A 72,089-nucleotide genomic window follows, 5' to 3' on the forward strand; every position below is an offset into this window, starting at 1 on the left:
GCTAAAGGTTTGCTGTAAGCAACACTACTTCAAACTTGGGTAGCATAATGCAAGACTCCATTTGATGTAAAATGAGTTAACAGTTACCTAAATTCTAGATATTCCTTTGGATGGCACCTTTGAATAGCTCTAATAACAAGAGAAGGCAAATATCTTTGGTTTATGTTGCTTTTGTCTCAGCTAATAATATCTGTGACACCTATAGTTGTCTTGAGACAGAATATCACCTCAGAAATAAGTTGCCCATCAAAGTGTGTATCTATGACCTACCTCAATAATGAGCTGGGAACTTAGAATGTGACAGCTTGGGGGCTTTGATTGATATAGGTGTGGCAAAGGAGGTTGGTAATAGTTCATACATGATATATTAGTTATTTTCTTATCAAAGGCGGGAATATATAATAAAATTAACTTAAAAGAATGAAGATTTCTTTTGGCTCACAGTTTCAGAAGATTCAGTTCATTATGGCAAAGAAGATTTATGTCACGTGAGATAGGACCAAGAAACAGAAAAGGGATAAGACTGGCACTAAGCTCCCTTTTCCCATCCATTGCACATAAGTTTTCAGTCTATTATGACACTGCTCAAATTCAAACTGGGTCTGCCCCTTTTTTAGTTAGTTGTCACTGGAAAGACCTTCACAGATACATTCAGAAATACTGTCTCATCAATAACCCAGGGGATTCTAAATCTAGTCAAATTTTCAATGAGTATCAGCTATCGTTCATGATGACACTTCTTACAAGCAAGTAGAAGTTTGTTGCGATTAACCACAAGCAAATGATTGCATATGAATCATCAGGGTCTATCCTGGCTCCATGGAGAGATTGGTGGGCCTGTTCATAATAACATCCTAACAGAATATTCAGAACAAAGCTAGTCTTATATTGTCCTCTTTCACTAAAAGAGTAGCAATATTACTAAAACTGGCTACAGGTTGAGTGAAAATAAGCTGCCTGCTTAGAATTAGTGAAAATCCAAACACAAGCAAACTCATACAGAGATGCAATCATACCCCAAAATTATTTAATGCTTTTCAGTAGACCATGACCTTATTTAGTAATAAAAATACAATATAGGAAACTGACTAGGAATTGATCAGTATCAGTGAAATCTGCGATCAAGATTGTAAAACTGGCTGGGCAGTGGTGGCTCACGCCTTGAATCCCAGCATTTGGGAGGCAGAGGCAAGTGGATCTCTGTGAGTTTGAGGCCAGCCTGGTCTACAAAGCTAGTTCCAGGAAAGGCACAAAACTACACAGAAAAACCCTGTCTTAAAAAAAAGAAAGAAAGAAAGAAAGAAAGAAAGAAAGAAAGAAAGAAAGAAAGAAAGAAAAAGATAAAAAGAAGAATGTAAACTGTTCTTTCTGGAAACCCATTAAGCTTGCAGAAAATAGAGTGAAATATTTCAAGTGTCCATTAGAAATGTAATGAAAATGATAACAAAGAGAATGGGGGTGCATGGGAGGATTTGGAGGGAAGAAAGGGTCCTCTGTATATATACTGTGTGTATATATAAAGGTTTTTTTTTTTTTTTTAGAGCAGTCATGTTTGGTTCTACCCTAGGTTCTTGGCCATCAAAACAGTGTGGAGCATGGGCTCCCTTTCGCGGAGGGGACCTCAAGTTAAATAATAGATTGATTGACCACTTCCACAGATTCTGTGCCACCATTTCCCCAGAAAATCTTATAGGCAGGACAGGTCAAAGGTTTTGTGGCCAGGTTAGTGTCCATGTTTCTCTTTCAGTAGCCTGCAGAGCACCAAAGAGTTTAGAATCTGAGGGTGAAGGCTCCGTGCAGGTACCAGCTCAACCTCTCTATTTGATTTTAAAATTTTTAAAATTTTCTTTTATGTATTATATATACACTTTTATTGAAAACAGATTCTTCTCACATACAATATATCCCTGCTAATTACCTCTCCCTCCACTCCTCTCAGCTCCCCCATACCTCCTCTTTCTCCTAAATCTTCTCCCCCTCCATTTACCTTCAGAAAAGAGCAGACCTCCAAGAGACAACAACCAAACACGACAAAGCATGGCACAATAAGAAAAGGCAAAAGCCCTCATATTGAGGCTCAAGAATGCAACCCAACAGGAAGGAAAGAGTCCTAAGATCAGGCAAAAGAGTCAGAGACATACCCAAACCCACTGTTATGAGTCCCATAAAAACACAAAGCTAGTCAGGCAGTGGTGGCACACGCCTTTAATCCCAACACTCAGGAGGCAGAGGCAGGTGGATCTTTGTCAACTCAAGGCCAGCCTGGTCTACAGAGTGAGATCCAGGAAAGGTGCAAAGCTACACAGAGAAACGCTGTCTCAAAGACAAACAAACAAAGAAAACACCAAGCTAACAGCCATAGCATATACACAGCGGACCTAATGCAGACCCAAACAGGCCTCATGCTTGCCACCTCAGTCTCTGTGAGCCCCTATGAGCCGTACGTAGTTGATTCAGCCATGTTCTCCTAGTGTTCTTCATCCATTCTGACTCCTAGAATCTTACTGCCTCCTCTTCTGCTGGATTCCATGAGCACTGAGGGGAGGGACCTATATGGAGAACTCTGATTTAGACTCTGTCCTCATAATGTGTGACTGTGGGTCTCTGCATCCACTCTCATCTGCTACCAGATAAAGCCTCTCTGATGATGACTAGGCAAAACAGGAAGACATATATTAGGAGCTGTTACTCAAGTGCAGAATTCTCTAATATTATAAAGATTGTACATAATCCATTCATACCTTTGATATTAATTCTTAAAGTGAAATAATAAAAAGTAATGACAATTAGATTAACATACAAAACAATCAACAATAATATTACTTTCCCTTTCCTCACTCCAAACCCTCCTACACTCCACATTCTTTATTAAATTTATGTCCTTCTTTTTCATCAACTGTCCTCACATACATGCATGTGTATAAACACACACACACACACACACACACAAACACACACACACACAAACACATGCGTGCACAAGAGGAGAGTAAGGGAGAGAGAACACTTCAGATTAACTAGTCTTTTACTGTCAAAATAGGTTCAATATCATATTAAGAAAATAATTTAGGTATTGGAAAGATGTGTCAGCAATTAAGAGCATTTGCTGTTCTCAATGAGGGCCTAGGTTTGGTTCCCAGCATTCAATTTCTTTCAACAGAATTCTGAAATTCCAAGGTAGAGCAATCAGGTATTAGAAAAAAATAAAGGTTTCTCCCTAACCCCATATGTCCCCCTCTATCAAGATATCTCTTTCATTGCCCTCCCACTCCATCTCTCTCTCAGCTTGATCATCCTATTTCCTTATGTTCTCATCTTCCATCCTCTCTCCTCTAGTGGCCCTTCCCTGGTCCCCAGTTTACTCATGGAGATCTCATCTGTTAACACTTCCCAATGAGATCCATGTGTCCCACTTAGGGTTCTCCTTGTTAGCTAGCTTCTCTGGAGCTGTGGGTTGTCTGATTATTCTTTGTTTTACATCTAGTGTTCACTTATGAGTGAGTACATACCATGTTTGTCTTTCTGAATCTTGGTTACCTCACTCAGGATGATATTTTGTAGTTCCATCCATTTGCATGCAAATTTCATGATTTCATTTTTTTTTTACAGCTGAGTAATACTACATTGTGTGTATGTACCACATTTTCTTTATCCATTCTTCAGTCCAAAACAGGTAGGTAACAAGGAGGACCCCAAGAGGGACACATGGATCACCCTGGGAAGGGTAAATAGATGAGATATCCTGGGTAAACTGAAGGTGATGGGGGCAATAGAGGGTAGGGGATGTGGGATGAAAACATAAGGGAGCAGGATGGTCCAGCTGGAACAGGGACAGAGTGGAAGAGCAAGGAAAGAGATGTATTGATAGACAGAGACATCATGGAGATAGGGAGAAACCCGGTGCTAGGGAAGTTCCCAGGAATTCACAAGGATGAACCCAGCTTAGACTACTAGCAATAGTGGAGAGCGTCCCAGAGTTGGCCTACCCCAGTAATCAGATTGGTGAATAACCTGTCATCATAGAGCCTTCATCCAGTAACTGATGGAAGCAGATGCACAGATCCACAGCCAAGAACCAGGCCAAGCTCCAGGAGTCCAGTAGAAGAGAGAGAAGAGGGATTCTGTGAGAAGGGGCATCAAGATCATGATGTGGAAACTTACAGATACAACTGAACTAAGCTAGTGGGAACTCATGAACTTTAAACCAACAGCTGTGGAGCCTACATGGGACTGGACTAGGCCCTCTGCCTAAGTAAGACAGTTGTGTAGCTTGGTCTGTTTAAGGGGCCCCTGGCAGTGGAAATAGGATCTATCCCTGATACATGAACTGGCTTTTTGGAGCCCATTACCTATGGTGGGACACCTTCCCCAGACACCATGCAGGGAAGGGGCTTGGACCTGCCTCAACCAAATGTACCAGGCTTTGCTGACTCCCCATGGGAGGACTTACGTTTTGGGAGGAGGTGATAGGGGCAGTGGGCTGGAGGGGAAGATTTAGGGAAGTGGGAGGAAGGATGAGATGGAGATCTGTGGTTGATGTGTAAAATCAATAACAAATTTCTTATTAAAAAAGAAAGGATTTTGAAAAATTTCACAAAAAAGTTTACATTACAAATGAACACAGAAGAGATTCAAATATCAGAACTCACATTATCCATGAGATAACTGAGGCAAGTATGATGACACAACCCTGTCTTCCCAGTATATGGGAGGCTGAGGCCAGCCTGAGCTTCATAGTGAGTCTGAGGCCAGCTTAGGTACATAATGAGAACAATGATGTAAATAAATAGATACATAAATGCATAAAAGCATAACAAAGTTTATTAATCAATGGAATTAATAAACAGTATTAATATAAATATTGTTTGGGAATTGTATCAGAGCGTATATAGCTTACAATTAGCAATGTACTAATGTCTTGAAGTATTAGCAGTGTTTTCTTCTAGTAGTTTCAAAGTAGCGTGTTTTACATTTAGGTGTTTGGTGTAACTTAAATACTAAACAAGTTGAGCTATAGGGGTCAAGGTGCTTCAATTTCTAGCTTTTGTTTAAATATTTTACAAATATATTTGCTGAGCTTGAACAAAACATACCATGCTACATCTATAAAGTAGATCACAGGTATTTTAGACATATAAGATACTATAAGGTAGTTGTTTAGTGGTTTGAACATTTTCTCTTATCTCCAAAAACTTTATTAAAACATAATCCCCAGTGCAACAGTAATAATAGTTGGTAAATTTAGGAGGTGATTAGACCACGAGGGCTCTCCCTCCTCAACAGGATTAGTAGCTCATAAAAGAGCTGAAGCGAACCAGATGGGTCCTTTGTGGAATTACCTGTCTCTTCTGCCATCTGAAGACAGAATTCAAGGTACTATTTTAGAAACAAAGACCAGATCCTCCTGATACATTGAGTCTACTGTTAACTTGATGCAACACTTCCAGGTATCCAGAATGGTGACAAACATATTTCTGTTGCTTATAAATCACTTAGTGACAGATATTTTCATAAAACATCCTAAATATGCTAAAAGAAAATTTATATTTGCTATATAATGTTTACATACCTTCAAGGAGTCTATTGGACTTAAATTATAAATTAAAGTTTTACAAAATGAAGGTCATAAGAAACATCATAATGTTTAATAAAAATTGAAAAAGGACATTCACTTGGTAAAATGCTTAACTAACATACGATAAATATCGAATTAGTTATTGTTATTGTCTGGTTCATTATCAGTAAAATATTGCCAGAGAATTAAGATATTCTAATGAAAACCATGGTAAGTACATGACATAATATATACCATATAGTTCATTAATCAATAAAATATACCAAAAACAATGTTATTTAAAAATAACAAAAATAATAGAAACAGGACTACATATCCAATTTGACTAGTTCATTTTGTGTCTCCCCATCAATTACATTTTAATATTTTAGATTATAAAAGTTTTGGGAGTAACTTTGAGAAGTAGCAATACTAATTACCACTGGATGCTTACATTTTGGGTATTAAGCTGATATATTTCAGCTTTAAAATTACCTCAGCACTATTTATCTACTTATTAATAAAACATTATTAATACTTACTTAAACCAATTTTTATTTTACTTATGTATGTGCATGAAAAGTTAGGAGGGCCGGGCGGTGGTGGCGCACACCTGTAATCCCAGCACTTGTGTGGCAGAGCCAGGTGGATCTCTATGAGTTCGAGGCCTGCCTAGTCTCCAAAGCGAGTTCCACGAAAGGTGCAAAGCTACACAAAGAAACCCTGTCTCATAAAACCAAAAAAAAAAAAAAGAAAAAAAAGAAAAGAAAAGAAAAGAAAAGAAACATGATCAACCATTTAAAAATGTCAGTGTACAATAAGTTGTCCTTGCATGAGTATAGTGTTGCATAGCAAGTTTCTAGAGTTTTTAGTTGTTTTCTAGACTCAAGCTTGGAGTGTCAGTCACTGACAGCAAACAGTTAACTATCTCATTCTACCACTGACTATGCTATATAACTCATAAGAGCAACCATGCTGTGTTTGTCTTTCTTTGGATGATGTATTTCACTGAACATAAGCCAACAGACCAATGAAAAACTTCAATATCACATAGTCATAATGGAAGCACAAACCAAAACTACAATTATATATCAAACTTGAACCTGATAAATGGCTGTCAATAAAATAATTTAAAATCACAACTGTTATAGTGAAGATATGGAAATACTGGTGCTTTTTAATGCTATTGGAAGAATTGCAAAATGGTGATGTAACTCCAGAAGACAATAGAGAAGTCATTTAAATCATTTAAATATGATTTATTTTATGTTTAATAATGTTAGTCACTTCTTAGTGTATTAATCAAATCTATTTTATTGGAGTTTACATTTAATATAATAGGTTACTAATAAAAGTAAATATGATTGAAGAATAAAGAAAAATAATTTTCTTGTGTCAATCACAAGTTTCATAAACAGAAACTACATAAAGAGTAAGAATATAATGAATTCAAAGTTGCTTCCACAAGACATAACTTTTGCCAATCTCTCCTGTTTGCACACTAATATTTGCAAGTTTATGTTTTCTTACATTGCATTTTGATGAAATTATATTCTCAGCATCTTTCCAAAAGTATTCTAAAATGTTATACCATCATATAGAGATACCTTATACATCAAAAAAAAATTCCGTTCATATTAATTTCTAAAGATTGATCAAATTTCATTTTACTTTATTCAGTATATCACATGCAACATTTGAACTATGTACAAATCAAAAACATATTCTGGTTAAAGAATACATCAATATTAAGATGTTTCAATTTTGAAAAATACCCTATATATCAATAACTTCATATACAATTTCATAAACATCAACATAATAAGAAAATTGTGTTTTATAAACTATCATATTTATCTCTAGCCAGGCATGACAACATATATCTCTAATGCCAGTCCTGGAATATGCAATGAGATAATACCTCAAAAATATAAACAAAAATGTAATAAATAAAAAACATTTATGTTGCATGTAAGGATAAATCCTAAAATGTGTAAAAAGCATAACACATAGTAGAGGATGTATACTATCTAAATGCTATCAATATTATCATAAATTTTATTTGTTAAGTAATTTACAGACTAGGTAACATATAGTAGAATTAATGCCTTCTGATTTAAATGACAAGTCTAATTTCTGAATCATTTTATGTTTTACCTAATGTTTGCTGACATGATTTCTTTTCTGATTCCTCCACATTATTGTATTACATAGTGCAGCTTATTACCTCAGAGCTGAGCACAGTGACAGGTACTTTGCTATCATAGACTCAATAACTTCAAACAATCTGAAAACCCAGAGTGTTCTCAGATAGTGACTGATGGGATCCAAACTAGCAGCTGAATATGATTTGGTGAAAATGGATGCACAATGTTTTTACATAGCTTCCTTATGGCTATACTTTCGACAAGCATCCAGAATGTAAGCACCTTAAAAAAATGCATATCTGGGCACATACAATTGGCTAAGTTTCTGCTTAGTTGAGAAAGGCACATATGACTAGTCTCAGCTTCTTGCTGACAATGACCATTACCATGAAGTGGGGTGGGAAGCTGTCACTGCATATGTGGAGGAAATGTGGATCTGAAGAACTGCACTTGCTGGCAAAATGCATGCAGCCTGTGCTTTCAGCATAAAGGCTGCTGTCAGCCCTTCAAAAGCTCAACTTGCTACAATTTTCTGAAACCCACAGTGCAGATGTGTCAGGCAGAATTTGGCCCACAGTGTTTGGATTAGCCGTAAATCTACTAATCCAACCTAATATCCAAAAGGCTATTGCTAAATCTGGGGGTCATAAATTTACACCAGTCTTTCATCATTCTAGGCCCCAGATGGCCTTAAATTGGCATAAAGAATAATGAGATCTAGGAAGACATTATTATATTCTTAGGTCAAAATTCACAGCACAATCTCTTTTTCTTTTTTTCAGGCTGGAAGGGATGACTTTCTTGAAGTGCTAATATCCACTGTTGATTGACTCTGCAGACTACTTTCAGAGTTCACTGTATTTACTTTAGATACAAATAGCACTACTGATAGCCAGAAGCCTGTAACAACGGTATCTATTCATGTGGCAATGCACCCAGGCTATTGCATCAAATATAATGTATAATGTTTGGGTCTACACTTACAGCTTTATAAAAGTATTATTTTAGCAAGGGAAAGATAAAATATGAAGTTTATAATAATTCCCACTGTGTGATGTCTATGCATCCTTAAGCTTGAAGTTTCATAAATGGCTCTTTTGAAACTGGAAAGTTTTAAGAAAGCAAAATAATATGAAGTTTAAAATGTATTTTTGTTTAAAACCCCCTCCACCATCTCTGGCTGAGCATACAGGTGGCCAAGCACAAGAGTTCCTGCCAATTTCTAAAGTTACACTTTTATCCACTAAACAAGCATCCTGATCCGGGTTACCAAACAGGGCACTCAACAGGAGCCCTTGGGCGTGCATATTAAATATCACTTATGCCTCTGTCTGGACTAGCCACTTTGGGAAGGCTTGTTCTCATTCTGTTTCACCCTTTTCCTGTGCTCCCTGGCTTTGGGTAATGAACTTTCCCTAGAGACCTTTCTCAGAAAGGATCTTCACGTAGAACAGTGGATGCACATGCTTCTATTTTAAAAGCCACATGTTCAGCACATTTTGCTTTTGTGAAATGGAATATGGTTTAAGTTTGTTTCAATCAAAAAGAGTTTGGCTGGAAGGACTTATGTCAAAGTGCAAAAGGTTTTATACACAATAAAGGAGCTTTCCCTCCTCCTTCTTTTTCCTTTTATGGCCCAGCGAGGAGAAAATTATAAAACATACTCTTTTGCCTCAACAGTCATTGCTTTATTTTTGTTATATATGGATGAATTTACAAAGCAACTTGTTAAGAAAATATCATTGTTTTATTTATTTTGGATTCAACTGATATATTACAACTCACATCAAGAAAATGGTCTTAGTGTCTACCCTGAAACTTAATATGTATTCACAGTAAACAGTCTCAATGTCAGAATTGAGTGGATTATATTAAAAGCTCCTTCTAGGAGTAACTGTTCTATTGTATCTGCCTGGTATCTAGGGAATTCTACTTTTAAACACCTTCCCTGAATCACTATTCATATTCAAAGAAGTGTGCCTCTTAATATGCAAAACTTCAACTTAGAAGGTGGTTGACAAAATAATAAAGAAAATGAATGATGAATTATTCTGAATCCAATCACTAAATTGATGACAATTATAATCTAAAAAGCCTTGCATCTGGTGTTAAAATGCAGTATTTTTGTTACTTTGTGCCAATTTGAAGGTAAAATTCTTGGAAGCTTACTTCTTCAGAGAAGGAGAAAATTTACCTTTTGAAGATCAAGCATCCATTAATTCCCATTCATGAATATACTTGTTCCATTTTCATCTTTTCACATACTTTAATGACTTACACACATTTAAAACCATATCAACATATTTTATATTCATGATATGTCTTCAATGAAGTTAACATGGGCTTATTGACTTATTTACCCCCATTCAAAGCATAGTAGTAGAGTCTGTGAAATGGACATTGAGGATATATAGTTCACACAGATTTTTTTTAGCAATCTAGTTAAGAAAATAAGGAGAACATGCATAAATATTTAGAAGTTAGAAACTAATTAAAAGTAGGAATTGGAGAGTGGGCTCAACAATTAAGAGCACTGGTTGCTCTTGTAGAAAACTCTGGTTTCATTCACAGCACCCGCATGGAGACTCACAACCATCTGTCACTCTAGTTCCATAACATCACACACCCTCTTATAACCCTCAGAGAACTGCATGTACATGGTTTACTTGCATGTACACAGGCAAAACACTCCCATACATACAACAAACTTTAAATCTTTAAAATATTTTTTGAAGAAGAGCTTACCAAATGTCCTTATGTAAAGATCCAGAGACTGTCAATTATAGTAGAATTGTTGCTGTTTTCTAGGTGTTCGTTTATCAAACATTTATTGAATATGCTTTAGGCTGCAGACCTTGTTACTACAACTGATCTTGAGAGGATTTAAACCTTTTAAAGAAGATAAGTAAAAGGATGTGCTCATTTTCATAAACCTATAGATATTATAGTTAGGTTCAAAAACAACCAAGAAGTAAGTTTAAGTCATTTATACTTTACTACCCACAATTAGTTTCTAAGTGAAATTAATGCCTCATACACCTTTCAGAAAGTATTACTGTGATCTACATATTATTCTATTTTGTTGCTGCTTATTATATTATGTTTCATTTATTAAATTAATCAATTTGAATTTCAGTAGTTGTGTTTGATTAGTGTGAACTTAATGCTCTTAAATTCAAAATTTAATTGAAATTTAAATGAATATGATTATTACCTTTTGAGGAAAAAAAACAACTGTGAATAAAGTCATTGAGAGCTACTATGTAAAACACAAACCAGCATGGTAAGATGGAAAGCTTTAAAAGAGAAGTAATGGTTTCCCCAACAGCTTCTCTCTAAATCACCCCATAATTACACCAAAACACTAGAGAGTACATTGTTACAGACAAAACATGAAACTCTAATGGTGGCCAGTTATAATGCTAGAAACATGTGGATTATTGTTGGAATTGATCACACCACTGCTAAGGTTTCTCCTTCTGGGTCCTATTAAACACCTCTAGTATAGTCATATGGCTGGGATTTCAAACTGTCTTTGGGAAGAAAGCCCAGTTTCTTTAGAGATGTGTGGGTGATATAGCAGTGACATCTGTCAACCCTGATGATTGCCAGGAATAATTGAACCAATTTAGTTGTTAAAATGTCCCTTGGTTTCTGGTTTTATCAACAGTGTTTCTTGGTATCTTGATATCACTTCTTTGTAAAAAAAAAAAAGTAAAGCAAATCTACTTTTCCTTTTCCTGTTGCCTTTTCTCTTTATGATTTATGAGTCTCATATTAGTGGTTAAAATTCTATCTCTTTTTCATCTATAGTGTTTTCAAAATGCATGAAAACAAGTAACAAATTGTGCCCATCTATGCTAAGGATAGACAGGTTGATAAGTGAAATCAAATTCAGATTCATTTGTAGCATCTTTAACACATACTATGATCCTGAAGTATTTTATAGCTCATTAATTTTCACATTTATGGAAGTATAATACTTTCTACTTTTTAAAATAGTGTTAGATATCCTGAATTAAAATTTACAAAGGATACTGTGAAGGGTATCAGAAACCTTCATTAAAAAAAGCACAAATACAAGTTTGAAAATTAACCTGTAAACCTTCATAAAAATACTACGGAAAGTTTTGTCAAATCATGTAGTTTTCCTGATCTACAAATCTCAACTGTTACATGAGGATTTTGTCCTGGAGATGTAGCTTACTATCCACAGGTCACTCACTAACTGGTAAGCTATAGTATATTTAGGACAATTGCCCCTTCACACGTATGCATATGTACATGTGGTATAAGGGAATCTTATGTAAGTACGAATCTTTGTAATCTGTAGAATTTTATCTCCATGTGGAAACATAAATATAAACAAATGAATAAGCTGTAGAACACACGAGGCATTTTATGAACAACTGAAAGCTCTGTACTGAACTCTAGTTTTAATAATTGGTTCTGTAAATTGTTTCCTGTATACAATCCTGCTGAGATTCCCATTAAGGTAAGTAGGCAAGAATAAATTAACAAGATGCAGGAACCATGTAACATAGTGGATCAATGAAATACATGGCTATAGAGATGGCTAAGCAGGTGAAGATGCTGCCTAGCACCAAGCCTGAAAGGCAATGTCAGTTAGATTGCCCAGGACCCACATGCTATAAGAAGAGAAACAAGTCATCTTCTGACCCACACAGGTGCTCATCCACACACATGAGCACAAATTGAATAAATAAAAAATGTGATAATTTTTTTAAAAAAATGAAATCTTTCATAATTTGCTAACCAAAATCATTCTGCATAGATTGAAGTTTGAATTTACATATGTGTATAGTTTTGAGACTTTTAGTGTCATTTAAAATTTTTATTTGTAGGCTGGCGGTGGTGGCGCACACCTTTAATCACAGCACTCGGGAGTCAGAGCCAGGTGGATCTCTGCGAGATCCAGGAAAGGCACAAAGCTACAAAGAGAAACCCTGTCTCGAAAAAACAAACAAACAAAAAATTATATTTGTGTGTGTGTGTGTGTGTGTGTGTGTGTGTGTGTGTGTGTGTGTAGGCTTATGCCATGATGTGTGGTGATATTTTATTTGTTCTCTAATAAATAAAGCTTGCCTGAAGATAAGAGGAAAAAGCCAGCCGTTATAAGTAAACACAAAAGTCATGCAATGTTAGCACATGCCTTTAATCCTATCACTTGAGAGGCAGGGATCTGTCTGGATCTATGTGAGTTCAAAGCAACACTGGGAACAGAGCCAGGCATGGTGGTGCATGCCTTAAATTCCAACACTAGTTAACGATGGAGGTCTGGAGGTTTGTACAGACAGACAGGAAATGACAGAGCTGGGCAGGAAGAGGAAGTGATGTAGCTAAACAGAGAGAGCAAATCAGAAGGCAGAACAGCAAGGCATATAGGTGTGGGTAGACAGGAAGTATCTTACTTTTTGGAGGCTGTGGAGTTGGTGAGGTGAGGTTAACATGTGGCTGTTTCTATTCCTCTGATCTCTCTTAGGTTTTCACCCCTATATCTGGCTCTGTGTTTTCTATTAATACGATTGTAGCTGAAGTTTTCTCCAGTCCTGCTGGCCCATGATCAGGACAGATCTTTCTCATCTGCCAGTCCCACAGCTGCTCAAACCCAACCAAATAAACACACAGAGAATTATATTACTTATAAACTGTATGGCTGTGGCAGGCTTCTTGATAACTGTTCTTAAATCTTAAATTAACCCATTTCTATTAATCTATAAGTTGCCACGTGGCTTGTCAATCAGAACAACACATTTAACATACAGAACATCCCACAGCACAAGACCGTTTAGAAATTTGTCTACAATGATGTGCTTGTGGAAGTCAGAAAACAACTTGCATAAATAAGTTCTCCCCTTCCACCGTGTGGATCTCAGGGATTGAACTCAGGTCATCAGGCATGAAACCAAGTACCTTTACCCACTGAGCCATCTTAACATGTTTCTTATTGCCAATTTTAATTGCATCAATTGAAACTAAACTATGCTAATACAAGATAATCCATATCAAGTGGAGTTTATAAAATTTAGACTTCATGAAATATTAGACTTTTTTGAGAATTTACTTTTAACCCTTGTGTCCATTTTTGTACTTGTTTTAGATTTCTATTGCTATGATAAATACCATAATCAAACATAACTTGTGGAGGGAATAGTTTTGTTCACTTTGTACTGCAAGAAGTCAAGTCAGGGCATACAAGTCAAATAGAAATCTGGAGGCAGAAACCATGGAAGAACACTACTTCCTGAGGAACTCCTTATAACTTACTCAGCTTGCTTTTTCAAACACCTCAGGACCACCTGCCTAAAGATGTCACCACCTGCCTAAAGATGTCACCACCTACAGTGGGCCCTCCAACATCAATTAATAATCAAGAAAAGGTCCCAAAGACTTGCCTACAGGAAATCTAATTGAAGCAGTTTTTCATTTGAGGTTCCTCATCACAGATAATTCTAGCTTGTATCCAGTTGACAAAAAATAAAAAATAAATAATTTGTATTTGTTTTCAGAACCATTTATTTAATCTTATTGTGATTATCTTGAGTGATGAAACATAATTCTCAAAGCTTGTAACTTAGTATCTTGCAAAATAATCTCTAGTCATGTCTTTAGTTAGTTCTAAAGATATTAAAGTTATGGAATATGTATATGCAAGCACCATATTATCAGCCTGAAGCAGAGACTAGATGAAATGGTAACAGCATTTTCCTGCTGAATGAATTGGCAAAGCCACATGCTGTGTGACTGGATAGGGAGAAACACTGGAGGCAAAGTCTAGGAATGAATACTGACAATTAACTGATCTTTCTCCAAGATTGTGAAAGGATGGCATTTGAATTTTATTTGTCTCTTCACAGCATCTATACAGGGTCTTCTTAGCTCTTCTTTCACACAGTCATCCCATCTTTTCATATAGATAAACATATTTTGAATATAATTATCATCTTACATACCTTCTCCTTCATAAGTACTTATATGCTGTAATTAAAAGTGTTGTTATTTTACTCATATTGACTTTATTAGTAAGAAAGATCACAAATAACACACTGAGTACTTTAGTTTCATGTAATTCCTTGATTTATTTGTCTTCAAGTATTTGACAAGAATGTAAAATAAAAAAGAAATGAGAGCAGAAATATATTTAAGAAAACCAGATGACAAAAGAAATCCCCAGTAATACACAAGGAAGACCCCAGCAAAAACTCCTAGCAAAAGGGGATACACAGCCTGAACTGGCTATCTCCTATTATCAGGTAATACTTCCAGTGGAAGCACTGGGACACTAACCCAGCCACATAACCTTTGACCTAGAGTCTGTCCCGCCTATGGGATGTGCTGAGGTAAGGGTGACCCAGAAATTGTGGAAGTGGCCAACCAACGACTGTTCTAACCTGAGTCCCATGCCACAAGATTGAGCCCACCCCTTAAACTGCCTTCAGTGCTGGACCCAGAGGCTGGATGGCCCAGAGACCTAGAATAGAATCAACATGACTGGAGAAAGAAAATGTCAATGTAATAATGCCTAACAGTATTCTACTATACTCATAGATTGGTGACTACCCCAATTGTCATCAGAAAGGCTTCATCCAAAAACTGATGAAAACAGATACAGAGACCCCACAGCCACACATTAGGCCAAGCTCAGGGAATCCTGCTGGTGAGAGGATAGAAGAATGTTAGGAGCCAGAGGGGTCAAGGACATCATAAAACACACCAGAGAATCAACTAACCTAGGCTCACAGGGGCTCACAGAGACTGAACCAACAACCAGGGAGCCTGCATGGGATTGACCTAGGCCCTCTACCTATAGGTGACAGTTGCATAGCATGGTCTACTTGTGGGACTTCTAACAGTGGGAGGAGCAGGGACTATCTCTGATGTTTTGCTGGCTTTTGGAAACCTACTTCTCATACTGGATTACATTGTCCAGACTTAATAGGAGGGGAGGTGCTTAGTCTAACTGCAACTTGATTTGCAGTGTTTTGTCAATATCCATGGGAGACCTGCCCCTTTCTGAACAGAAAGAGGGGGCAGAGGGAAGGTAGAGGAAGGGATGGGAGGAGGGGGGAACTGTGATCAGGATGTACAATAAATTAATTAATTTAATTTTTAAAAAGACCAGATGACATGATTATATCGATTTAAACTATGCACTAAGAACACATTCATCAAAATGTTACGTGGTTGCCACATATGTGTGCATAAAATTGTATATTAAAATTAATTTATATTTTTACCAAAAATGCTCACTACTTTATCCACATGTTATCCTTTTAGCCTTTTTGAAGTGCCAAAAGTGTCTCCCTTCAAAAATTAACTTTGTTGCATACAAGCATCCATTATCCTAGTGGTAGTGGTGTTATACACATACACAGGGATATTAGTTCAGTTAAGCTTTCTTTTCTACTTATCCACAATAATACACATGTACAATTCTTCAATTTCACAAGAGTATTCAAATTTATTTTCCTCAAATGTATTAAAATTATAAAACATAAAATTATAATACATAACATGAGATCCATCAGCTTGTAAAATTTTAAAGCATATAGTTCAGTATTGCTAACTGCATGGGATTGCTGAATGACAGATTTCTAGAATTTATTTTATCTTAAATACACAGAACTCAATATGAATTTAGTAGCATATCACCTGTACCCTTCCTTGTAGCCCATAGCCACTGTCATGATATTGTCCGCTTCTGTGACTTACTTTAGTAATGAATTACCTGTAGGATTATTTTGTCCTTCAATTTCTGACTTAGTTTACTTACCATAATGTCTTCCAGGTTCATCTATATTGTATTAGATTACAGGATCTCATTATATTAAGGATGAAAATATCACCATAAATGCATATGTTATATTTTATTTACTTATCCATTTGCATAAAGATGATTCATTTGAATATAAGTTTTTTGGTATTATACATAATACTTCAGTGCATATGGGAGTATTCATATATTTGAGACTATTTCACTATATAAATACCCAGGAGTGTTTTTTAAGTAAATAGTTAATACCCTTACATTTTTTAGTGGAATCCTCATTCCTAGTTTTATAGTGAGTAGAGACATTTTAACAATACTATCTTCCAATCCATAAACAATCAATACGTCCTCACTGTTTTATATAGAGTTTAACATTTTTAGCACAGAATGTGCTTTATTTAACATACCAAATAATGATAATTTTAAATTTTTTTTATTTTTAAATTTTATGGTCATATTCACTCCTTTACCCAAATCCTCTCTACCTTTCCCACCAGCCTAACTTTGATTTCTATCCATCAATTTCAATTTGTGCAATATATATATTCTTGAATGGGTGCCTTCCGCTAGAGAAGACCCCTTTACCAGAGGGAATGTTCTTTTTTTTTCTCAAACAATACACATTTTAATTTTAAAGTTAGTACCTAAAATACGCTATTCTTTTAAACATTATCATTGTCTTTATCCATTTTCATAGTATAATTCACATAAGAGCACTTTCATACAAGTATATAATAGATATTTAGCACATTCCCCTGGAGAGATGGCCCAGAGGTTAAGAGAAAACAGTCTTAGGATTGGGGATTTAGCTCAGTGGTAGAGTGATTGCCTAGCAAGCTCAAGGCCCAGGGTTCGATCCTCAGCTCAAAAAAAAAAAGTCTTAAAGAACTTTCCCTCTTCAAGCAGTTGTCAATTGCTCCTTGGATGAGGTGGGATTTCCTCTTTCCATACTGAGATTTCATCTGGTGTGAACTTGCCTAGAATTTGTGCATGCTGTCACAATTGTCATGAGTTCATCTATGCTGATGCTCTTTTGTGTTCAGAAAACTGTTTCCTTCTATTCATTCGCTGTCTTATAATCTGCTTCCTACTCACAATGGTCCCACAGCCTTGGGAGAAAGAGATGAGACAGATGTTTCATTTAGGACTAATTATTCTTTAGTCTCTTATTCTCTGCACCTTGGCCAGTTATGTACAACTGTGTTAATCACAATCTTGAGTTGACAGAAGCATCTATGATGAAAATTAAGAAATACATTTATTGTATGGGTATATTGGAAATCATTAAGACTCATTTTAATACTATTTCTATTCATTGAACTAATAGTACCTTCTCCCCTAAGGCCCATGACCTATCTAGTCACAGATTCTTGACCCTACAATGGCGCCAGGTATAGGTTTTACCTTGTGTAGTGGGGATGAAATCCAACTAGAACATTGTTGGTTATTCTCTTTATGTTGTCACTATTGCACTAGTAAGCATATCTTACAAGTCCAGTTATTTTTGTATGTCTCAGGTTTCATAGCTGGATGAGACAAATTATGACCTTTCTCTTCTAATAGTGTGCATAGCAACTTCTAGCACTCTGAAAGCTAGCCAGTGGGAATTAAGCTTTCAGGTGAGTGCCAGATTGATATCCTCATGTTCTGTGACTCAAGTATATGAAATCTTCAGCAATAGTTCCTACAATCAAGTTATGTAGAATAACCCATAGATTGTCAGTAGCATATGATGCTTGGAGGCCTATAGAACTCACCAGCCAACAAGTCCATAATATGTAACACATTACTGGTTCTGAGGATTTCATTTTTTAGCCTGTGCATTTAGTATGGATTTGTTCATTCAGTTATAGGCTAACTTCTCTTTTAACTCAAGTATATTCTCTCCTCTCTTTTGTCTTTCCACTCCCCACCTCAATTTTACCCATCCTATTCTCTTATTCTCCTTTAAGCCTTGACAGTTCTGTGTTCTTTCTTCACTTCCTGCAGAACAACCCTAATGGCCCCTCACTAATTTCCTGGCATCTGACAGAAGCTATAAGATTCTGAATTACTTTTAGTTCCATGAAGATGTCATGTTTGGGGAGACAGAAATTGATCCTTTGGTAGTTTGTCTAAAATCTAGAATACTGAACAGATGCTCAATTCTCCTTTCCACTGTGTTTTAGGCATTTATTTATTTATTTATTTATTTATTTATTTATTTATTTATTTATTTAAAAGTTTTATTTCATGTTACATACTGACCACAGTTCCCCTCCCTCCTCTCCTCCTGCTCCCTCTACCTCCCATCCCCTCATCCCCTCATCCACTTCTCAGAAAGGGTAAGTCTCCCATGGGGAGTCAACAAATTCTAGCATATCAAGTTGAGCCAGAGCCAAGCCCTTCCCCTCTGCATCAAGGCTGAGCAAGGCATCCCACCATTTTGAATGGACTTCAAAAAGCCAATTCACATACTAGGGGTAAACTTTGGTCCCACCGCCAGGGTCCCCACAAACTGCCCAAGCCACACAACTGTCACCAACATTCAGAGGTCCTACTTCAGTCCTGTGCAGGTTCCCCAGCTGTCATTTCAGGATCCATGAGTTCCCACTAGCTCAAATAAGCTGTCTCTGTGGGTTTCTCCATCATGATCTTGAACCCGCCCCCCTTGCTCATATAAGCCCTCCTCCTTCTCTTCAACTGGATGGACTCCAGAAACTCATCCCAGCGCTTAGCTGTGGATCTCTGTATTTGCTTCCATCAGGTACTGGATGAAGGTTCTCTGATGACAATTAGGTAGCCATCAACCTGATTACAGGTGAAGGCCAGTTCAGACACCCTCTCCATTGCTTGGAGTCTTATCTGGAGCTCTCCTTGTAGATTCCTAGGAATTCCCCTAGCAACAGTTTTCTCCCTAACCCCATCATGTTTCCCTCTGTCAAGATATCTCTTTCCTTGCTCTCCCACTCTGTTTCTCCCCCATGTTGACCATCTTTGTTCCCTCAAGTTCTCATTCCCCATCCCATCCCCCCTCGTGCTTCCAATTTACTCAGGGGATCTTATCTATTTCTCCTTCCTGAGGCAATTCATTCATGTCCCTCTTAGGGTCCTCCTTGTTACCTAGCTTCTCTGGGGTTGTAGATTGTAGCCTTGTTATCCTTTGCTTTATGTCTGATATCTACTTATGAATGAGTAAATACCATGTCTTTCTGGATCTGGGTTACCTCACTCATATCACCATGCACAAAACTCAAGTACAAGTGGATCAAAGACCTCAACATAAATCCAGTTATACTGAACCTGATAGAAGAGGAAGTGGGAAGTAGCCTTGAACTCATTAGCACAGGAGACCACTTCCTAAATACAATACCAGAAATTAATCCTTTGGGTAGTCCATTTAATATCCAGAATATTCAACATATGCCCAATTCTCCTTTCCTCCAAAAAGTTGCCAGTAAGCTGTATTTTAGGTACTTTAGATCAGCAGCAGGACTCCTTGATTTCAGCAGCCCATGTGTAGTCAAAGTATGCTAAGTCCTATCAAATATCCCTGATAGACAAAACAGAAATCTCTCTAGTTGGTCCCCCAAACCATAATTTTTATGTATGTGCCAACTCATTCTTCTCACAAGAAGAAGTCAAGGGTTAGAGTTTACGCTAGTGATATTTGTGCAAGTACAAACTGACATTGTTTTGTTGTTGTTATTTGTTTTTTTGTTTTTGTTTTTTGTTAGTTGGTTGGTTAGTTGGTTGGTTTTTTTATAGTCATGCACATGATCCTTTTCCCTGTCAATGTGTATATACAAGGAAAATGTAAACTTGCCCTTTAGGATAGTTCTTCCACTAAAATTACTGAATATTGTGTTTATTTCTGTTTTATTTGTCAAAGAGAAAATAGATATTGAGAATTTTATCTTTATTGTGCAGTAATGAACCAAGGAGAAAGAATATGGTGAAAGTGCTCCAGAAATGTTCTGACTGGCTTTGATTCAGATGCTTTTGTATTTGCCTGAAATGTAAGAACCTTTACCTGATTTGTGGATGTTTCTAAATGGATGTTGTCTATGCACTGTTGTTGAATCTGTGTCTCTGTGGGGTACAGGTGTGTCTACTGAATCTGGGGAAGTTAATGGAGAAACAGGCCACTGAGGAAAGGTGATATTCACTAGGTAATGAGATGAGAATTCAGTAGATGGCCTAACAAAGCATAGCCCTGTTTTAATTACACTTTTTACCTATTCATGACTGTTAATTGAGTTAATATAGGGCTTACTAATGTATTATATTTATTTTTCTAAATATTATGGAAGATCATGAAGTGTTTTAAGCATAAAATCTAAATAGTCTCCAGAGAGACCACTAAATAGGCTATTAGATTACAGTAGACATGAGACAATGCAATTTTGGTGAAGACAATGGCAACAGAAATGGTAAAAAGTTGTTATTTGTGTAGTTATTTTTTTCTTTTAACTCTTTGGGGTCCCACCACCTAGCTCCTAAATAATTACACAAAGACCTTTTTTTTTTTTAAAGAAATTCTCTATTCATTTTACATACCAATCATATATCCCCCTCTCCTCATTCCTCCTGCGCTCCCAACCCCCAGAGACTTATTCTTACTTATGAATGCCTGGCCTTAGCTTGTCTTGTTTCTAGCTAGCTTTTCTAACTTAAATTATCCCCTTTCTCTTTAACTATGTTTTGATTCTGAGCTTTTTATCTTTCATTATTCTATATATCTTTCTTTTCTTCTTTCTCCATGGCTGGCTGTGTGGCTAGATAGCTGGCCCCCAGTGTCCTCTCCCCTTCTCCTTTTCTTGCTCTTTGCTCTTCTCTCTTAAGCCTGGTTTTCTCCTACTTATTCTTTATGATTGCCATCCCCACCTATTCTTTCTCCTGCCCTGCTATTGGCCATTCAGTTCTTTATTAGGCCAATCAGGTATTGTATACAGACAAAGCAACACAGCTTTACAGAGTTAAACAAAAGCAACATGAAAGAATGAAACACATCTTTGCATCATTAAACAAATATTTTGTAGCATAAATTAATGTAACACATCTTAAAATAACATTCCACAATATATCTGAACTATATTTTAAAATTTATATCAACATAATTCAGGAAAAGGAAATACTGAAGAGGTGAGATGCTGAATGAAAGTATGGGGGGTTATTTCTTTCTTTCTTTCTTTTTTTTTTGTTTTTTTTTTTTGTTTGTTTGTTTTTTGTTTTTTGAGACAGGGCTTCTCTGTGTAGCTTTGTGCCTTTCCTGGAACTTGCTTTGGAGACCAGGCTGGCCTCAAACTCACAGAGATCTGCCTGCCTCTGCCTCCCAAGTGCTGGAATTAAAGGTGTGTGCCACCACTGCCCGGAGGGTTATTTCTTACTACAGTCAATTCTTTGAGATGCATGTTGCTCAAGGCTATCATTTCTTATCTTTTCCTTTCTCCATAATTTTTCGCTTATCAGATGAAGAAAATATGAGATAAAAATGCTAAATGTTTTAACATAGTAAATAACATGCAACTGTTTCAACCTGTTACTACCTTCCAGTCAGATGTCTCTCCTCTTTATAATAAAATTCCACAAAATACAATTGATAGTCGTTTTTTTTTCTTTTATGATATAATTTACACGATGCTTTTAAGTCTAGTCATAACAATGTAATTAACAATCATGTAATATAACCACATATTACAGCAGACATTTTTATTATTTCACCAACTATGCCCAGAGGGGTGTTTTATCTAGATGGGTCTTTTGTCAGTGCATTGACTGGCAGAGGTGATGTGCATAACCTTGCTGGTGAAACAAGATGCCCTCTCCCTAATTCTTGCTCCAAGTAGAAATATCTTAAAGTATCCCTGAAAGATGTGGGTCATTCACTGTTTGAATAAAACTACTATCCCAGAAAAAGGTGGGTCATTCACTATTTGAATAGAATAACCATCCTTGAAAGAGGTGGGTCATTTTCTGGTCAGAGGTAGAGTAAAAGAGGTATGTTATCATGGATTCGTTTCCTTCTTCCAATCTCTAAAAAAGATTTTGAATTAAGTTATACATGACTGCTATTTACTCTGCATTCAATCACTTGAGCTATCTACAGCCTAAGGTGAAAGTAACAGTTAAATGGGAAACAGAGGAAAGTAAGGCTTGGTAGAAATGCAGGGAAAAATATTTAATGGCCTAGTGTATATTAGGGGTTTTTTGTTTTGTTTTGTTTTTCAACACAGGGTTTCTCTGTGTAGCTTTACACCTTTCCTGGAACTCCCTTTGTAGACCAGGCTGGCCTCGAACTCATAGATTCGCCTGTCACTGCCTTCCGAGTGCTGAGATTAAAGGCGAGTGCCACCACAGCCTGGTGGCCTAGTATATATTAAGATAGTTAACTAGATGTACAACTACAAATATGAAACAAATTTCCTTATGAATAACGAGGTTTATTCTTAGATATATACTATGTATATGTATACCTACAGAGTTTTTGTTGTTGCTATTTTGAAACAAGATCTCTCTATGTAGCCCTGGATGTCATGGAGCTCTCTATGTAGACCAGACTAGCCTCAAAGTCACAGAGATACACCTGCCTCCTTCCTTAGAGTGCTGGGATTAAAAATATGCACAATGACACATTGCCACTAAATTTTTAATCAAGGTTGCATCTAAATGCCCAAACTAATATAAATAATCATGTGATCAGTTTGATCAGGAATGAAACTAATATATTCATTCATTCATATATATATGATTATATATTATATTACATAATCAGACACACTAATAAACATATTACTTTTCAAACACTTAGTTTCTTGACTACATGAACAAAATTTACTAAGTATTTTGAAATAGGATGAGCAGAATTATGTGGCAAACTCATATGGGAATTGCCAAGTTCAACCCAAATGAGTGGTTAGTTTTTGTCGCGCCCGCCTCAACCAGCAAGGATGACGCAACACCGGAGCTCTTCTTTAAGCAGTTTATTCAGGACCTTGTTACAAGCGATGTCTCTCCCAGGGCGAGCCTCTCCCAGCCCTTAAGTAGGCATGGGCTGCCAACCCTGAGCAGCCACATGGTCCATGCAAACACAAGCAACACTAGATTCCAGCCACAGCCAAATAAGGATTTGTTTACCACTTTGAGCACTCGCCATCGGGAGGGTGGAGGGTGGAAGCCAGCGCCATCTTTAAGGTGCGGCTGCACGCAGCTCTCTACAAGTTTTTGTCTGCCTTTTTCAAGAAATAAAATCTAAGATAATTCCTGAGCAAGTGAAACAGATACAAATATTCTATGCAACCTGGATGAATTTAAGAAAAATATTTGTGGCATAAAAGGAAAAAGATCAAATGTAGTTATTTAAAACAAATAGTTTGGGCCTAGGAAGACTGCTCAGGGGTTAAGTACACTGGTTGTTCCCTCTAGAAAGCATGGGTTTGATTGCCAGCATGTTAGTTCCAGGGGATCCAATACCCTTCTGGCTAACAGACAGAGAGGTGGTACACAGAAATGCATGCAGGCAAAACACCATATACATAAAATAAGATAACTATACCCCAAATAATTAAAATACTATTTTCTTACGTTTTATAGCATCATAATGGAGTTGTCCTGTGATTTGAAATTAGGATCATTCTGGTTTGAGCATATATTTAACAATTTTGTGCTTACATATACCAAAATAGGGAACAGTATGAAAAGGAAAGCTACATTTTATTATAGAACATATGGACATGTTCTATAGAACCTTTGGAACAGATTTTTTTTTTTTTTGATACAGATTTTCTTTGTGCCTTGACTATCCTGGAACTAGTTCTTTGAGCACACTGGCCTTGATGTCTTAAGTATTATGAAAAACATTTTGTTTTTATATCTAATCATGAAATGAATGTATATAACATATATAAATATACAAGCCCAGGATTTCCATTCCTCAATATGACTGAAAAGCTTGTATTAGAATAAATTTAACCATAATAACTATAGACAATAGATAAACAATTTAAATAAATAAAGTGAACTATCTAAAATAATCAGAGAGCAACAAGACAGCTCAAACTTTAAAGGCCAGTATCTCAAAGACATGGGAAAATGCTGAAGTAAGCCTGACATTCTCTGTCATTTTTACTCTACAGGGAGTGTTCTCATTCTTAGATAAGCATAGGCTACATGCTGAGGAGACAATTGTAGCTCAAAGATTTCTGACAGTTTAACAGAGCTTTGAGTGAAAAAATAAAACTCAGGAATAGCATAGCATTCTAGAAGAGATGTCACTACATATTTTTTATACTAAAATTCTATGGAAAAAATAACAGAAAACACCAAAAGAATGTTAAGGATAGATAAGATGTTGCCCAAAGATGTAACGTCTATGTAATTATAATTTATGATGGATGAAACAGCAATTATCTTGATGTAATACATAAGATAATTTTTACATACATATGTAAGACAGAAACTTTCAAAACTAAGAAATATATCAAGCTAAACAATCAAAACATGACTTCAAATACCCACTAGGAAAAATATAAAGTAAAGCACATCTAGGCAAATCTTTACAAAACAGTTGAAAATTAAATGAACAGCATTGGAAAACAGCCAAGAACAAAAGCCCAAACACAATAATAATAAAGGAGCAAGAAGCAGTAAGGTATTGCTAAATTTTATGTTAAAAATAAGTGTCAAGAAGAAATAGATTAACAGATTATTGTGCACATGCAAACATGTAGAAGCCAAAGGAGGATACTTGGGTGAACTGCTTTATTACTTTCTGCTTTGTATCATTGAGAGAGAGTCGTTCACTAAACCCAGATCTAGGTTGGCATCTCCAATAGTCCTCCTATTTCTGCACCCCACAGGGCTGGGCTTTAGCAGCATGCATGGGCTACATGCAACTTTTAGGTAGGAGTACTGAGGATACAAAGACAGGTAGTTGATAAATAACTTTACTCAATGAGCCAGCTCCTCAGTTATGGAATAGTGAATTTAAAACAAGAAAGACAACAAAGAACTCTAGCTACTGTAAAAAAGAAAATAAAAATGATAAAGAAACAAAAGAAAACTTAAAGATAAAAACTGAAAACATGTATAGACTTACACATTAAATAAAGATTTTCAAACTCTAAAAAGTTTATCTGAGGTTGAATCATGTAAAGAAAGAGGAAGTAATGAAAATGTTTAATAAATTTATAAATATAAAATTGTAAAATTAAACATAATGTCCTGTATATATTACATATTTCATGTATGTAAATAAAGTTCATGAAGACAATAACATAAAGGATATATTAAAAAAACAGAAGTATATATTAAAAATAGATTTAACAAACCCACGTTAATATGCGAAAAGAGAAAGAAAAAAGAATGAATTGAACAAATTTAATCAAATGATAAATACCAGACATAAATCAACTTATATCAAAAACTGTATTAAATATCAATAATCCATAATATAAAAAGAAAAAGTGCACCAAATCAAACATCATATCTTTAGCAATGAAGAACAGAAAGGTTGAAATGAAAAGGATGAAAATAGAGTAGTTAATACACTACATGAGAAAAAGAAAAATTAATTTTAAATTCAATGGCCATTGCTGGAAACAATGAAACACTTTATAAAACTTGAGGTTTCAATTCACCAGGAAGGAAAAAAAATCAAATTTGATGAACTTCAAATTCTATTAAATAAAACTTATAATTAAAAAGGAAATATAAGCATATAGACTGCTCCCATTTGCTGACTATTGTGATTAGAGAATCTATGAATGTGGATGAACAAGCATCTCAGTAGTAAGGTATCCTACTAAAGTAATAATAATATTCTCTGAGAATATTTCCAGTAGTGATATAGCTAACTCATGGGTAGTTCTGTTTCTAGCTTTTAAGGAACCTCTATACTGATTTTCATAGTAGCTGCACCAGTTGTGAACCAACTCATGAATGGATAATGAAAATGTGGTACATATATACCATGGAATATTCAGATATAAAAGAAAGCTAAAATTATGAAATTTGCAGATAAATGCAAGCAGCTAGAAATAATCATTACTCAGACACGCAAAGACAAATGCATGTTCTCTCTTATATGTGGATACTAGATTTGAATCTTTAGCTATGTGTGTTTAAATTGGAGCACTCTTAGGAGGTACCAATTAGTAAGGAACTAATGCTATGAAGGAAATACATAACTATAGCAAAATAGTATTTTCCAACATGATAGTGTCATTGCAGACATGAACTCAGAGTGGCTATGACTACATTCACAAGACCTGTAGAAGGTCAAACCAGGCAAAGTCACAGCATGGAGGGGGAAGGGTAGTAAGTTCTACCTCTATCTGGGGTGCTATTGGCAACTGATGGATATAATATAAGAGAAAGAGCCAGTTTTCTTCATAGATGAGTTTCCTGAGAGGCTATCCATCCTCTAGTAGATTTTCTAACATCCATGCACATACACTAAGTTGACTGATTTGATGGCCTTAAAATATTTTTTTAAAGGTAGGAAACAGTGGTGGTGGGATAGGTGAAGAATTAGAAGGGAGAGTTGGGGTGAATTTGACCAAAATATACTACATTCATGTATGAAATTCTAAAAAACAATGAAAAAGAATGATAAATGTATTTGTGTAAATTTCCCACATCACTGAAAAACAACTGAAAATCAATAGATACATGAGATTTGTCTATAAATAAAATTTATAGCCAGTAACTATAAACATTAACTATAAGCTGGGTGTTAAGGGTATTGTCTTATTCCAAAACACAGAAGCCATAAAAAATTCCTCAATTGTAAAATAATTCAGCTAGAAATAAATAATAAAAAGATAATTGTAAGTTCTTTCCAACACTTTAAATAAAATAATATACTTCTAAATAATCCACAGTTCAAATAATAACTTATACCAGAGGTTACAAAATATTTTGATCTCAATGATAGCATAATTACAATTACAATGAGTATAATGTATCTAAAGTCATATTTTGAAGAAAATATTTGCCCTTAGCTATATATATTAGAAAACACTGAGAGAAAATATGTAACTAGAGCTACTTAAATATAAATAACATAGAAAGAAATAATAAAGAACAAAATTTAGAATTAAATGGATGTCATACAAAATTTTGCTAGTAGAACATTCATTTTATAATAATAGAATTGATAATTCACTACAAACACAAAGCAAAGCATCACCAAAACACAAGTAATAGTAGCAATATTGACAACAAATATATTAATTTATTGAAATATGTGCCAATTTCCATACTAAATACTTATTTTCATTATCTTGGGGTTTCTTAATATTGGTTGCCCATTATAATCACACAGAGGATATTTATAATGTGTGCTTACAGCACATAGATAATTAAATAAAGTATTTGAGATGTGTAGTAGTCATCAGCATTATGCAAAAGCTCCTAAGTAAGAACTGAATTTCATCTTCATAGCAATTTTTTTAATATTGCCATTATCTTTGATAACTTCATTGTATAAAAGAGAAAACTGAGGATAGAAGAGGCTAATTAACATTGCCAAATAACATATTGGGGATTACACATATAAAAATAACTATTCAGGTTTCTTAACCTTTTATATCCATAAAAAAGTCTCCACCAGCTCAATGAAGACCTCCCTGTCTATATTCCCAGGTAAAGTTGCCAGCTACCCCATTTATGGCTTTGAACAACATAAACGTTTCTGAAATACGAAATATTTTAAGGTAAACTACAGTGCAGTTTGCATTAGTTGTTCCAGAGTTTTTCACAGTACTTGCCACAGGGTAGGTATACTAAATAATGGAGGATATCCATCAATGATTGAATAAGTAGAAAGAGATAGAGTCTCTCTTGCAGTTATCAATGCTTCATTCTAGGGGCTTCTGACATACTACATACTGTGTCCTCCTCACCCTTAATGTTATGAAGGCTAGCTTAATGTTTTTTTTCAAACCCAAAATGCTAAGGGATATGGTACTAAAGGCCAGAAAACTTGACAATGGTCTCACAGTTGAAATGGTCTTCAAACTTCTTCAGTTAGCTATTAGTTTCTTACATTTTACCAATGGTAAATGAAGAATAGAATCAAATTCTTTCACAGTTGATAATAACCATAAGATATAAGGAATAGGCTATATATATTACTTCTCCAATAATGATCTGTTGGGTACTCTTATAAGTGGTTACATATATGATCTTGTTTACATCACATAAACAGCTGCAAGAAGCCAGTTTTATCATGTCCTATTCAAGTTCTAGATCACTTCTACTCCTTGGTTCATGTCATTCATCCCATATTTTACTTACTGCATGTAACAATGGCCTTCTTTGCGGTCACAAACCTATGTCTTTCCCACTTTGGGGCTTTACACATACTGTTCCTATTGCTACAATGCTTCCCTGCCTATTCAAATTTACTTCTACACAGTTTTCTCACAGAATACTTTCTTGGCTCTCCTTAAAAATTTTTATCAGTTTATCATAGCTAACTAACTAACAATTAGGCACTTACATAAGACTTACAATAACTTAACAATTATTAATTTATACTGTTTGGTAACTTTGTTAAACATGTTTCCTTTCTTTTAGATATGACTTCAAAATGATGAGTTTCAGGTATCTCATTTGCTGTCTTATATCTAGTACCTAGTAAATAGTAGGCATTTCAGAAAACACGTGACAAAAGTAATAAATAAAATGAAGCCTTAAACCAAATTGGATTCCTGATTGTTGAATAGCACTAACTAAGACTTTTTTGAAAATTAAATTCTCAACTTGATTATTTCTCAAGAAGTGAGTCACTCAGCTTTCCTATTAGATAAAATAGGACATATAGGTTTCCTTTTTCCAAGTAGTAAAGGAACCCTTTCTACTTCAGTAGGATCTAGTTGTGAACATTCATTGTCAAAATCACCTCTTTACTTTTTATATCATAGATGGAAGATTATAATATTTTACCTCCTGTGATGCTTTATTTTAGATTACATTAATAAATGAACTAAATATCTACACTGGTATTTTGGGTAAATACTATTCACAATATAGTTCATAGAAAATAGTGAATATCAAAAATAAAATTACACAAAACACAGAAATGAACTTTGTCCAGGAAAATGTTTGTTTATATACATATATATGTATATATATACATATATATATGTATATATATATACAGACATACACACACACACACACACACACACACACACACACACACATATATATATATATATATATATTGGTTTTTCGAGACAAGGTTTCTCTGTGTAGCTTTGTGCTTTTCCTGAATCTCACTCTGTAAAAAAGGTTGGCCTGGAACTCACCGAGATATGCCTCCCGAGTGCTAGGATTAAAGGCATGCGCCGCCACCACCTAGCTTTTTGTTTGTTTGGGTTTTTTTGTTTTATATATATATATCTTATGTGCATGTATAGGATACCACTCACCCTCCTCTCCATACACACACACACACACACACACACACACACACACACACATAAACCAAAAACCAAAACAAAACAAAAAAACCTTAGTTACAATTCTTTTGGAATTATTTCAGCAAAATGATTCATTTATTAATGCACATTTTCAATTTTTCATTCATTTGGATTCTACCAAAAACATTTCCATTGCTTTATTATTCTGCTTCCCAAAGGGAAGCTTATTAAAAATGAATTGTAACAGAGTTACAAGAATGATCTACTAAGAACAAGATCTAGGTCATCACAATAAAAAAAAAATAAAAGTTCAGTTTAGTGGGAATTACTGTTTCCTGATGTTTCAAAGGAAATGTTGAAGTTAAGATGACATTGACAAATTGCCACTATTTATTTAAATGGTGTAATGCAATCTTCCAGTAGTTCTACAATCTGCATTTTTTAAGCAGTTGACCTGACCAACTAATGCAAACAAATTAGCCTCCTGGGCCCTAGCTGTATTCTACAGGCAGTTAAATACTGTAACCTAGCATTATATGTTGCATAAATTCTATCATTAAAAGAATCTTATTGAAAGTTAGTGATAAAATTACAACATCCTAGTTTTTATATGCTTGGCAACAATCATTTATATCTATCACAGGTTCAAATATGTTTGAAGTTCAAGCAATAATACGTATATAAACAGCATATTCTTCTTTTCAGATATTAATCATAGTTCCTTTCATTTCCTCAAAAGATAATTTTTTTGTGTCAAAAATATTAATCCTTGATCTACATTGTGATACTGATTCATCTTCTTGGTTATTACAGTAAACAAAACAAATTTAACTCTAAGAAGAGAAACAGTGAGCTAAAAATGTATAAGTTACAATCATTCTTAAATGTATGTAAAAATTTGTCAACAGATATTTACTTACAGCACACACTAAAGTGACCATAATCTATAAACATGTGTCCTTTTTTCTATCCTTAATGGAAAAGGTCAATTATCAAGCAATAATCTGACAATTGAAATGTGATTTCTGTTCAGGTACTACGTTGTTCTCAACAATCAGCCTTAGATTAATCTGGCTGTACAACTATAAGAGAATTAATGAAAAATGATAATGGTGATAAACCCTGGAAACCAAATTTTAAGGGCTCCTGTTTAAAAATATCACACATGATTATGGCTTAACAGTGGAGCATATGTTTATCAGTACTGTTAAGACCTCTAGAAGAATAACTATTGAAGAAGTGAAGTAAATTATGAAAGAATAAGGAAAGTTTTGTTTCCACACACACAGCAATATTAATAAATATTATTTCAGTAGGCTTTTATTCTTGATGAGAGGAGTTTTATAGAAAATATATCTGACTTTAGATAAATAGAACAATTATCCATTTCTGTGAACATTGTTACTTATTGGTGTAGAGTTTTTAGTGGGCTTATATGTTATCTTTACTCTCCCTTTTAATCATTCAAATTTCCAGTATCAGGCAGTTCAAGTCAACCTATTACAAAACAAATACTTTGTAAAAATAATTTTATTAAGAGAGAAAAATGGAAAATTCACAGTCTCTTCCCAGATAAGAACTTAAAAATGAGCACAAAGGTAGAAATGTGTATATTTATACACACAGCTTTAAAATGTGATTATTTGCCAGGTGGTGGTGGTACATGCCTTTAACCCCAGCACTTGGGAGGCAGAGCCAGGTGGATCTTTGTGAGTTCGAGGCCAGCCTGGGATACCAAGTAAGTTCCAGGAAAAAGGCGCAAAGCTACACAGAGAAACCCTGTCTCAAAAAACAAAAAACAAACAAACAAATAAAATGTAATTAATTTATAATAATAAATTACTAAAATGTAATTACAAATGCAATATTATATATCAAATACATTGCTAACCTTCCATTTATCCTTTCATATTATTTTCACAGCCACTCTAGGTTCAAGTTCTAATTTTAAACTCATTTTACATAATAAAAACAGGCATAGAAAAGTAATATGCAATTCCTTAGTACTATGAACGTAATAGTAAAAATAGGTATAATTCAAGTATCTGAAAACAGTTAATTTTCTGGAAATGTACATTTAGAAAACAATTTTTGTGAAATTTTAAAATCAAGGTCTTAATGACAAATGAGAGTAAAATCAAGAGGCTACAACTGTGAAGTCTGGATTCAGAGGACCTATATTCAAAGTTCTGCCACAACTGCGCTATATTTTACAAACTTCTAAAATTTCTTTTTTGACATTTAACCCATCTATAAAATGAAAGTCACATTTACTTTTCATTTATAGTCTTCATGAATACTAAACTAGATAATTCATATTACATTATTAGAATATGTCCTATATGCAACAGTGATAAGTAGATTAAAGAATCTTGCATAATAAGGCACAATGTTATTAAACACCAATTCCGTGTATTCTATGCAGTGCCAAGAACAGATTTGATACTGTCCTCATACACCTCATCTCCCTTTGAAACTCTGAAGATTTAGATTTCATATGAGATAGCCAATAAATACCCATTTTGCCTGATGGCTACCACATTTTAAAGTACCTTGGCATCTCTGAATTTTTAACCATTATATGACTCTTTTATTTAGGGATATTCTGTTTTAGATTTGTTTCAGTGTAAAGGTTTTAATATTTCAAAGGGACTTTAAATTCCTACAGGACATAGAAACTATTTTGTAAACCTATATGTTCTATCTTGTCTGAAGCATACTATGAAGTCATAGTTCCACATGTATGAATTATAAAGTGACAGTATCACAAGTGTTGATTGTGTTTTATTGATTAATGAGATTAGTACTTTTTATTGATTATGCACCTATCATATACCCATAAATCATTATGCTTTGTTCACATTGGTCATTTTTCCAACAATTCTGTTGGTAATCACACAGATGAAAAAAAAATTCTCAATCAAAAAATAAAATGCATTTGTAAATGATTATATTCAAGACAGAAGACTACAATGTAGCTGAAGGATTCTTGTGTCCACCTGGCTCCTGCAGCTGCTCAGACCCAAATAAACACACGGAGACTTATATTACTTATAAACTGTATGGCCATAGCAGGCTTCTTGCTATCTAGTTCTTATATCTTAAATTAACCCATTTCTATTAACCTATATGTTGCCAAGTGGCTTGTGGCTTACCACTATTTTTACATCTTGCTTCTCACGGTGGCAGTGGCTGGCAGCATCTCCTGACTCAGCCTTCCACTTCACAGAATTATCCTCTCTGCTTATCCTTCCTATACTATACTTCCTGCCTGGCTACTAGCCAATCAGCATTTTATTTATCAACCAAATCAAAGCAACACATTCATAGCCTACAGAGTGATATCCACAGCCCTTTCCCTTTTCTTTTTTTCAAAAAGGAAAGTTTTAACTTTAACATAGTAAAATTACATATAACCAAACAATTATCAAGCAAGAGTTACAGTTACAATATCTAGTCTATTTATAATATCTAGTCTGTTTGTATTTGGCAAAATTAAAGAAGATATCCTATATATCCTATATTTGTGAGTCTAAGGTTTCATATCTAACTTATCTTTTATCATAACTAAGGAAATTATCAATATCTAGTTTTCAACTACATCAAAGACCTCAGAAAGATGTACTATTATCTGAGAAATGGGAGAAGGATGCAAGCAACTTTCAGGAGTCTTGTGAAAGTAGACAGAGACAGCTGGCAGCCTAGAGAGTCATCTAACGTTCCTCTGTAAAGTTGGGGCATCTGTCTTCAGCTCACAGGTTTAGAGTCTCTCAGTCGCTTCTCTCTGTGTCCAGTAGAATGTCTGGCAGTTTCCTCTATGAAGCAGGAACCTGAAGGACCATTTTACCAAGCAAAGTTCAGTGGTCACCTTCCTGTGGTTCCTGCATGTCAAGTTGATCAAACAGTCCAGGCAAGAACAGTTTCTTGCCCAAATGGCTAATTTTTTAAAGAAGAACATACATTTCTTATGGAGTGTCTTTGATGACCATCTTTTCCTTTGAAGTAAATTGGTGTTGCCTGGAACAGACATGTCTCACTGTCCATAAATTCTAAACTTTTAAAACATTTTAAATGCCATATTTTGTAGGTCTTTGAAGTGCTTGAAGATTACCTACCTAATTTAATTAGATCTGTGTATGCCTAGAAAACTTAACTAACGTGGCTATAAGTTTGACTATCATAGAAGACTAATTAATAATCTGTATTTTTTAATTATCCATTACAATTTTAAATGAGCTGCACAAACATAATACCTTAAATGAGAGTAGAAATATACACATACACACACACACACATATATATAGTATAACAAAATCAACTGTAAATTTGTACCAATAAACTAAAATCCATAGCAATATAAAACATCTTAAACAAGTTGCTCTTTAAAAGTAGGTTCATTAATCTACCCTTTCATCCTATCATATCTACATTAAATAAGAAACATATAGCCAAATACAGGGGTAATAGCCAAAGAGATCAGAGAAATAGTGAATTGCCACAACTAGACCTAGCTAACCACCATGCAGTAGCTTCCCCAGAGAGAGAGAGCTTCTTTCTGTTTAAACTGTGCTTTTATTGCCTTCTTGTCCTGTCTTTTCATTGGTTCTAAGCCCAGCCACATCACTTCCTCATCACTGCCTGTTTATACAAACCTCCAGGTTTCTATGTTGGTACTGGGATTAAAGGTGAGTGTCACCATGCTTGGCTGTGTCCTTGACCACACAGAGACTGCCTGCCATGTGATCGGATTAAGGGCATGTGCTACCACTGCCTGACTTCTGTTTATGGCTTTGCTATGATCTATGATCTTTAGGCAAACTTTATTAACATACAAATAAAATCACATTTCAGCACAATTAAAATATCACCACACTACAATAAATGGATAAAATGGAATGAAATCTAGATATGAAAAGTTTGATCATAATAGAATAAGAATTATTCTATGCAAACATCTTGGCAGGGAAGAGAAGACCTTAGCTAATGAAGTTTATTAATTCCTTGAACAAGTAGACATTTTGACTATATGATGCATGATGCTTATTTTATTCTTTTTAACATCTTTTGCAGTGGCATCTTAATCACTGTAAAGTATCTAAATTTCTAAAGTTTTACCAATCTCCATTAATCGTCTAGTATTACCTAACCAATCCTTACAAAGCGAGTGCGCCTTATGTATCCAGCCAGGAATACTTACACAATTGGTCTTTTACTCATGTCTTTTCTACCTATAGTTCTCTCAACATCAGGTAGGTTCCTTAGTCTCCTAAGTATTTTGTTCATTTTCTACGTAGCTTTTAACTTATTGTATTAATAATATGTTAACCGAAGGCTTTTCTTTAAATCATACTTTATCTGAGTACTTCCTTACTTATAATACGTGTCTTTATGTCAATAATTGTATCTTACGAATATTCAAAGACTTAACTATGTTTCTTTTTTTGAAGTGGTATTATTTTTTATTTTTTATTATTAAGAAATTTTCTATTCATTTTACATACCAACCACAGATAGCCTCCTCTCCTCCCTCCTCCCACTCCCCATACTTCCCTCCACCCCATGCCCAGTTCCCACCTCCTCCAAGGTTAGACCTCCCATGGGGAGTCAGCAGAACCTGGTATATTCAGTTGAGGCAGATCCAAGCCCTCCCACCCCTGCACCATGGCTGTGTTACCTATGTTTCTTAAGGGGAGGATGTAGTTTCTGCTATTTAGCAGAGTTGTTGGGCACTAGGTAAGTATATCAGGTATAGAGTCCAGCAAATCAAAAATCTTATCACATGAACAGACTCTTTCCTGCTGATTTCAAAGGGCAACTTAGTTTAACCACCGCCTTCACTAATATCCTTTTTGTAGGAAGCATTTCTTTTTATGCCATTTTACTACACCACAGCACTGGGTCCCCAAACAATGGGACTCTTTCTTAAGTTAGACTCTTAAGTGTTTTTGCTTTTATAAATAGCAATTCACTATCAGAAAAGCCAGTCTACTTATTTGGGAGTATTAATTTATTAGATTTTTAAGTTAATTTTTCAACAATTCCATGTATCTATATCATGTATTTTGATCAGATTCACCTTTCATTACCCTTTCTTCTTCCCAACTAGTCCTCCTTATGTGGCCTTTTTATGTGGTCCACTGGGTTAAACTAGGATTGCTGGAGTTATTTTCTGAATCACGAGCAACTGACTAGAGGCTATGCAATTGAATAAAATTATTCTCCTAATTCTCTAGCAGCAATTAATTGCATATAGCTCTGCAGAGAGGGGTAGAGTCTTAGGTATACTTCCATATCCATAATGAAATATTGAAGAGCCTGGTCTTGTCCTTATCTTGTGCAGATACTTATCATTATGTGAGAACATTTGTATGACAACCATATCATGTTTGGAAGGATATTTGAAAAAGCCATAGGTAAACATTTCATATATTTATTTAAATATATATATATATATATATATATATATATATATATATATATATATATATATATACACACACACACATAAATAAATGTAATAATTTTTAAATACTGAGTCTAAAAACTGTACAACTATGTCAACTCAAAAATGTTATACCATAGAGGATGATAGCATTCCTTCACTAGAACTATAAAATAGCTAGTGAAACGTCCAGTGCCAGGCATGGAAAACTTCCCTTTGAATTCCTGGTCAGGGTGTTCCAAGACATTCCCCAAACAATGAAGGCTATTTCCATTGCCCTTGGTTGTTTCCCAGAATTTGAAGGTAAGATGTTATTGGTGGCAACAACACATACTTTGGACAGAAACTTGAAGGAATAAAACTAGAACTGACTTGGAAGCTTCCTCCCAAGAGAATAGCTCTCATAGTATCAAATGTGTGAGACAAGCTGCCAACAGAGAAAAGCAATCAATAGTACTACCCAGTTATAGACCTGCAAACCACATCAATAACCAGCACAGGAAGACCTCCATAATGGTTAAATAATGGCACTTATGTTTTGGAAGTAACCAACAGCTAATTATACTTTAGGCATATTCAATGGGAGGGAATTGATGCTTAGTACGGTAAATCTACCCAAAGACAGGTATAGCTCTCACCTGTCATCAAAGAAGCTTCTTTTTTTTCTTTTCTTTTCTTTCTTTTTTTTTTTTTTTTTTGAGACAGGGTTTCTTGGTGTAGCTTTGCACCTTTCCTGGAACTCGCTTTGGAGACCAGGCTGGCCTCAAACTCACAGGGATCCGCCTGCCTCTGCCTCCCGAGTGGTGGGATTTAAGGCGTGCGTGCCACCACTGCCTGGCCTTTTCTTTGATTTTTAATAACTGTATCCTGGATATTAATTCTCTATCAGACACTACCATTTGATGAGTTTCTTCTTCCCTCAACTGATTGTTTCCTTAGCTGGATAGAAGCATTTTAGCTTTATGAGTTCACAGATGTTATTTGTTGGCCTTAGTTCTTGGCAATCTGGGGTCTTTTCTCATTCCATAAGAATTTTGGATAATTTTATTCTTTTCAAGTTTTGTGAAGAATGTTGTGGGTATTTTGATTTTGATTGCATTGCCTTTGTATATTACTTTTGGTAGTGTTGCAATTTTCAAAATATTATTTCTAGTGATCTATGAACATGGGTTATCTTTCCATTTTATATTGTCTTTCTCAATCTTTCTTAAGAGATTTAAAGTTTTCTTTTTATAGGTCATACACCTCCTTGTTTGGGTTTACTCCAAGATATTTGATTGTCTTTGATGCTATTGTAAATGACCATGTGCTCATAATCTCTTTCTCAGTGTGCTTTTTTTTTTCTATACAAAGATTATGGCCTTTATAAGTTTATGTAGTACTCTGCCACTTTGCTGAAAAGTTTTATTGTTTCTAGAAGTTTCCTTGTAGAATTTTTGGGATCTCTTAGGTGTAAGCCTAGCATCTACAAACAGGGGCAGTTTGACTTCTTCTTTTCCTATTTGTATCCCTTTAATTTCCTTCTTTATCCTCAATGCTTCAGCCAGTGCTTCCAGCACTGTGTTAAAAAGGACTTGAACTAGTGAGCAGCCCTGTATCATTCTTGATTTTATTGAGATTGCTTCCAGGTTTTATCTATTTAGAATAATGTTGGCTGTGAGTTTGTCTTATATATCCTTTATTATGTTGAGGTATGTTCCTTCTAGTCTTACTCACTCTAGGACTATTATCATGAAATCATGTTTAATTTTGTCTAATGCTTTTTATGCATATATTGAGAATGTCATGTGGCTTTTGTATTTAAGACCATTTATATGATTTATTATATATCTTGACTTATGTTTACTGAGCTAAACCTACACTTCTGACATAAAATCAACTTTGTCTTGTTGAATAATCTTCTTGATATGTGCTTGTATTTGGTTTGCTAGAATCTTAATGAGAGTTTTTTTTAATATATGTTCATCATGTTGATGAGATATCTATCTGTGGCTTTTTAGTTTTTTTTTCTGTGTTTTACCTGGTTTTGGTATTAAAGCAATACTAGATTCATAGAACAGTTTTGGAAGTGATCTTTCTGCTTGTATTTTTGGAAGAGTTTAGGGATTGGTTATAGTTCTTGTTTGAAAATATGGTAGAATTATGCTCTAAATCTGGGCTAGACATTCTATAGTTGGAAAGCTTTTTGTCATTATTTCAATCTCTTCCCTTGTTGTGAGTCTGTTTAGGTTGTTGGTCTCCTCTTGGTTAACTTTAGTAGATTGGATAATTCAAAAAATCATCTATTTCTTTTATATTTTCCCATTTAATAGTAGAGATCTTACAGTATTCCCTTATAATATTCTGTGTTTATTCAGTGCCTGTAAGAATGTTTCTCTGTTCTTTTATGACTGTTAATTTGGATCATCTACTTCTTTCTTAGAGTTAGTTGGATCAAGAGTCTGTCAGTATTGTTTATATTCACAAAGAGCCAGCTCTTAAATTCATTGATTCTGTGTATCTTTTTTTTTCCTGTGTTTTATTAATTTCTGCTTTGGGTTTTTTGTGGGAGACCAAAGTGACTCCAGCTTGTGGATTGATTCCATCTTGACTCAAGGTCAGAGAGTTCAAGATTGTCTTTGCTCTTCAAGACTGAATAATGGGATGATTGGCCAAAGGGTGGCTACCAAATGTCTTACTCTTCAAGGCTGAATAAGAGAAGGTTTGGCCAAAGGTATGCTTACCAGATGTCTTGAAAATTAAGGAGGTATTTATATGCTTGTTTGTTCTTTGAACTATGGTGTCTTTGAGAGGGGGAGGTCTCTTGTCCCCTTGCTTTGGGTATGAAAAAATTGTAAGAAATAAACTGGGGCCTGCTGTGGTATTGACTCAGAGCCCTCCTGAACATCTTTATCTCTGTCTTTTACTTTATGTGTCTATTTTCCTATCTGTTTTTTCTTAATCTTCACTCCCCTATTCAGGACTGTTCAACAGGTTGGGCAGGACCCAACAGGTTTTATTATTTATTATTATTTATTATTTCTTTTCATCTACTGGGTTGTTTTGTGTGGTGATATTTCATTTGTGCTGAAATGTGATGATATTTTATTTGTGTTTTAATAAATAAAGCTTGCTTGGAGATCAGAGGGAAAAGGTCAGCCATTATAAGTAAACAAAGAACTCAGGCAGTGGTAGCACATGTCCTTAATCCTGTCACTTAGCAGGCAGGATCTCTATGTGTTCAAGGCCACACTGGAAACAGAGCCAGGTGTATTGGCACATGTCTTAATTCCAGCACTAGTTAACCATGGAGATATGGAGGTCTGTACAGACAGACAGGAAGTGACAGAGCTGTGTAGAAAGAGGAAGTGGACAGAGAGCAAATCAGATGGCAGAACAACAAGGCATATGTGAGTAGGTAGACAGGAAGTAACTCACATTTGGAAGCTGCAGACTTGGTGAGGTAAGGTAGGCTAGTGGTTTTCCCTATGTCACTCATCTCTCTAAAGTTTTCACCCCTATATTTGGCTCCATGTTTTTTATTTAATAAGACCATTTAGAAATTCACCTACAGGTTTGTTCTTTCCCTCCCCCAATTTTGAGTTGTATCATTAAGTCATTTCTTTGTCTGATTTTTGAATGTATACCCTTAGAACTATAAACTTTCTTCCTACAGCCATTTTTAGTCCAAGTTTTGTTGTGTTGTGTTTTCAATTTCACTTAGTTCCTGAAATATTAAGAAAATGCCACCAACATATTGATCTGTGAGCCACAGCTGCAGGGCATTTTCTTGATTAGTGACTGATGTGGGAGAGCACAGCTCATTGTGGATACTGCCACCCTGAGTAGGTGGTCCTGGGAGGTGTATTAAAAAGCAGGCTGAACAATCCATAAAGAGTGAACCAGGACAAAATGCTCCTCCATGGCCTCTGAAACAGCTCCTGCTTCCAGATTCCTGCCCTATTTGAGTTCCTGCATTAACTTCCTTCAATGATTGACTGTGATGCAGATCCATAAGCTGAAATGAAGTCATTCCTGTCCAAGTTGATTTAGACCTGGTCTTTTAACACAACATAAGAAACCCTAACTAAGATAATGACTTATAAAAAATAATGAAATCATATATATGTAATATATACATATATGTACATATATATCTCACATTGAACTATATTTTAAGGCAATTATCCTGATAAGTGAAAAGTGAATACTTGAAGTTTCACATAAATAAAAATCAGGATGATTGAAAGATGGTTCAGGAGTTAAAAGTACTTACTGCTCTTGTAAAAGACCTGGTTTAGGTTCCTAGCATCCATTCTGTAGCTCCATTTCCAGAGGATCCAAATGCCTTGTTCTGAAATCTGAAGGCACTAGGCACATAAGTGGTGCACATACATTCACCATTCATGCAGGCAAAATACACCTACTCATAAAGTAAATAAATCTATTTTTTTTTAATGGGAAACAACACAATCAGAATTCTGAAAATTTATCTAAATCAAGCAGAATAAAAAGCTTGTGAACTTGAAGACATTTTAAAAATCAAATTCAGACAAAAAGAAATAAAGCAAAATAAAACAATAAAATAGACAAATAGATTCTCACACATCTATGACAACATTAAATAATTAAATATTCCATTTGGTGAAAGAGGTTGGCCTCAAGATGGCACAGAGAAGAGAAAGACATTGAACACTGCTATAACAATAGATGAACATTCACCTAAAGTTAGAAAGACCAGAAATTATGGTAGCCATGAATTGTGATGTACATTTGTTTTTGGACTCTCAAATATAAAAGACCAACAAAGAATTCTTAAAATGGCAAGGGAAAGCCAGACAGTGGTGATATATGGCTTTAATCCTTTAATCCCAGCACTTGCGAGGCAGAGGCAGGAGATCTCTGTGAGTTTGAACCAGTCTGATCTATAGAGCAAATACGAGTATACCCAGGGCTGCACAGAGAATCCCTATCTCATAAAACAAACAAAAAATGGCAAGGGAAAAATGCTGAGACACATTTAAGTTAATTCTCCACTAGCCTAACAGCACAATTCAGAACAGACTTCCTATACATGAAAAGAAATTAGATAATGAATTTGAGGTGCTGACAGATCACGCTCCCAAAAAAAGACAACTAATAATATATTGTGCAAAGCTATCCACTGGAAATGAAGAAGAAATAATAAAAGAAACCAAAATAAAAAGATGTATGTGACCATAAGACTGGCCTTGCAAACACGACTAAGAGAGTCCTACATCTAGAAAAAAAATTTAATTAAAAAAAAAATTTAAAAACAACCACTATGAGAATATTTAGAAATACAAAATCCACATGAGGAGCAGGTATAAACAATGAGAAATCCAAAATAATCAAAACTTTAAAAGTATAGTAGATGAAAACTAGAACAATGGTATGAAAATTAACAAAATAACTATAAGAAAAAAACAAATGATATTCAGAAAACAAGAAGAAACTTAACTAAATAACAGGAATAGATAGTTACTCAATAATAATCATGAATATATAAAATTCTACAATAATAGAACAAAGATTGTATAAATAACAAAAATAGGCTGATTACAAAAAACTCTTCGTCAGTAAAGGTACACAGAATAAAATTTTTTAAATGGAAGGATATTCTGGGTCAAAAGAAGAAAAAGGGAGCAAGATTATACTTAAATGAGAAATGTAGACTTTAAAAAGATGTATCTAGTTTTATTTTACCTGTTTGAATGTTTTTTTTCTTCATGTATGTATAGCTCACCTGGAACTGGAATTATAGATGGTGGTGAGGCGCCACATGGATGTTGGAAATTGAAGCCTGATCCTTTCCAAGAACTGTAAGTGCTCTTACCAGCTGAATCATCACCCCATTCTGGACACAATAGGCTTTAAGACAACAAATTGTACAAAGGGAAATAAATATTTATGTCATGTAACTAATTCATTATGATGAATTTGTATTTATCTAGTACTAGAGAAGCCAATCTTATACAACAAACAGCAGATCTAAAAGGAGAGTTATATCTTAGAGAACATCAGTGGGAAATTGCAAACATCAGTTTTATCATTTGTCAAATCACCTCAAAAAATTAACAAACACCAGACTGAAAACTATAGAATTAACAGATATTTAAAGGGCATGTCAACAAGCAGGTAAAGTGTACACATTTTTTCATTACCATATAAAATGCTCCCTAGAATAGACTACAAATTAGTTCATAAAACAAGTTTAAACATCTAAAAAACATGAAACTATATGTCTTTTCTAACAATAAGAGAATAAAAGTAGAAATTATCTATGGTTGTTAATCATAATTTTAAACTTGACTGTACTGGTAGATGCCTAGTTGAGAGACTTTGTATATTTCTAGAGAGGAGTCTTATTTAATCAATAGGTGTATCTACAGATTATTTTTTAAAAAATTTGTTTGTTTGTTTGTTTTGTTTTGTTTTGTTTTGTTTTGTTTGGTTTTTCAAGACAGGGTTTCTCTGTGTAGCTTTGCGCCTCTCCTGGAACTCGCTTTGGAGACCAGGCTGGCCTCAAACTCACAGAGATCCGCCTGCCTCTGCCTCCCGAGTGCTGGAATTACAGGCATGAGCCACCACCGCCTGGCTCTGATTTTTAAATTTTTGAAAGATTATTAGCAGTTGGTATAAAATGGTTAGAAGTGTGTCCATGAGGGCTTGCCTTTGAAGAAGACCACTGGTAATTATTACCTACGATATTTCTCAGTGTTATAATACTGGGAGTGAGTATAAGCTCAGAGAAAATAAAGAGTTTGCTTACATTTCTAGAAAGCAAGTACAAAGAAATCTATATTGAGAAGACTGAAATAAATACCAAATCCTTGGGGACAGTTAACTTTGATTGGCAGTTTAATTAGATCAAGAAATGCCTGGGGCGTTGATGAATCACACCTGTGAGCATGTCTGCAAGGGTGTTACAAGAGACAATTAACTGAGAGGGGATGACTCACCTTTGAGTGAGTAGCAACATCCTATGGGCTGATTGAAAGAAAAGAGACAAAGGGCAAAGCCAGATGAGTAACCACCATTAAGCCTTCTCTGCTTTCCTATTTCCTCAGGTATGAGCAAGAAGACTTGTGCTTCTGCTGCCTTCCCCATTCTGATGGACTGTACCCTCTCAAATTATAAGTAAAACCAATCCTTTCTCTCCTAACCTTCTTTCTATCATGTATTTTATCACAGCAAGAAGAAAATCAGCCAAAAATATCCTTTAATTCATAGGTGGTGTCACAAAGCATTGAGAGTTGTTCAGGAACCTAAGAAACCAATAGGCAATGTATCAGAAAATCATCAGACAGTAATTGGTATAGAAGAACTCTCAGATAGAATATTTAAAACTGCTATTTAAAGAAATTTAATGAGTTTGAAGAAAACAGAATAATGTTTTGGTATCCACAAAAAAAATTAGCAGTATTTAGAAATCATTTTAAAATATCAAGAAGAAATTATTTAGCCACACACTACAGTTGGTGAAATTAAAATCTGATATATTATTACTTTTCACATTGCTGTGCCAAAAAAAAAAAAATTACACTAAGGCAACTGGAGGAGGAGAAGGGTTTTTTTGGCTCACAATTTGAGGGTATAAATGTTTATTGCATGGCAATAGGAATGAGTCAGGACCACATTACATTTACATTGAGGAAGCACAGAGCAATGACTGCTGGTACTTAGATCACTTATTTTTTTTAAATGCATTCCATAGAATAGGGCTACCATAGTGTGTGTGTGTGTGTGTGTGTGTGTGTGTGTGTGTGTGTGTGTGTCTGTCTGTCTGTCTGTCTGTATGTATGTATGTATGTATGTATGTATGTATGGTGGGAGGTCTTCCCACTTCAACTAACCCAATCTAGAAAATCCCTCACAGACAGTCTCACAAGCTTGTCTCCCAAATGCTTCTAGATTCTGTCACTTTGACAATCAAATTAATTACAAGTCTACCCCTTCTCAACATTGAAACGCATCACTGTTAAGCCATATACATCTACCTCTTTCCCCATTTCTTAGGACCAAAATGCATTCAGTCCAACTTCAGGAGTCTTTATAGTCTTTTTTGGGGTAGCTCTTCCCAGCTCAGTTAGCACTACCTAAAATCCCTCACAGATGTGCCCAGATACTTTTTCCTAAATGATTCCAGATGTGTCAAGTTGACAGTATCAACCATCATGGATAAGTCAAACTAAAGAAGCAGAGAGCTCAAATGCAATATGTTTGAAAATGGGCATTTGGGAGCAAATTAAGATCAAGAATGAAGGCAGCTTACAAGAATGTTCTTGTTTAGTTTTTAAAAGAAAATATTTTGATATTGGCATCCAAGAAGGCTATGAAAACACTAAAGGGTTAAAAATCATTCATAGGAAAAAAAAATAGAAAAAAGAAAATGTTAGCGGCAGGCGGATCTCTGTGAGTTCAAGGTGAGCCTGGGCTATAGAGTGAGTTCCAGGAAAGGCACAAAGCTACACAGAGAAACCTTGTCTCAATTTCCCCCCCACAAAAAAAAGAAAGAAAAAAGAAAAGAAAAAAATCATTCATAGGAAGCTTTTGAATTCTAGAAAATGTTACCAATGTACAGGTATGGTTAATATCAGCAGTTGAATTTACTCAAGTCCATGAGAAAATAGATACAAGTTCACAAAAGTGAAATGAAAAGAAAATATTTTCCAGGTTATGAGGAAAAAGAAACACATAATATTTAGGAGTACAGAAACAAACTTTTTCTTCATTTTAGAAGAAATCTTACAGTCTTGGAGGAAATTTTATTGATATGGACAAAACTTTAAAACTTTAAATGGATAAACCTCAAGATTCAAATACACCTTACCTCTAAGAATACATAGTGTGAAAGTGAATTCATAAGATATACTATGCAAACAGAAGGCAAACAAAAACAAAATTAGTCACACTTCTCTCAGATAAATGTTAAGTAAATTTTAAATCAAAGGCAGTCAAAGAATGCAAGGGTTATTATATAATTATAAAGTGTACATCTCAACAGAAGGAAATAACAATTCTAAATATACAAGTACCCAATATCAAAGCACAAACATATATGAAGAAGATTTTAACAGACATAGAAAGATAGATATACACCAATGCAAAATAATTGGAATCTTTAATACTCCATTTTTAGAAATTGGCAAAAAAAAAAAAAACTAGATAGAAATTTTACAAAAAACAGCCTGATAAACATTTACCCTAGATACAGTGTATGTAACAAACATCAGAATAGTATATAGCATCACATTCGATGACTAAAGAATGCATAAATTCTCCTACCTGTTTGTCTGGCAAGTTTGACTGGTGGGTTTCCAAGGAATGCTTGCTAGATTTGGGGGCTAGGATAACAGGATGAGTGGGGAGGAAAATTAGAGAAAGAAATCTGCATAATCCACAGGCTATGGGACAGAGAGGAAGGGGAGGCCACACCAGGGGATCTGCTACAGAGCTGTGGGTCAGACTGGCAGATTGGATTTGGAGGAGAGGAGAGAGGTGAAGATCTGCAGCTGTTAGGCTTATCTGCTTTCCTTGACAAAGTGGCTTATGGGTTCCCAGGGAATCTCTGTTAACATTTTTGAAGGAACTGCAGACTTTTCCACTTTTCTGTTTTCCTTTCTTCCTCTTCCAACTTGATTATTTTTATACTTTATGAACCCTATTTCCATGTCAATCAAAATCATTCAGATTTTACAGAGCTTCTCTTACCTCATAATGATTATATTCCATCATGTGTTTCAGCAAAGCCCTTAAATTCCCAACTATACCTGAGGTCCCTATTGAATTAGTGTATTTTTTCAAGTGTCCTGTAAACACACTGAATCTGGTCCAGAGAATAGGGCATCAAATAATATTGTTTCTCTCATCTCCATTTTCCTCAGCAGTGAATGTCCTTCCTCTATCATTTTCAGCCTTAAGTATTTATGGGGACCTCAAATGGTGATAATTAAGTGTCCCCAATGGCTCACAGAAGCTAGTCTTAGGCTGTGTATCCTGTTTCTCTAGGAGGGATGGGGAGTTATCATACTCAATTTCTCTGCATTCCCAGCACTCAGACTATCTATCCATGTCCATGTCCCACAGCCTCATGATTCAGGATTTTTCATTCCTTGTGTAACAGTCTTTCTTATGTAAGTTAGCCATAAAGAAGTAGCTTAGTAGTTAAGAGCACTTTCTGCTCTTATAAGAGGACATGGGTTCAGTTCCAAGAACCCACATCTGATGGCTCATAATGAGCTATAACTCCAGATCCCAGGGACCTGACAGCTCCTCTACTCTCCAACAGCACCTTCACACACATAGCATGCATTTATGCACTCAGGCAAGCACACATGTACATAAAATAATAAATACATGCATATACACATACTGTCTTAGTTAGGGGTTTTATTGCTATGAAGAGATAACTTGACCACAACAACTCTTATAAATGCAAACATTTATTTGGGGAGGCTTGCTTACAGTTTCAGAAGTTCAGTTCATTATCATCACAATGTGGAGCATGGTGGCATACAGGCACACCTGGTGGTGCTGGGGTAGTAGCTGAGAGTCCTACATCTTGCAGGCAACAGGAAGTTGACTGAAAGTTTACACTGAGGGGAGCTTGAGCAAAAGAGACCTCAAAGCCCACCCCTACAGTGACACACTTTCTCTAACAAGGCTACATCCACTTCAGCAATGCCACATCTCCTAATAGTGCCACTCCCGTTGGGACTATGGGGGTCAATTACATTACAAACTACCAGACATGCACACATAAATATATAAATAAATAAATCTTAAATGTCTATCCCATTTCATGCAATTCTTGTAATGAGTATTTCCTGAATATCATTGATTATTGTAGCAAGCTAATTGTAAGGCTATCATTAGGAGGTTAAATAATGGATTTTTCTCTTTTCTGTACTAGAGGTTAGATCTGAGGAGGAACCTTTTCTTTGTTCAGCTATTCCTTATTATTTGACTCTTCCCACAGATTGCAAGACTTTGGAACCCAAGTCAGGCTCTTTAGCACAGATCTTACTTGTAATCTTTTCTCCTTATATCCTGTCAACTGTAAGAAATGGCAAGGAAAAATCTCTTTGTCATTCTCTCTTTTTGTTCTGTTATCTAAATCACAGACTAATATAGAGGCTAACAACCACATGCTCTTTTTTTCACACAGATCAGCCTCAGTTGCACATCTCAGCACCTACTGTGGAACCTCTTCACCTCAACTCATTTTTGATTAAGTTGGTCCATGATCAGATGTTAAGGGTTCCATGCCACTTTTTTCTGGACAGATGTGAATAAACATATACTCATGCCAGAGAGGGGATCAACAATAGACCAAATTAAAGGTTCTTCCAAAGCCTACCTTCATGAACCAATGAGTTTATTGGCACTACTTATGAGTTTCAGTGAATGGTTATGTACAGTAGTGTGGAATAGTCAAAGGCAATGCATCACCAAAAAACTCACCCCAGACTGGGTGGCAAATTACAAAAGCTATATTATTCCTGCCCATCTTTACACAATTTACAAGCAGTTCAGCCAATCACAGAGTCTTTTTTAGGACACTAGACTGATCAGTCTCCTCTTTGCTGAAATGACTTATTTTTACAATGTTCAGGTTGGGTGATTCTTGCTAGTGTGAGCTTTCCTGGACTTCCAAGATGAATTTACTTCCTGAGCTTTAAGGCCTCTCTTATCCATCCAGTAAGGAATGTTTTGATTAAGAAGAAATTTTCACATAACATAAGGTTATTAAAGAGCTTATCACCATTGAATAAAGAAAAACACTTTGCACTGGGCCATTAGGAGAGATGCCCCAAAGGCAATTCATGCTTTTGGCAGACCACACTCAGCATAAGGTCTGTGGTATAAAATAATAAACACAGTTGAAATGCTTTCTCTTGAGAAGAGACATAACAATACTCCTGTTGTGCATCCCATTCCATATCCATTAATTTCAACAGGCTCACCTAAGGAACTGTTTATCAGGTCTTAGTTGCCAAGATACTTAGAAATCATTGCAGCTATGGTCTCTGGATGTCTGGGTACAAGGAGCTGACCTTGTTATTATCCTGATGATGCTGGTTTTGTAGGCATGAAGAATACAAGAGTTAAAGTACCAAAGAAGCTTCCACTGACATATATTTAGGAAGGTCTTGGACTTCTGTCAGTGTGTAGCAGGGTTGGATTCTCTTCAAGGAGTATCTGAAAGGATGATGAGTAAAACAATGATGATTAAGAACATGCTTCAATATAGACCCCAGAATGGCAGTATATTAGTTAGGGTTTCTGTTGCTGTGAAGAGACACCATAACCATGGTAATTCTTATAAAGGAAAATATTTAATTGGGGCTGGCTTACAGTTTCAGAGGTTTGGTCCATTATCATCATGGCTGCATGCAGGAAGATATGGGGGCTGAGAAGGAACTGAGAGTTCTACATTTTGATCCACAGCCAGCAAAAGGAGACTTCCACACTAGACATAGCTTGAGCATATGAGACCTCAAAGCCCACTTCCATAATGACATACTTCCTCCAACAAGGCCATACCTACTCTAAGAATGCCACACCTCCTAATAGTCTCACTCCTTATGAGCCAAGCATTCAAATGCATGAGTCCATGGGGGTCATTCTTTTCCAAACCACCACAGGTGGTGAAATACAGGCTACAGAAAATAAGTGAACCCAGATCAAGCAACAAACTATTCATACCAAAAATACCAAGACTGCAAAAGTAAGGCTGCTGAAAGCTCATCACTGTGTACTCTCAATGCTAGACATAGAATTTGGTCTTTGCTTGTTTTGCAGTTCTCAATGTTCCTTCATATTTTATCCTTTGCTTTGGAATGAGAATACAAAGTCTGTGCTGTTATAGCTTTGATATATTTAACTTTCTTTTTTATTTCTACTGGGTGTTCCAGCTAAGCATTTTCCCTGATAAGAAATGTTAGAAGGCAGCTATATTTACCATAATACTATTGATAAAAACAGGGTTTTGGATTCACAGTTTATTTTTATTTAATGTTTTAGTGTTTTTCTTCCTTCCTTCCTTCCTTCCTTCCTTCCTTCCTTCTTTCCTTCCTTCCTCCCACCCTTCATTCCCTCCCTCCCTCTTTCTTTCTTTCTTTCTTTCTTTCTTTCTTTCTTTCTTTCTTTCTTTCTTTCTTTTTTTGAGAATTGCATGCATGATTACTGTACTTATATCTTTCATCCATTCCTCTCCCCAATACAACTCCTCTTATGAACCTTTCTCACTCTCTCTCTGTCACATTTATTTACTCTTCTGTGATATTATATATATATATATATATATATATATATATATATATATATATATAAACTGAATCAATTCACTGCTTGTATGTACATATGTGCATGTGTTTATGACTGAATACTTGTGATTGAGTAACCTATCAGTGTCTCATCTCTAGGGAAAATTGAGTTTCCCTCTTTCAGCATCACTGATTGCATGTATGTAGCTGTTCATAGTACAGCTGGGATTGTTGTCTAATTTTCCTGAATTATGTTGACATGTTAACTAGTGTTGTCACTGTACAAGTGTTGCTTAGGCAACCATTCTGTTCACATTTACATCCAATCTTTCTGTCACTAGGGCATTCTACCCAATCACATCTAGTTAAACAGCTATAGGCTGATCCCACTAAACCCATGAGTTAAAATAAATCATTACTTACTTTAAATTATGTCAGGTATTTATTTAGTCACAGCAATAAAAAAAATGTAACCAATAGAATGAATAAGTCAAATTAAGGTTTTCCATAATTGGAAAAAATGTGATTCTTCCAAAAAGATTTTATAAGGCTACTATTACCCTGATACTAAAATTAGATAATAATCAAACAAAACCAGAAAATTGCAGACAAGCTTTATTAAGGAACAAACGTAGAAAATTAACATTAAAATATTAGAAAAAAGATTATTTGTCATCATTAAGGGGTATTTATTTCCCTAGGTTTATAAAGATAGGTAATATAGAAATCAATAGAATATTATACCATACCAATAAAATGAGAGAAAAATTATATCCATACTTTTTAGTCAACGTATTGCTCAAAGTCCAAGCCAGAATAATCAGGCAAATAACAGTAATATAGGCCACACAAATTGAAAAAGAAAATTTTAAGCTATGTCTCTTTATGGATGACAAGATTATATATACATATTCCCCAAAGCAACCAAAGAACAAATAACCATAATTAGTGAATTTAACATTGTTTCAGGATACTAAACAAACATACAAAAATCATAGTACTAATATATGCCAACAGAATTAGGAATGGAGGAAGTAATCTTATCTAAAATAGCTACAAAATGTGAAATAACTAAGAACAAATGTGACAAGTGGTTAAAATATCATTGCAATGTAAGTTACAGACCTGGCTTCATGCCCACTTCCCCTGTCCATACTGGAGTTTTGTCTGGCCTGAGCCTGTGGATGTCTTGTGCACTGTGCTTCAACTGCTATGAATTTGTATGTGCAACTGCTCTCCTATGCCCCCAAAATGCTGGTGCCTTGTAATCTTCCTCAATCTATTCCTTGTCATCTTTCTCATCTTTGTTTGCAATAATCTTCCACCCCCTAGCTAAGGAGCTAGTAGTAGTTGATCATTACTGAGAGGGGAACAGTCAGTTTTCTTTAATGTGCATTCCATGGTAGATTAACCATCCATCGCTGAAGACCACATATATAGGAGTGTGCAACTTTGTGGGTTCAACCAAAAACAAAATAAAAAGGAGGACATGGAGTCTTGTGGGTGGGAAGGAGTGGTGGATCTGGGAGGAGTGCAGAAGATGAGTAAATATGATAAAAGTATATTGTACAAAATCATTAGAGAACTAATAAAAATAAGAAAAAGCAGCAACAATGAAAGAAAATTACAGAACTAATTATAATATTTTGAGGAAACATCATATAAAAAAGAAACCTATGTTCATAGATTTGAAGAATCAAAATTGCTAGCATACCTTTACTCCATAAAGTGTTAAAGAGAATCAATGCAATTACTATTGAAATGCCAATTATATTCTTCAAATAATGAGAACACATGTAGCATTAATACATAATAACAACAAAAATTTCTTAACACCCAAAGTCAGTCTGAGCAAACGTAAAAAGGAACATTGTAGTACTGGATTTTAAAACACATTACAAAACTGCTTTATTCAAAAGAAAATGAGATTCATGTGGAATGGCTAGAAAGATGACTAGAACAAAGTAGAGTACCTAGAAAGTTGGACTTAATGTTAATTGTCACAGGCCAGACACAGACAAACATATACTACATGTTTTCTGTCCCATGTGACTTGTTCTAAAAGTTGTTTATGAAAGTGCTTATTACTAATTGCTATAGGATGGGAAGGTTAGCAGGTAGGCAAAAAGAAGGTAACATAGTATATAAAACCATAGTACAAACAAAGGCTGATCTTCTAGTGTGGGAATGATGTAACTATAGTTCCAAGTGACTTATTATGTATTTCATGAAAAGCATGACAGAAGAGCCAAAATATTATAACCATAAATAAACAAATAAATAAATAAATAAATGTTCTTATATTGTCAGTTTATACTATGTGCATATGTTGAGCCATCTTATTGTTTCCTATAAATGTGCATTACAATAATTATGTCAATGAAAATTTGAAAGAAATTTCATCCCTAGAATAAGGATTTTAATGGAAACATTGTTAAAATGTGGTGAAATTCACCTCTTTTACTCTGTCTCTGAAAATGTAAACCAGTACAGCTATATATAATATAGTATGGAGGTTTATCAAACTTAAATATAGATTTACCATTTCCTACATTATTCATTTTCAGGTATGTAGCCACAAGGATTTATTAAAACTTTATCAGGATTTAGTGGCACAGGACTGCAATCCCAGAACTTGGGAGGAAAAAAAAATGATCAAGATCGTCCTTACACCAGTTTTAATACCAGCCCAGGTTATATGAGATCCTGTCTAAAAGAAACAGAAGAAGAGGCTAGGAAAATGTCTTAATGTGTAAAATGCTTGTTGCATAAGCATGGGAGCCAAAGTGCAAATACTGAAAATGCACATAACAATTGAGGCACAGGAAGCCCTCTTTTGAGTTGTTTGTCAAGGTTGTCCCAGAGTTGGAAGGTATGTCTCTATTCCTAAAGAAGCCATACACATCAGACATAGGGCTCAGATGCCACTGGAATTGAACTGGCCTAAAAGACTCCTCTCAGAGGACTAGCAGTCATGGTACCAAAAGGCATGATGCAAGCTTCCACAGGAAGGATGTAACCAATAGTCCTACCCAGATATGATGTCTATGAATCACAATAACCAGCATGACAAAGAATCTTAAGTAGTGGCACAAATAATTTGGAGGCAACAGCACTCTAGCTGGATTTAAGACTCTTTCAACAAGAAAGCCTTACAGAAAATCACATGTAATCAAAATGCAGAGGTTTTGGATTCCAGTCCCAATGTATACAACATCTCCAATACAGCACCCACGACTAAAGCTCAGGGATTTGTGGAAGAGGGGCCAGAAGGACTGTAAGTGCCTGAAGATCAGAGAGTTTGTTATGAGATTATGTCTCCTAGTAATACAATAAGCTACATCCATAAACTTCCTCTATCTTGATTATCTATTGCTTTAAAGTTATACAGTGACCACACAACTTGTATAAAAGAAAGCATTTAACTGGGGCCTGCTTACAGTTTCAGAGATTTACTTCTTTTTTTGGGGGGAAGGGGGGGGGTTGAGACAGGGTTTCTCTGTGTAGCTTTGCGCCTTTCCTGGAACTCACTTTGTAGACCAGGCTGGCTTCACAGAGATCCACCTACCTCTACCTCCTGAGTACTGGGATTAAAGGCGTGCGCCACCACCACCTGGCTTTACTTCTTTATCATCATGGCACAGAACATGGCAGCACACAGGGAGACATGTTGCTGCAGAAATAGCTGAGAGTTCTACATCTGGGTCTGCAAGCAGCAGGAAGAGAGAGCCACTGTCCTAGATTAGGCTTTGAAACCTCAAAACCCTGCCTCAGTAACACACTTCTTCCAACAAGGCCACACCTACTCCAACAATGCTACACTTTCTAATCCTTCTCAGGTAATGCTACTCTCTTGATGACCAAGCATTCAAATATATGAGCCTATGGGGGCCGTTCTTATTCAAACCACCACACTCACCAATATGACTACCTAAACATCAGCTGAAGAAAGACATTAGGATAGACAAGATAACATGGATGGGAGAAAGCCTCAATATTACACAAAGAACTATAGTGAACCAAGGAATGCTCAGAGCTGGAGAAACAGTCTTCTCCAGGGAAAAACACACTAACTGATTAGCCAATAGCAAATGGTTAGCCCTGCAAAGACACATACACGCACCACTAAGAGGTGACTGAATTAGGAAGGTTCCTACTTAATCTGTGTATTAATTTACTCTTGAATTCATAATGTGCTGGTACTATTAAATAGTAATAGGAAAGGTGACACCAATTTGATGCACTAAATCTCTGGTGATTAGCATTTGAGGTGTGTATCTAATCATCCTCTTTTTCCTTTTACTCTCTTTGAGTGTCCCACTCTGCAATGCTCTTAGCAGGTCAGCATTGACACGAACTTCTGACTGTAATATTTTTCATTTGCCACAGGCACAAAAGCTGTGGAGTAAGTTATGCATGAAATGAAACTTTTGAAACTATTAGGCAAAAAATAAATCCTTTTTTCCTCAAGTTATTTTCTCACAGCAGTGAAAAAACTGAATAAAGCAAATTGAATACTACTCAGCCTTTAAAAAGAATTACTAGGCAGGGCTAGGGCAACGGGTCAGTGGCTAAAGAGCACTTGCTTTGGCAGAGGACCCATGCTCAGTTCCTAGCCCTCAAATGGTGGCTCACAACCTTCTATAATGCCAGTTCTGACACCCTTTTCTGCCCTCCATACGCACCAGATACACAGCAGGTTCATAGGCATACCTGCAGACAAAACACCCATATACATAAAATAATAAAAATAAAGCAAAATAAAATAAATCTATAAAAATCTCATACCAGTAATGTTAATACATAGTACAATACAGATGAACATTTGGAAGTATGCTAAATGACAAAATAGTCACAGAGACACAAATATTGCAGATTTATAATCAAATGAAAAATAGTGGAGATTCCAGTTATCTAAGCTCTATTAAATAAAACATAAAAGAAGTGGGATAGTGATTATTATGAATTAGGAGATCATTGACATGGGGAATTTTTCAATGTGATAAAGTTACAATTATTAAGATGAATAACATTTAAACATTTTTGGAGCACAGAAAATATTAAGAAATTTATATCTCTTTTTAAGTGATCTTTCAACAACAACAAAGAGAATATAAAAGCAATATTATATGTATAAATATTTATGAATATGTGTATATATGGGTGTTTGTGTGTGTAGACTCATCAAATTATATGTATTAATTTGTTTGATTTTGTGAATTAATTATAATTCAATATATCTTTTTCAAAAAATTAATTTCACTAGTTGAGTTCATTTTTAATTCTGATTCTCACCATACTACCTCTACTAAATCAAATGCTGCAAAGAATTTGAAAAATGTAACCTGTCCACTTTTATACCCTGCATAACTTTGAGTATGGCCCCCTTAAAAGATGACAAAAAAGTATTGATACAATTGAATGAGTGAATGGCAAATGAATTATTGTGAACAGTGTAGTCTTGAAGAGGAAGGACTTACATGAAGAATCATATGTTGTTAATTAAGGTGGATAGCATAATAAGAATACAGGAACTACATGTTAATAATATAGTTTGACTATGTCCAATATATATGTAATAGATTATATCATGTAGCAGAATTTCATGTATTATATAAATGTTAGAATAATACTGTTATTACCATTATCAGTATGTAAAATGTCTTATAATGTAATGGAAAATGTGCTTCTATGCTAAATCTTAAACAACCCGTGTTTCATTGTCAAATAGGAGAGCAGAAAGTTTAAGTAGATTTATAAAGAATCAAGTTCACATTAACATGAATGATAACATGTGAGGTGCTTTAAATGAGTATTTAATTAAAATTTAGTCAAGTGATAATATGGCAATTAAATATCCATTGTTTGCATTAGACTGCTTATTGAGCTTAATAAGCACATCAAAGATAGAAATCTACTTGTCCTGAGCTTCCTGCATGGAGAAGCAGGCTGTATTAAGAAATTTACAATTGATTTGAAAAGCAACAGTAGGGTTGTGACCCAGGCTAATCCATTTCACTGTATGAAATCCACAAAGCAAATATCAACCTCTATTTCTGAGTTGTAACATGAAACTAGTCCTTTTCTGACATTCACTGCTTCTTTAATTTCTTTTTCATCAGGAATACTAATAATACCTGAAATCCTATAACATACTGTGGACTTGTGTGTCCCCAATATTCAAGAGATGGGTATTTTTTAATAATATATGTAACATCTATAAAATTCTAATATCAGAGTTTTGTTTCTCTTTTTCTTCTTTATTCTTAACTTTATTACATCTTCAATGAAACTTAAATCAGTGCTTTTTTGTTGTTGTTGTTGTTTGTTTTTTTTTTCCTTTTCTTTTTATTAAGAGATTTTCTATTTGTTTTACATATCAACCACGGATTCCCCATCCTCCCTCCTCCCACCCCCCCAGCCTTTCCCCCCTAACCTACCCCCCATTCCCAGTTCCTCCAAGGCAAGGTCTCCTCTGGGGAGTCTGCAGAGCCTGATACATTCAGTTGAGGCAGGTCCAATCCCCTCCTCCCTGTACCAAGGCTGAGCAAAGTGTCTCAGCCTAGGCACTAGGTTCCAAAAAGCCGGCTCATGCACTGAGGACAGGTCCTGGTCTCATTGCCTGGGGCCCCCCTAAATGGTTCAAGCTAAACAACTGTCTCACTTATCCAGAGGGCCTAGTCCATTTCCATGGGGGCTCCTCAGCTATTGGTCCACACAGTTCATGTGTTTCCACTAATTTGGCTAGTTATCTCTGTACTTTTTCCAATCATGGTCTCAATATCTCTTGCTCATATGATCCCTTCTCTCTCTTGTGGATTGGGCTCCTGGAGCTCCGCCTGGGGCTTGGATCTCTGCATCAGCTCCCATCAGTGCTGTTTTTAATCAAGGATTTCTTATCAGTCATATCCATTCCCAGTTTGTTTCTTTATACTAAGGCAAAGAAACTCAGAAATAACTGTTTAATATTTGAATGAGAATCATCTTATAGTACAAGAAAAATATTTTAAAAGCATTTCTGACATAAGCGAATAGATGTAGTGAAAAGTTGGGTGGTGATAGAGTCTTTGTTGCCATTAAAATCATATTAATTAACACAAGTGATTTGAATGTGACTTTGGGGAAAACAATGACTTCTAATTGGGGCACTAAAAATAAAAAATACAGAATAGGAGCTTGCCATCTCTGCCTTCACTTTGTGTCTGTTTCCTTTACTTGGGGCCACTTGTTTACTTCTGCACATATGCGTGGTAATCTCTCAAGGACTGTCCATCTTCACTATGTCTGCCCCTCTCCAGGCTGAACACACAGAAAGAAGAAGTCATTACCCTAAATCTAAAATCAATCTGGATTTCAGAAGAACAAAATCTCAAAGTACAGTCACCTCCACATGAGGACAATTACTCATGGTCAAGGCTATACCTTAGAGCAAGAATGATAACCATCTTTATTACCTTAAGCAATAAGGTCTTTGTAGAAAACTTTTTAGAACCATGAGACAATGATTAAGGAGACCACATCTAGACAACATCTATTTAATTATGCGTACCTCTTGTCTTTTAACCAATTCCTTTTTATGTAAGTCTGAAGCTCATTTCAGTGCTCAGGAAATGGCCTTGAAATCACTGGTCCCTCAATCTGTTCTTCCAGTAGTATTAATAAGTATCTGTTGAGATCAGGTGGCACCTTGCCCTCAGTTACTATATATTGTATGAAACAATGGTTCAGAGTTTCTCTTGTCTTGAGAGTGTCCATCTTCAAAGCAGCTTTTTATCCATTTTGAAGATCGAGGATGAATGAACACTTATGTGAACCTGAGCAGCACTGTTTGTCAGATGATCACCCCCCAATTAATGTAGCACAAACAAATGGAATCTGTGGATGGGCTTGACTTTTCAGCTCTGCTCAAAATTGCAAGCCAGTACCAGCTTGATTGACAGTTGCTTCTCCAACCTAATTCCAGTCAGTTTGGGTTTGTTATGTCACCTGGCTCACAGAGACACTTTTTATGTCTATATCAGTTTCCAAGCTGTGGATAGCTACAGATGTGTATGACCATGCACTATGTTTCTGAACATGCTCATGACAGATAGCATAATAGTATCTCACAGAGAAATACTTTGGGATGGTGGCAATATCCTGTTTTCCATCTTGATAGAGTGATTAAAATTAGAAACACATACTAGGAATTTGTCCCCATTAGTGATAAGCATCATTTGTATGCTAATGAATGATTAATGACTGGAAACTAATTTGTCTTTTTGTAGACATACTTTGACTATGTCTGGCTGGCCTGGAACTCCCTAAGTAGACTAGTCTAGCCAAGAACTCTCAGAGATCTGCCTGCCTCTGTCTTCCTAATGCTGGGACTAAAGCTGGTACACTCAGCTTGATTGGGAACTCTTTACAATCTCAGAATGGGAACTAGTTGTCTTGGTAATCTAAATTTTGACTACAGGGTCAGAACATTCAGTGCTATTCAGCCTTCAGACAGGAGCCTGAAGTTGAAGATTAGATTAGTCAGGAGTGACAAATGGGCAATAACTTGATCAAATTTGCTTATATAATGAGTATTTCATTAAAAATAAAAAAAAAAAAACAAAATGAATGGTTTGCAAAGCTTTCAGTTTGTGGAACATAGTGGTGTGCTGGTATGGAAGACTTATATTTATTTCCCCTTATCTTGCCCTATGTATCTCTTTCATATCACTACTCCCAAGTATTATCTCATAATGAATATTGAATGGTAAATGAAGTGCTTTCCAGAGTTCTATGATCCAATCTAGCAAACAATAAAAACTGAAATGGAGAATGGAACCTCTAATTTATAGCCAACTTTTTACTCAGAAACAGGTTCCAATGTGGACTTTCAGAGAGTATCTAAAACTAGAATTAGTCTCCTGAGAGTTTGTTCTAACTCTTATTAGTGTCAGATTGAATTTTAAGATACTTTGCTGGTATAAGAAAATTGATTCGTGTTATTACTGCCTTGTGAGTGAAACATAGTCACATTAATTTGTGTCTATCTGCATTGTCAGAACAACAATAAACTCACTAACTATCTTAATTTATTTGATTCAGTTTACCAAGTAGTCCTGATTTTGCTTGACAGCTAGCTAGCTAAGGCAAACAAAAGTTATTTTATTGTAATCTTTAACACTTATAAAATTGCATTTATTTATGTATTATAGTTTGGGGTGTGCACACATTCTACAATGTACATGTCAGAATAGTTGATTCTCTCCTTCCATACTGTGTGTTCTAGGGATTGAACTGTGGTCATCAGTCTTGGGAGGAAGCTCCTTTACCCACTGAAGCCCCTCACCAGCTTACCCATTTTATTCCAATCATCACTACCAATATTCACTCTCATATACTACTTTATACCTCAAGCAATAAAAGTAACTATCTACCTATCTAAGTTTATATGTAGATAGTTCAGAATGTCTACAAAAGTATTAGAGGCCACAGGAGAATTCGGGAGTTTCAAAGAGGCCTTACTGAATGGAGGAAGCAGCAAACAAATACAAATGTGAAAAAAAAAATCACAGTAAGGTCTTAGATATGAAGTTAACAAACTCAGAAGTATGCTGCAGACACTGCTGAAGAATCAAGCACCTGGATCAAAGTCAAGGGAAGGCTCTTACTTGAACAGAAATAAGGCACAAGGTGATAGAGGCTGTAGAAGGAGGTAGGCTGGGATCCAAATGCACAAATTAGGTAGACAAAAAGACAGTATGTCCAATTGGATGAACTGGTGAAGGATGAAAGACAATTTAAGCAGGCAGTGTTAGCAGTGGAGACCAGGCTGAGCTAAATCCTTAGAATAGTCCAGATTTCTCTGCCTATTAGTCCCTTAGATACATACTAGGAATATAAGGTGTAGGAGCTGCATTCATCTTTGTGTTAGGTGTACTTTTTATGGAGTACATGTGAGAGTGTTGCACTCTTGCCTTAGACTGGTATATTCAATAAGTTTTTCTGATATGACATTAACATACACATATATAATCATATGATCAGAGTTTACTATGATACATTTTATATTGTTTCATTTATTTTCACTTTTAGAAATGTTATTTATCAGTCTGTGCTTTATGAGTGGTGCCAGATAGATTTTTTTCCCTTGACTGACAAGGTATAGGGTCATTCTGCCTCTGTTTGCACTCAAAGTGGAGTGCTACTTGTAAAATGGAGTCTCTTAGAGCAAGCCACAGCCTGAAAAACAACTGTTTTACACAATAGGAAGTAATTTAAAGGGCACAGCCTGATCCAAATATACTATACTATGCTAACAGAAGAAAAGACATTTTCAAGAGACCCTGTTGTTACCAGACTTGTTTACCAAAGAAAGAGTTCTCACCTCAAAGCAATAAAATAGTTGGTTTATTCTGTAGACAAATATGAAGGACTATTATAGTGATATTTTATTTGTACTGAAGTGTGATTTTATTTGTATATTAATAAAGTTGCCTTGGGGTCAGAGCAAGCCATAGCAGAAGCTGGGTGGTGGTGTTGCACTCCTTTAATCCCAGCACTTGGGAGGCAGAGCTAGGCAGGATCTCTGTGTGTTCAAGGATACAGTCAGCATGGCAGACACACACCTTTAATCTCAATACCAACCATAGAAGACCTGGAGGTCTGTACAGACAGGCAATGACAAGGAGGTCATGTGTCTGGGCTTACAACCAATAAGAAGGCAGAACAGAAAGTCTATATAAAAGACAGGACACAGGAAGTAGGTCTCTTGCAGAGAGGAAAGACAGAGCAGCAGTGAAGGGTAAGGTTTTTAGCTCTCAGCTATATCTCTGACCTCTTGGCTTTTACCTCTGTAATTGGCTCTGTGTTTCTTATTTAACAAGATGGTTACATCTACAGACTATGGTCAGGTAAAAAATATTTATGCTTCCTCAAATTCTGTGTTCCAATGAGGTAGCAACTTCATAAAGGTTTATATATATACATATATATATATATATATATATATATATATATATACATATATATACAGAACAAAGAAGCTCATAGATTAAGATACTCTCCTAATACTCTGGTAAATATATTATATGAGCCAATTACAGCAAAGCAGAGAAATTTCCTTTTACAGGCCTGAGATGCTATCTGATGGCATCATTAGCTTTTAGGTCTGTGGACACTTGTGCTAATTTTATCTAATTTTATCCATTTCAAAAGGTTTCATCTGATAGCCAAACAGATATTAGATCAGATACAGAGATGGGAAAGAGATATCTAATAGAGGGGCTAAAGTAAGTCTAAGATAAATTTTAATTGTGCTTGGGGCCTGCAGCATTCCGATCTCTCCATAATCCTTGAATTCTAGTCAGTTAATCAGCAGAAGGTTCAGTGGACTGTGCTCCTGCTTTTCATTAATAGAGAATTGTATTTTCTCAGAGAATCTAGCTCTGGGGAAAGGGAAAGGCTGATCTAGCAAGAGGAAGAACTTGTTTCCTCAGAAAAATATTTCATGTATTTTTGATAACATCATCATCAGACTACCTTGTAGGATAGGTTGAAGCTAAGACAAGGATGAGCCAATGATAAGTGGAACCACACTTTACTGAGAATTGTATGATTATGTATATATGTCACTCTCTATTTAACCTAAACCTTATTTCAGGCCCCATAAGTGTTGTAATCAATCAACTTCTTTAATTCTTTTTCTCTTTCTGTTGTATAAATCTCTTTTCTTTGCTTTTAACTGTGACTTCTCTGTCAAAATTCTATATTGAGGACAGGTGGTTGAGCCTAATTTCCTAGGTCTGCCATGGCCTGGTGTAGGTGGGTGTGATTTTACTCTTTTTACTCTATTCTTTTTGGGGTCCCACCACCCAGCTCTGAAATAAATCACACATGAAGGTTTTTTATTACTTATAGATGCCTGGCCTTAGCTTGGCTTATTTCTTGACAGCTTTTCTTAACTTAAATTATCCCATCTACCTTTAGGCTCTGGGATTTTATCTTTCTCTATTCTTTTAAATTTTTTAATTTTTAATTTTTATTTTTTGGTTTATTGGTTTTTTTAAGGCAGGGTTTCTGGGTGTAGCTTTGTGCCTTTCCTGGAACTCACTCTGTAGCCCAGGCTGGCCTCAAACTCACAGAGATCTTCCTTTCTCTGCCCCTTTCTCTATTTTGGTATATCTTTTCATTCCTTCTTATTCTGTGTCAGGCTTGTGGCTGTGTGGCTGTGTGGCTGTGTGGCTGACCCCTTCTTTTCTTGCTCTCCTTCTTGGTCCTTGATCCTCTCTTTTATACTCTCTGCCTGCCAGCCCTGCATATCCTTTCTCCTGCCTTGCCATTGGCCATTCAGTTCTTTATTAGACCATCAGGTGTTTTAGACAGGCACAGGAACGCAGCTTCACGGTTAAACAAATGCAACAAAAAAGAATGCAACACATCTTCTCATTATTAAACAGATGTTCCACAGCATAAACAAATGCAAAAAATCTTAAAATATTATTCTAAGACAGGCCAGGTTTCTAAAAATTCTATTAACATTACTAAGCCAAATTTGTCTACTCATATCTCAAAAAATAATTATAAGGAAAAACAGTGTCAGTCGTGAGGAACTCAAATTTATTCAAGGTTCAGCACTGTCAAAATATGGGGAGAACTAAAATCCTACACAAGGGAACCTCTTATATACAACATAAATTTTATGAAAATAATAGGAGTAATAGGACAAGAGGCTGAAAGCTGAGCCACACGTGCAGCCTCCATAAATATCCCCATTACTCAGGGGATATTTTCCTTTTCTTTTACATCAGTGTATACTCATGCAACAACTGACCTTAGTCTGTAGATCAGTATGAGAAATCATTAGAGCAATGTATTATTTTTCTATTTGTTAAACAATATTCCGTGTTTTGTTAAAGGATGGGATTAGCATGTTTTTCATTTACCCAAACACCAACATAAGCCCTGTGTCCTGATAAGTTAAACATAATGTGTAGAATTTCTTGAAGTCACTGTCTTTTCTGTTTACTTTTTTCTAGTAGGTGACAATTAGCAGTTTGTCTCTCCATTATTTAAAAGAAGGAGTGCTTGTTTGTTTGATTTTATAACTTACAAAGCCAAGTTTAAAAATATGAAAGAAGGTCAAGGTATCAAATAGTGATAATCTAATACAGAGTGTCATGACACATGGTATACTTACTAGCATGTTTACAGTTTCTAGATTGTTAATCCTTGATGTAGCAGGAATCCTAAAAGTACTTATTAATAAAATCAAACCTGAGCCAAGTATTGGGGTGAATGCTGGAAGATCAGAGACACAGAACAAGCCACAGCTTCCTCACCTCGCCAGTTCCTCATCTGGTCTTGTTTCCTCAGACTGCAAGCTTCTGAGTACTCATCCAAAGGAATCTCAGCTGAACTGTGCTGCTCAAAGCCTAAAAGCTTAACCAGGCAAATGCTTAACCAGCCAAATGCTTCTAGTTTCTGGTCGTCATGCCTTATATATCTTTCTCTTTCTGCCATCACTCCCTGGGATTAAAGGCATGTGTCTCCATGCTGGCTGTATCCTTGAACTTGAACACATAGAGATCTGCCTTGCTCTGCCTCCCAAGTGCTGGGATTAAAGGCATGCACCACCACCGCCCAGCTTCTGGTATGGCTTGCTCTGACCCATTTTCTAGCCACCATTTTTGGCTCTGTATCTAGTGGCTGTCTGTTCTCTGACCCCAGATAAATTTATTAGGGTGGGTAATATTTTGGGGAACACAATACCACCACACCTTGATATTATGAACTGAGGTTCCCAAGATACAAAGCCACACATATGACAAAGATATTATATTATATTCATTAGAACTTTGTGATTGTAGAGTTAGAATACTACAGATCCAGAGGTAAATTATCTTGGTAGCAATAATTGCCATTCATTGCCCACTTTTGCACATAAATGAATGTCCTTTCTGCTATCATGAAAGCCTCTGGGATATATTAACAAACCAAAAGTTAATAATATCCTCAGATTATATCTAAAACATATGTCAGAGTTTTTGCCACATTGATACAACCTGCCTACCAAGTATTCCCCCTTAATTAAATTGAGGAATATCTTGCTTATTGCTTTCTTTTGTTCTGTGACTATGAATCATTCTTGTTATTGCTTCGGCATTAGCACATGTTGTGTGGAGTGATCTGGATCTATATACCTGGATCTCATAATTTGCTCAAAATCATGAAGTGGAAGTTATGCTTTGCATGCCAGGTTTGGAACTTAGTTATGGGGCCTGCAAGTATGATTAGCTTTTCCTGGATACATCACTTGAATTGGCATGAGGTACCAGCATTGGCCTTTTATTCTCAATTGTCCATGTTTCTCTCTGGGTAGATCTTTTTTTTTTATTATTTTGTCTATTTTATGGTTTCTCTTTTTTTAATTTCAAATTTTATTATTTTAATATGGATACTTGTGTTTCAATTTTACATATCAGCTATGGGTTCCCCTGTCCTCCCCACTCCCGCCCCTGCTCCTGCCTTCCCCCCAGCTCCTCCCCCCATTCCCATCTCCTCCAGGGCAAAGACTCCCCTGGGGATTCAGCTCAACCTGTAATTGGATGGCCAAACATCTTAATGGTCATGCTAGAACTCTCATCCAATAACTGATGGAAGTGGATGCAGAGATCCTCAGCCAGGCCCCAGGTGGAGCTCCAGGAGTCCAATTGTCAAGAAAGAGGAGGGACTGTAAGAGCGTGAATTATTGAGACCAAGATTGGAAAAACACAAGGACAAATAGCTAAACTAATGGAAACACATGAATTATGAACCAAAAGCTGTGGAGCCCCCAACTGGGTCAGGTCTTCTGGATAACTGGGTAGATATTTTTGAGTTCTTCCAGGGGCCTGGAGATCTCTCTTTTTTGTGATGTTGATGGTTCATGGGTTATTTTGAGCCCTTTTGCTGATGCTCCGATAAAATGTTCTGACAAAAGTAACATACAGGAAAAAAAGATTTCTTTCTGGTTCATAATTTGAGGTATGATCTGGTGGACAAGTGAAGGAAGCAGGAATGAGAAGCAGCGGATCACATCGAATCCACAGTCAGGAAACATTTCAACTAATTTCGTCCACAGATCACTGTCTCTTTTTTATACAACCCAAGATCAAACTCAAGGAGTGATGCTGCTCACATTGAACAGGTCTTCCTACCTCAATTAACCAAATTAAGATAATATCACAGAGATATGCTCAAAAGCACACACCCAAAGAGATTCCAGATCTCCTTCAAGTTGAAAACTGAGATTAATGACCACACCTCCATTTCTTGCATACTTAACACCTAAACATTATACTTTAAGTCATAACCTTCTACTTCTTGTCCCTTTAAGCTCATGATCATTTTATAATCTAAAATGTATTCAGATCAATAGCAAACATCTCCCTAGTGATACAGTCCCAACACTTTAAAAGTCCAATCTCTGAACCTGCCAACCACTGCTGGCTTCAGCTGCTCACTAAAAGTTCTATGACTCCCTCAACCTTTTCTTTCTATGTCTGCAAAATCAGAAGGACAGAAAAAATGCTGCCAAGTTCTTCTAGCCTGAGAAATTATGTGTACAGACACCAGGATAGCATTTTCCTAGGAAGTTGCTTTAAAGTAGCAAGGAAACACATCCTCTTAGGCTTTCTTCTTCCAAATTGATTTGGATTCTCACAAAATGGAACCTCTGATAGGTGGGATTTCCAGTCATCTTTGGGATACCTTATTTACTGCCAAAGTGCACTATAGGTAGTTTATCTTTAGTCAAGTAGGTTTATTTAAGTCTTTTAAAGCTTTTTTTTCAGGTGAATTTAAGCTTTTCCAGTACCAGCCCAGATACTGTTCTATCTTAAGATTTTCTCTGACAAACAAGTTAGTCCGTTTATCTTCAAACTAAACCTCACTCAAGGTTTTGATACAAAGACAAAATGAAGCCATGTTCTCAGCCAAATGTTACATGCATGACTCTCAGACCAGTGTTTGACAGAGTCCTTGTTTCACTCTCAAGCACTGTGAACCTGTCATCAAATCTCAATGTTTGTTCCCACAACCCTCCCAAAAGAGTGGCCCATTGGCTTTGTTTTAGCACGTTGGGCCTTTCTTCCCCAAAGCACCAAACTCTTCCACATTACAGCCACAAAACAGTTCCATAGGCTTAACAAATGTGTGATCAAGTTTCTCAGGGTAGTGGCCTCATTTTTGACGTAATTTTTGTCTTGGTATTTTTACATGTTGCTGTGGTTAAGTACACTGATGAAGTACACCATAAGGAAGAAGGGGTTTATTTAAGTTCACAATTTGATGTACAAGTCTGTTGTCATGGCAAACTTAAGGAAGCAGTAGCTTGAAGCTGCTGGTCAAATTGTGTCTAGGAATAAGGATGAAGACTTGTACTTAGCTCACTTTCTCTTTTTCATACAGTCCATGATCCCAGCCCAAGGAATGATGTCACCTACCTCAATTAACCTGATCAACACAATCCTCCTTAGGTGTAGTCAGAGCCTGCCTCCCAGGTAATTCTAGATTTTATCAAATAGATAATTGAGAATAATATCACATCTTATTTGTTTCAGATAATTCACATTAATCATTTATTTACTTTTGTTTCTACATTAAGAGCCCTTGTTTATTTGCTAGCAATCAGGGTTTTTTTTTTAATCTTGCCACTCCAACACACAATTCTGCATTTTATCTTTTACCCCATCACTTCAACCTCTTTTATCTTGGACATTCTGGGAGTGCCTTTTAGCTTAGAAATAGTCTGAGTGATTGATCATAGATATACCAAAACAAGAAACATTTGTTCCCTCAAGTCCCAAAGGATGGAGGTGTCAGAGGAATTCTCAGAAAGTCCAAAGGTCTTATAAAGAAGGCTATGTCAATCATTGTCTGTGTCTTCAAGTAACTTTATTGGCTCACCTGAGAAGAAACATATGTGTTGATGAGAATCTTGAACCCTTGCATGCTCCTTTAAACATACAGGATAAATTTAAAACACAGTGGGAAGAACTGACTCCAAGATGAGACTTGAGAAAGCTATTTGTATAAGTTTATCATCACATAAGTCTGATACAATACACAAATCACACCAGCTCACATAACAGGTAGTGTTTCAGAATAAAGATACCTCCATAAAAATGAGAAATATAAATCCAAAGGAAAATAAATTTAGAGATAAATTGCCTACTTGTACTCCAGCTCTGCTTATGTATAATAATTGTGGAATTTGAAGTTGTAAGTATTTTAAAAAGTGGGAAAATCTAGTTAAAGTTAATGACTTCACATTCCCTTCAGCAAGAAACATAGCCCTAAATACTCTTTTTACATACTAAACTAGGCTTGGTAGTGGTGGCACACTCCTTTAATCCCAGCACTCGGGAGGCAGAGGCAGGTGGATCTTGGTGAGTTCAAGGCCAGCCTGGTCTACAAAGCTAGTTACAGGAAAGGCTCAAAGCTACACAGAGAAACCTTGTCTCGAAAAACAAAAAAAACAAACAAAAGCAAAAACAAAAAAATAACAAAAAAACATACTAAACTAGAAGTATTTATCATCAGAACTAAAAATTATAAGGGGACAGGCTACTTTGATTCAAATTCAAAGTTACTTAAGCAAGTAATTAATCAGAGAGTTTTGGAAGCAACAAAAATACTTTAATAAATATATTTAAGAATATGCTATTAATAAGGATATTTACAAGTTGTGTTGGGGATACCTCTGTGAGGTAGCTCAGTGGCTAAAAGTGCTTGCTACTCATGATTGATGATCTGAGTTTGATAGAAATGACTCTTGAAACTTCTCACCTGACCTCCACATTTATGCTCATGACCTTCACTCACATTCTCTCTCTCTCTCTCTCTCTCTCTCTCTCAATCTCTTTCTCTCTCTCATACACACACACACACACACACACACACACACACACACACACACACACATATATATATATATACTTAAGGAAGTCTACATTGCAAGATCCACATTCTGAACTCTTGCTTACAGAAACTGTCTAAAAGATGTACTTTCTATGTTTCCATCAAGATCATTTGGGTATATTTATATGGTAAAGTCCCTCAAAAGAAGGTTAGATTCAAATTAGCTTATTAATAAATGAATGCTCATGCAAACTTAATTTAGATTCCTTTTAATTAATAATATAACAAAATGTTTTTTTTTTGGGGGGGAAACCCTAGCTTCAATAGCCCCAACAGGGTAGAGAAACCTGTCCCAATATACTAATTAGAGAGTCAAGTAAAGTGGAGGATAGGAAAGGGAGCTTGGTCAATGTAGCTACATTGGGAAGGACCACTAGGAGTTCACTTACCCCAAGTACAATTTCATTGTACTAATAGGGAGTTTACATTTAAAAATGGGATGGGACATGAGATATACACAAGTAAGCACTGCTAGGCACAGTGCTGTCTCCTTGATCCTTAGGTATATTTAGAAGACAGTTTGGCAGCATGTCTGTTTAAGAAACTAATAGTAATCTCTAGGGTCATGACCTCCCTAGCTATAACATCTTAAGTTTATAGGATCAGGTATGTTTTTTCTCCTGTGGATTGGGCCTCAAATCCAATTAGAGAATAGGTAGTTACCCCTAACATTATCATTCCAATATCGTTCCAGTAAGTACATATTGCCTAGCATGTCAATAATGTAGCTCATAGTTGAGTAAGCCTGTAGATGACTTGTTTTGTTTTTATTATCACCCTGTGTAGTACTTCTCAGCACTATGAATGGTAGCCAGTATGAAGGGAGCTTCCAGCTCAGTTCTTCCTTGATTTCCCTGTGTTTTATAGTCAAAGTGCTGTCCTGAGTACAGGATACTATCATCAAGTTCATATGCATAAGCAGGAGCCATGGCAATAACTTATCTTATTTTGGAGGCCTGAGAGCTCTTTGACCAACTCATGAGAAGGTATACACAGCTATGGAAGATCCACTCCCCCTTTTACCCCAGGGAACTCTTGATGAGGGAGAAGTGAAAAGTATTTAGAAATATGAGGGGAGAGGCCGGGTGGCAGTGGCACACACCTTTAATCCCAGCACTTGGGAGGCAGAGCCAGGTGGATCTCAGTGAGATTGAGGCCAGTCTGGTCTACACAGTGAGATCCAGGACAGGCACCAATACTACACAGAGAAACCCTGTCTCAAAAAAACAAACAAAAAAAAGAAAGAAAGAAAAAATAAAAGAAATATAGAGGGGATAGAAACACAGGATAGCTCGAGAGGGCCTGGATCCTCATCCACCAGCCCTTTCTGTCTTTTCTAAAGTGCTATTTGTAGGAATGCCAAGAGGTGGAGCAAAGACCTCTTCCTAGCTCACCCACATGTAAATCACCTTCCAATCACCTAGTAACCATGCACATGGTCAAGCAATCCTCTAATGAAGCTGTGCTGGGTAAAGCAAGCTCAGATCCCACTAGGACACCTTTGTAGGCCTCCACAATTCCCCCTACTAGAGATAACAAAAACTCCCCCCCACGCCCCTCAGAGGGACTATTCCTATCTTAGGCCATCCTCCTTGATTGATCTTCTTTATCTGTCATGGAGATTTACTTTCCATCAAGCATACTCTGGCTTAGGTTGGAAGCTATCAAGAAGAAAGTTGTTCAGCTTTGGCAACCAGCCTCTGGCAGGAGGAGGTACTGAGCTTAACTCAGCTCTAGCCCTGGTCCCTACTGAGTTTGCAAACATTCACAGCAATCTCCATAGCTGCCACACCTCCCAGTAAAGGAGGAGAGGATAATAAAGATGGGATATCTTTTCAGAATGGGTCTAAGGTGATTACTTTTTTTTTTTTTTTTTTTTACAAATTTACATTCAACATATACTTATTTATACTTTTATAAACATATTTAAAAAGAAACTTTATAAGACTATTTTCAGACTTTATATTCAAAAGGGAACTCTATAGAACTATTTTATAAACTTTAACAGACATCTAAAAAGAATCTCTTAACAGAACTAACTTATATTCAAAAGAAAACTCTATTAGCAAATAACTAGAAGAGGTTTCTTAACTGAACTAACAAGACAGAAAGTGAGCAAATCATTTCTTATTTTATTTTTTAAATTTTTTAAAAATTTTATAATTAATTTAACTTTACATATCAGCCATGGATTCCCCTGTCCTCCCTCTTTCTAACCACACCCTCCCCTCAATCCACCCCCTGCCCATTCCCACCTCCTCCAGGGAAAGGACTCCCCTGGGGATTCAGCTCAGCCTGGTAGATTCAGTCCAGGCAGGTCCAGTCTCTTCCTCCCTTCACCCAGGCTGAGCAAAGTGTCCCAGCATAGGCCTCAGGCTCCAAAAAGCCAGCTCTTGCACAAAGGACAGGTCCTGGTCACACTGCCTGGGGGCCTCCTAAACAGTTCAAGCTAATCAACTGTCTCACTTATCCAGAGGTCCTGATCCAGTTCCATGGGGGCTCCTCAGCTATTGGTTCATAGTTCATGTGTTTCTACTAGTTTGGCTATTTGTCCCTGTGCCTTTTCCAATCATGGTCTCAACATCTCTCACTCATACAATCCCTCCACTTTCTCGACAACTGGATATTAAAGCTGACTATAAACTCCAAACTTTAGAAACTGACCTACTCTGGTGATTGGATGACTGAACACCCTAACTGTCATGGTAGAACTCTCATCCAATGACTGATGGAGGCAGATGCAATGCTATCTGGATGTTGAAGCATTTGGTATTTTTTCCATTACATTATTTGTAATCTGCTTTGTTTGTTCCTGTATTATGGTAAGGGCCCTTTTAAAATAAAGGAAGGATAAGGTGGCTTAATCAATGTCAGTGTATACATGTGCAGCCTTATTAAATTCCTGCAGCTTCACTTTCATAATGTCATGGCAACCCTATCACAGTCACGTATCCTTAGTATTACAGCTCTATAGCCATAGAATGCACAATGAAAATGTATGTTGCCATATTAGAGGAACATATAGATGAAGAAGCCTCATTCTGCTTAGAGCCTTTGCATTTGAATCCCCTAAGCCCATGCTGGCATATTAAAGTTGCTTCCTCAAACCCTCTATGTTCTATTTCTGTGTATGGGAATCCCATAATGGTACTTCCGGGAATTCTAAGGAGGTTGCTTCGAATTCTATGTCATTTCAATATTAGGTGGTAAAATATGTTCAGGTTTTCTATATATTCAATATTTATGTATTGTCACTCTTTCAGCATTAGAAGGGAATACAAGCCCATTTATTCTAAACCCACTTTTGCTCTTATTGGTCAATGTAAAATGTAAAAATTATTCTGTCTCCACAAGCCTCTTCTTGAGATGGGATGGGATCAAATATTTTATCCACTATAGATGGTCTGTGGGTGGGCGTGTAGAATTCTGCATGTCTTTTTCTTTTTGGTTTGTTTGGTTTGGTTTTTTCAAGACAGGGTTTCTCTGAGTAACAGTTCTGGCTGTCCTGGAACTCTCTGTAGATCCAGGCTGGCCTTGAATTTGTAGAGATTTGCCTGCCTCTACCTTCCAAGTGCTGGGATTGAAAGCATGTGCCACCACAACTTGACTTCTGTGTGTCTTTTAATAAAATCACCATTGAGGAAACAGTCAAAGCTTTTATAATGCATTTCTTCTTGCCAATATGAAAAAAAAATCTATGCCATGCCCTGAGCCTATGACTTACAAAATGCAACAATGTCTTGAGATAAAAGCAAGACCCTTATATTTTTGGTTGTGAGCCTAGCCTTTAACGGCTGAGCTATGGGATTTAGCTCAGTGGTAGAGTGCATACCTAGCAAGTGTAAGGCCCTGGGTTCAATCCTCAGCTCAAAAAAAAAAAAAAAAAGCAAGACCCTATTATTCCTAGCTATCTGCTACTTAGGTGAATTCTTTGCCAAATTCTCTAGAACAAGATAATGGCAGTGCTAGGTTTAATAAAGGTCTGATAAACTGAAGTTAATTGCCTCCCCTTGGTACTTGGGGTGTGTTTATAGGCTGTCTTCAGGTAGGCCTGGGGATGGTGCCATTATGATCTACTAGTGTTAGAATTCACTAGTCTGGCACTGCATTCCAAAAGTACTTACTTCTTGCCCGTGTCTTATATCTATAAGGTATTGTGTATCATCAGGAATATATACAAGTCCATATGACAGCCAGAAGAAAACAGACTAAAATACGAATTCTTCCCATTCTATTAGAACTAATGTTTCCAACTGCTGCCATAGCACATATAAATGCTCTGTCTGTGAGCACTGGATATTGGGATACCTGGGCTGCTGCATCATCAGAGGACAGATAGTTGAGCTTATCCTTTTGTTCCCAAGCCTGATATTAACTGGTATTGCACTTATGTCTCACAGTCACAGGGACCTGCACAGTCTTGGGTCCATTCCTTAGGCTCATTCTATGACTAGAAACAATGCAGGCTAAGATTCAAATTGATTCTGTAGGCCTGAAGGTCTCTGTATGATTCTAGGGATCTTGTATGAACATTATAC

Source organism: Onychomys torridus, chromosome X, assembly GCF_903995425.1.
Source record: "Onychomys torridus chromosome X, mOncTor1.1, whole genome shotgun sequence".
Taxonomy (NCBI): Eukaryota; Metazoa; Chordata; class Mammalia; order Rodentia; family Cricetidae; genus Onychomys; species Onychomys torridus.